At 64.5% G+C, this 64,998-nt stretch overlaps 8 protein-coding genes across 9 annotated transcripts; all 8 read right to left on the reverse strand.

The window, feature by feature from the left end:
* Nucleotides 1-290: 290 nt before the first annotated feature.
* Nucleotides 291-9,921, reverse strand: IGF2 (insulin like growth factor 2). 2 transcript variants are annotated; one of them, XM_070427099.1, is made up of 4 exons: nucleotides 8,870-9,921; nucleotides 6,428-6,589; nucleotides 5,018-5,172; nucleotides 291-4,930 (listed from the first exon to the last, which is right to left on the reverse strand). In XM_070427099.1, the coding sequence occupies exons 2-4, from the start codon at nucleotides 6,582-6,584 to the stop codon at nucleotides 4,691-4,693; spliced, it is 552 nt and encodes a 183-aa protein (XP_070283200.1). In that variant the 5' UTR covers nucleotides 6,585-6,589; nucleotides 8,870-9,921; the 3' UTR covers nucleotides 291-4,690. The 2 variants fall into 2 exon arrangements, with proteins under 2 accessions (XP_070283200.1, XP_070283199.1); XM_070427098.1 differs by lacking the exon at nucleotides 8,870-9,921 and adding an exon at nucleotides 7,900-7,977.
* A 17,024-nt stretch (nucleotides 9,922-26,945) lies between these two features.
* LOC139018550 (insulin-like) lies at nucleotides 26,946-27,677 on the reverse strand. Its single transcript, XM_070427106.1, has 2 exons — nucleotides 27,491-27,677; nucleotides 26,946-27,079 (listed from the first exon to the last, which is right to left on the reverse strand). Exons 1-2 carry the CDS (start codon nucleotides 27,675-27,677, stop codon nucleotides 26,946-26,948), a joined length of 321 nt encoding a protein of 106 aa, XP_070283207.1.
* Nucleotides 27,678-30,457: 2,780 nt separating this feature from the next.
* LOC139018551 (insulin-like) lies at nucleotides 30,458-31,251 on the reverse strand. Its single transcript, XM_070427107.1, has 3 exons — nucleotides 31,068-31,251; nucleotides 30,629-30,655; nucleotides 30,458-30,567 (listed from the first exon to the last, which is right to left on the reverse strand). The coding sequence occupies exons 1-3, from the start codon at nucleotides 31,249-31,251 to the stop codon at nucleotides 30,458-30,460; spliced, it is 321 nt and encodes a 106-aa protein (XP_070283208.1).
* A 2,972-nt stretch (nucleotides 31,252-34,223) lies between these two features.
* Nucleotides 34,224-34,954, reverse strand: LOC139017650 (insulin-like). The gene is made up of 2 exons (XM_070426263.1): nucleotides 34,771-34,954; nucleotides 34,224-34,357 (listed from the first exon to the last, which is right to left on the reverse strand). The coding sequence occupies exons 1-2, from the start codon at nucleotides 34,952-34,954 to the stop codon at nucleotides 34,224-34,226; spliced, it is 318 nt and encodes a 105-aa protein (XP_070282364.1).
* Nucleotides 34,955-37,934: 2,980 nt separating this feature from the next.
* On the reverse strand, nucleotides 37,935-38,729 carry LOC139017651 (insulin-like). Its single transcript, XM_070426264.1, has 2 exons — nucleotides 38,546-38,729; nucleotides 37,935-38,068 (listed from the first exon to the last, which is right to left on the reverse strand). Exons 1-2 carry the CDS (start codon nucleotides 38,727-38,729, stop codon nucleotides 37,935-37,937), a joined length of 318 nt encoding a protein of 105 aa, XP_070282365.1.
* Nucleotides 38,730-41,709: 2,980 nt separating this feature from the next.
* LOC139017652 (insulin-like) lies at nucleotides 41,710-42,503 on the reverse strand. Its single transcript, XM_070426265.1, has 2 exons — nucleotides 42,320-42,503; nucleotides 41,710-41,843 (listed from the first exon to the last, which is right to left on the reverse strand). Exons 1-2 carry the CDS (start codon nucleotides 42,501-42,503, stop codon nucleotides 41,710-41,712), a joined length of 318 nt encoding a protein of 105 aa, XP_070282366.1.
* Nucleotides 42,504-45,437: 2,934 nt separating this feature from the next.
* LOC139018549 (insulin-like) lies at nucleotides 45,438-46,593 on the reverse strand. The gene is made up of 3 exons (XM_070427105.1): nucleotides 46,561-46,593; nucleotides 46,155-46,357; nucleotides 45,438-45,613 (listed from the first exon to the last, which is right to left on the reverse strand). The coding sequence occupies exons 2-3, from the start codon at nucleotides 46,339-46,341 to the stop codon at nucleotides 45,480-45,482; spliced, it is 321 nt and encodes a 106-aa protein (XP_070283206.1). The 5' UTR covers nucleotides 46,342-46,357; nucleotides 46,561-46,593; the 3' UTR covers nucleotides 45,438-45,479.
* Nucleotides 46,594-54,873: 8,280 nt separating this feature from the next.
* On the reverse strand, nucleotides 54,874-62,159 carry TH (tyrosine hydroxylase). Its single transcript, XM_070427077.1, has 13 exons — nucleotides 62,060-62,159; nucleotides 60,609-60,821; nucleotides 59,642-59,816; nucleotides 59,293-59,381; nucleotides 59,044-59,111; nucleotides 58,671-58,721; nucleotides 58,193-58,338; nucleotides 57,366-57,501; nucleotides 57,194-57,263; nucleotides 56,762-56,818; nucleotides 56,472-56,567; nucleotides 56,205-56,338; nucleotides 54,874-55,488 (listed from the first exon to the last, which is right to left on the reverse strand). Exons 1-13 carry the CDS (start codon nucleotides 62,147-62,149, stop codon nucleotides 55,329-55,331), a joined length of 1,485 nt encoding a protein of 494 aa, XP_070283178.1. The 5' UTR covers nucleotides 62,150-62,159; the 3' UTR covers nucleotides 54,874-55,328.
* Between the last annotated feature and the right edge of the window lie 2,839 nt (nucleotides 62,160-64,998).

A 64,998-nucleotide genomic window follows, 5' to 3' on the forward strand; every position in this document is an offset into this window, starting at 1 on the left:
GAGTCCCCATTTCCAGCAACAGCTACAGTTTCTGGAACCTTCAGAACCTGTCCAGAGCCCATCACCCACAGCAGAATGGAGCTGCAGCTAGGGTGCCTCCCGGAGAGCCCCCCACGGGCCCCGCCCCCTGCACCCTCTGTTTGAGGATGTGGTCCCCGGGCCCCACCGAGGGGTGCAGACCCCAGCGCTGTCCTCTCCCCGAGCCGTGAGGGGCAGAGCGCTCACCTCCCCAGGGCCCCTCCCTCCCGCGGCCCCGCACCCCGGGAAAGAGCAGAGGACTCAGAAGAAAATGCATTTGAAAACTTTATTGGGATTGCGAGCATGAGGTTAGAGACGAAGCCCAGGCACTGGGCGTCGCCGGAGACAGCGAGTTAGAGGGGCTGAGTTGAGGCGAACACGGCCGCCGGCGAAGGCGGGCAGCGGCGGCGATGACACGGTGACATGGGTGTTCTGCGCGTGGGGGTCTCCAGCTGATGGCGCAGGGAGGGACCGAGAGGGGTCCCGCTGGAGACGGTTGGGGGGAGGACTCGGGGAAGAGACAAGATGGACGGCCACAACCATGGGCACGGGGGGCGAGTGGGAGCCGGGGCCGATGGCTGAGACCCTCGGAGAGCTGCTGGGCGGGGCGCACAGAGGTCGGCAGACGCCCCGGGCGCCCATCCCCGCGAGGCGAGGAGGGTAACACTGGGTGGGATGGGCGTCCGGCCGAACGGGCGGGCAATTTGGGGCGCCTCGAAGTCTTTTTGGATCTCTGGCCAATCTCTGGGCTTTCCAATTAGAACAATTTGGCTGTTTGGGTTCCTCCAATGTTCCGAATGGCCCGTTCCCCGGGCACCTGCCGAGGCCCCCTGTGCTGAGGGCAGGCTGGCATGACCGCCCCCGGGGTCACGCCAGCCCTGTTGCCAGGGCCCCAAAGCCTCGGGCCTCTAGACTGCTAGTCGGGCCGCCCGCAGGGGGGCTGCGCTGGAGGCAGGAGTGGGGGGAGGTAAACCCCCAGCCGCCCGGGCCCCCGCGGCAGCCCTAGGCACCGAGAGGAGTGGTGGCTGGTCGGTGCCAGACCCGTGGGCCTCGGGGCCCAAGCAACCCCGGTTGACAAGTCAACCTCGCAGCTCTCTTGCTCTGCTGGGCTCCCTCCTGAACCCCCCCCCGACTGCCCGGCCTCGCCCCGCCCACCCCAGGGAGGCCCCGCGGAGCTAGAACCTCCTGGGGACAAGGCAGGGTGCTGAGGAGGCGGGCACGGTGTCACCGAGGGGCGGGGGGAGAGCTCCCCAAGTGCGCGGAAGGCGGCCACCTGCTCCAGCCCGATGGAGCCCTTCTTCTCACGTCCGCAGCCCCTTCCCCCCCGGCTGCCGCCGGGGGCCCCTCCTGATGGCCTCCGAGCACCTTCCTGACACCTGGGGAGACGCCGTCCCACCCCTCCTCCGCCCCTCAGGACCCCCAGGGACCAGCCACCGTCCCCGGGAGCCAGGCCGGGCAGTGGCCCTCTCCATTCCCCTCGGACTTCTCCAGGGGTGTTGTGGCTAGCACCCCACAGAGGCTCCACTCTCAATTCAACCCAAGCGACAGAGACAGATTTAAAAAAAAAAAAAACGCAGGGCGATAAATGGCGGGGAGCAGGACGGCGGTGGTGACATGGTGGCTTGCGCGATGCTTCGGTCGCTGCTCCCCTGTTACGGGCGGGAGGTTATACTGATGCGAGCGCAAGAAAGCTAAGGAGGGTCAAAAAAAAACACGGAAACAAGCCCCAGGAGCATCGAATTAAAGGGGGGAGATAGATCAATTGGCGTCAATTTGGGGTTCGGATTGGTGTCTGATTCTGCAGGTCTCCTCAACACGTCCTCCGACTTTGGGCCAAACCTCACTGGGCCACTTCCTACCCCAGGGCAACCCCACCCCCCCTGCCCCCCACCCACCCCTCCAACCGCCAGACTTCCCACTCTCCCCACCACCTCTGCCGGCCTCCCGGGACCTTCATTTCTGAGAGGCTGCCCAGGAGGCCGGCAGAGGTGGGCCCAGGTGTGCGGGCCGAGGCCGGTCTTTCTCGGGCACACCTGGGGGTCAGGCTACGGGGCGGGGCAAGGGGGCACGCCTTGCTGGGCTACAGCACCTCCAAGTCTGGCCTCATCCTGTCCTCGCTGGCGCACGCCATGGCGGGGTGCGCCTCGGGCTCACACTGCGGGGGCCGTGGTGACCAGCAAGGGCCCCTCCTTCATCTCAAACGGATGAACCGCCACGGGGGCTGTCGCAGGGGGTGGGAGGGGGCTGGAGACATGAAAACCTCAGCAAGAGAATTTGGCACGTGGGCGGTTTAGTCTTTCTCATTTTTAAGTCCATCCTGTGAGTGTGTGTGTGTGTGTGTGTTTGTGTTTGTGTGTGTGTGTGTGGGTGTTTGTGAGTGTGTGTGAGGGTGTTTGTGTGTGTGTTTGTTGTGTTATGTGTGTGGGTGTTTGTGGGTGTGTTTGTGTGTGTGTGTGTTTGTGTGTGTGTGTGTTTGTGGGTGTTTGTGTGTGTGTGTTTGTGGGTGTGTATGTGTGTGTGTGTTTGTGGGTGTTTGTGTGTGTGTGTGTTTGTGGGTGTTTGTGTGTGTATGTTTGTGTGTGTGTGTGTGTTTGTGTGTGTGTGTTTGTGGGTGTTTGTGGGTGTTTGTGTGTGTATGTTTGTGTGTGTGTGTTTGTGTGTGTGTGTGTGTGTTTGTGGGTGTTTGTGTGTGGTGTGTGTGTGTGTGTGGGTGTTTGTGTGTGGTGTGTGTGTGTGTTTGTGGGTGTTTGTGTGTGTGTGTTTGTGGGTGTTTGTGTGTGGTGTGTGTGTGTGTTTGTGTGTGTGTGTGTTTGTGGGTGTTTGTGTGTGTGTGTGTGTGGGTGTTTGTGTGTGTGTGTGTGTTTGTGGGTGTTTGTGTTTGTGGGTGTTTGTGTGTGTGTTTGTGGGTGTTTGTGTGTGTGTTTGTGGGTGTTTGTGTTTGTGTGTGTGTTTGTGGGTGTTTGTGTGTGTGTGTTTGTGGGTGTTTGTGTTTGTGTGTGTGTTTGTGGGTGTTTGTGTGTGTGTGTATGTTTGTGTGTGTGTGTGTTTGTGTGTGTGTTTGTGGGTGTTTGTGTTTGTGTTTGTGGGTGTTTGTGTATGTGTGTGTTTGTGTGTGTGTTTGTGGGTGTTTGTGTTTGTGTTTGTGGGTGTTTGTGTATGTGTGTGTATGTGTGTGTGTGTGTGTGTTTGTGGGTGTTTGTGTGTGTGTGTTTGTGTGTGTGTGTGTGTGTGTGTTTGTGTGTGTTTGTGTGTGTGTGTTTGTGGGTGTGTGTGTGTTTGTGTGTGTGTGTGTGGGTGTTTGTGTGTGTGTGTGTGTGTGGGTGTGTGTGTGTGTGTTTGTGGGTGTTTGTGTGTGTGTGTGTGTGTTTGTGTGTGTGTGTGTGTTTGTGGGTGTTTGTGTGGTGTGTGTGTGTGTGTTTGTGGGTGTTTGTGTGTTTGTGTGTGTTTGTGTGTGTGTGTGTTTTATGTGGGGATTGATGTTAAGATTTGGGGGTGTGGGGGTTTTTACAGGATGGACTTTGGGGTTCGTGCCAATTAAATGTCATTGGTGCCAATTTAGGTTTTCATGTCCCTTCCCTCCTCTGGTCTCAGGTGACGGTGGTGAGAGCCGAGCGGAGGCCAGTTGGCGCTGAGAGTGCCCGTCTGGGGCAGGAGGCGCTGGGAGCAAGGACATGCCCACCTGGGAATTGGGTCCCTCCTTTCTCCTGGACGGTCAAGGACTCGAGCCCAAGGCCAATTTGACCCGAGGTCCTAAGGGGAGGAGACGGAGGGGGGGGGGGCCGAATTCTTTTACTTGCCAATTGTTTTTAAGCCAATTTGTTTTTTAGTGTGTTTGTAGCCAATTAAGTTTTTTAGAGATTTTTTGGTTTTGGGGGTTTTTTAGGCCAATTGGAGTTTGTGGTGTTTGTAAAAAGCCCATTAGTTTTAGGGGCTTGGTGTGTGTGTGTGTGTGTGTGTGTGTATGTGTGTGTGTGTATGTGTGTGTGTGTATGTGTGTGTATGAGATTTAAATTTTATTGTATAATTTGGGTGATGGTTTGGTTGAATAATTTGGTTGAATAGTTTGGCCGAATAGTTTTACTGAGTAATTTGGGCAGATAATTTTCTTGAATAATTTGGTTTAATAATTTGGGGGGATATTTGAAGCCAATTGGTTTTGTACATTTTCAGGCCGTTGAATAATTTGGGGGGATATTTAAAGCCAATTGGTTTTGTACATTTTGAGGCTGTTAAATAATTTGGGGGAGGGTGGTTGGGGGGTATTTAAAGCCAATTGGTTTGGGACTTTTTTTAGGCTGTTGAATATCCCTGGGGGGGTAATTTGGGGGGGATATTCAAAGCCAATTGGTTTGGGACTTTTTTTTAGGCTGTGGAATAATTTGGGGGGGTTATTGGGGGGATGTTTTAGGGGGGCAATTTGGGGGGATTTTTAAAGCCAATTGGGTTTGCACATGTTTTAGGCTGTCGGGGCGACGCCCTCAGGCCGATGGAGGGGGCCGAGGGGTGTAGCCTGACATGGGGAGGTTGGGGCAGGGGGCGGGCAGGGCGGCGCTGGGAGGAGGACGGCGCAGAAAGGCTTGGGGGACCTGATGGGAAGTCCCGGGACCTGGTGGTAAGTCCGTCAGGAGGCAGGAGGAGGGTGGGGCCGCTCCGCAGAATCACTCAGGTTGGCTCACTTCCGATCGCTGGGCGCCTCGGGGGAGGCGGCCCCGTGGGCAGCAGGGTCGTGCGTGGCCAGGGCATTCAAGGGCCGTTGACGCTTGGCCTCCTTGAAGGCTTCCAACTCCCTGGCCAGCATGTGACCGCGACGGACCCGCAGGAGGGCGGGCAGGCCCCGGCGCAGGCGTTGGGAGGACTGCATCCAGGCGCCGGAGTTGAAGTACTTGCCCACGGGGTACTTGGGGGCGTTGTCCTGGGAGGGGAAGGGCCAGTCAAGGGGGGCACTTCCCCTGGCTGCGGTGCCCTCCCCCCCAGGGCCCGTGGGGAGGGGGCGTCTCACCGGAAGCACGGTCGGGAGAGTCGACACATCCCTCTCGGACTTGGCGGGGGTGGCACAGTAGGTCTCCAAAAGGGCCAAGTCGCAGCTGCGGAAGCAGCACTCCTCCACGATGCCACTGCCCCGGCTGCGACGGCTCGCCCGGCCGGCTGGTCTGCCTGCGGGCGGCGGGAGGGGTGGTCAGCGCTGGGCCCGGCGGAGAGGGGGCAGGGCGCCCGCCCCAGTGCCTCCCTCCTGGACTGAACACGGGCACAGCCTCAGGGTCCCCAGACCCAGGGTGTCTTGGGAAATGGGTTCAGGGGCCGCCCGGCGAGGGGGCCAACCCCCACATTCCAGGACCACAGGTCCCGGGACATGGGTGCCCCCCCCCCTGAGCTCAGCAGGGGCTGGCGGCCCAGGACCCCGACACTGAGACAGGTGGGAATGGGAGGAGGAAGAAGAAGACGGGAGGGGAGGAGTGAGGACCCGCAAACACCGCACCCTCCTCTCCTCCCGTCCTCCCCTCGCTCCCCCAGGCTCCAAGTCTCAGCCGCCAGGGAAAGCGCCCAGCACCTCAGCCTCGGGCCCGGGTGGGGGAGGGGGAGGAGCCCCTAGGAAGGGGTCCGTCATGGGTCCCATGGGTGGGGCTGGGCCCAGCACCCCTTCAGGGAGCCAGTCCCTGGGTGAGGGCCAATGGCTGCCAGACCCTGCAGTGCCCCTTCCCGCCCCAAAGGAGGCGGGGGACAGAGGGCGGGCACCGGCGCAGGAATGCTTTTCAAAGAGAAGCTTGGAAATCGCCAAGCCTGGCCCTGGGGGGCCCATTTCTCAGGGTGGGTCAGTGGAGGCTGCGGAAGAGAATGCCTACGGGGGGGGGGGGGGCTGGCAGCAGCTGGGCCCCTGCCCTGTGGGGGATCAGCCCTGGAACGCTCAGCCCCATGTGCTGTGACAGCAGGGGCTCCCCTCTCCTGCGCCCCCAGGTGGAGCAGCGCCCCTAGGACGCGGGCCGTGCACACTCACACCCACCAGCAACACCGGCTTTGGTTCCCATTGGTTTCCTACCCCTTTTATCAAATCTCCAATTTGATAAAATTTTCACAATGGGCACATCCCTGAGTATGTACCCATTGTCAAAATGTCAGGCACCAAGCCACGCCCCCCGCCCTGCTCACCAGCTCCCCCCAACCCCCCCCAACCCCCCCCCCCCCCCCGCCCCAGGGGGAGCAGCGACCCTCCATTTTGAGTCTTTATTGCAGGAGAGTCAGCGGGATGAGTGCCGCCCCGCACACTGAAGGCGCCTGCTGAATGCACTCCCCAAAGCCCGGCCCGCCCTCCGTGGCTAGTCCTCCCCCCGCCCCCCACCCCCTCCGAGGACCCAGCACTTGTTGGCACCTGCTGTGTGCGCCCGCCCCTCGCCCACCGCCCCCGGCCACTCACTGAAGTAGAAGCCGCGGTCCCCACAGACAAACTGAAGGGTGTCCACCAGCTCCCCGCCGCACAGGGTCTCACTGGGGCGGTAAGCAGCATAGCAGCACGAGGCGAAGGCCAAGAAGGCGAGCAGCACCAGCATCGACTTCCCCACTGGAAGCGCCATGGTATCTGCGGGGAGAGAGGAGGCTGAGCCGCCCGCCAGGCGGGTCTCACACCCAGAAAGTTCAGCGGCCACTTTACCGCAGGGCTTTCTCCCGAGCCATTGGCTCTAACGGAGACGGAGCCGCCTTTGATGGGCAGCAAGTGCTGGTCCGTGGTTTCCCGTGGGGAGGGTGGTCCCCATTGTCACTGCTGCAGGGGCTCGGCCATGCCCTGAGCCGCAGGGGCCAGTGCTGGACGCGGGACCTGGCCTCCATCCTATGATGTCATGAGGGCGGGGCCAGCACCAGGCAGCGGCCACTCCTGGGTCTCCCAGCGCCAGCCAAGATGGCAGACGGCCCCACCCCACGGCTCGGCAGCCCGAGCATCCCAGAGGACCAAGTCTCGGGGTCCCTCGGCCGGCCCCCTCCAGGGCTGTCGCTGAGCAGAGCTCAGGCCAAGGGTCCGATGACCAGCATGACTCTCGGGGGCCCGTTCTCCTGACTCACCCAGTCCCCCAACTCCAGCCTGCCCTGGGCACCCCAACAGCCTCAGAAAAGTCAAAGCCTCAGGGTGCCTTCAGGACCCCCCCTCCCCGCATCCAGGGGAGCGAGAGAGAGCAGGTGAAGCCGCCTGGAGGCCAGACCAAGTTCCTTAGGGTCCAGGGTGGAAGGAGTGGCGGTCCTAGGACACACCCCCCTGCCCAGGCTGTGCGCCCCTAAGGAGCGTGCGGCTTGGGAGGGGCCTCGGCTTCTAGGCAGCCCGGTCCGAAGGTGGGAGCCCCTCAGGCGGGCGGCCCCAGCCTGTCCCTGCACCCCCAGGTACGAGCCCTTTCGGGGGTAGCCAGTGGCTCTGAGTCCACTGGCACCCGAGGCTCCCCGGGCAAGGGCGGGGCAGGCTGCCCGGAGCTGTGCCCCTCCCAGGCTCCACAGCCGGTGGGCACAGGGCAGCGAGCAGCGTGGCCCCCAGCCCCGATGGAGCCTCGAGGCAGTAGCCCAGGAGCCGGGGCGGGAAGGCAGCCGCGTTGCCTAAGCTCCCCAAAGAGCCGCAGCTCCACGGAGGGACCCACACGGCCACCTCCATCCCCTGGTGCTGCCCCAGCCTGGACCTCAGCTGCCTTCCAGCTGCCCCGCCGCTCCATCCCTCCGCCAGCCCGGCCCCTCCGGTGCGGGGCCGGCCGGAGCCCGGCAGGGAGCATGGCCGAGGAGGGCAGCGGCGGGGAAGAGAGGGGAGTGCCCCCGCTGGAGGCAGCGGGCAGAAGCCGAGGCTGAGCCGGAGCCGGGGTGCAGGCAGGCGGGCTGGAGCGGGGGGCCGAGGGGCTCCGCTCAACAGCTGGTTACCTGCAGCTGGGCAGGAGTCCTGGGCTGGAGCAAGAGGAGGAGGAGGAGGAGGAAGCTGAAGGTTGCCTCTCAGGAGAAGCCAATGTCCAGCTCTCCGCCTGGTCAGTGCCTCTGCTTTTTATGTGCGAGCCGACTCCTCCCAGCCCCGGCTCCACCCCGGCCCCCCTCCCCGCTGACCACTCCCCCCGCCCCTTTGCCCCCGCCCCCTCGCGGCTTCCAGCCAGTCCCCTCTCTCCTCCGCACGCCCCCCGCCCCCTCCCCCCTCCCCTCCCCGCCCGCTCCATCCCTGAGCAGAGGACCATGTGGAGGGGGGAGAGGGGGGAGCGCCTCCTGAACCCCCAGCCCAAGTCCGCACCGGGCAGCGGGGGCCGGGAGGGGGGCAGCTTCCCCTCCTTGTATGGAAACTTCCATCTGCGCGCGGCGCAGGGGCTGGGCACTCCCCTGGGAGCCCCCGAGCAGCCCCTCTCCCCAGATTCCTACTTGGAAATGTTGGGGACAGGGAGGGGGCGGGGGGATCCTGCAAATGTGGCCTCTGGCAGGGCGCTTTTGCCAACTCAGCCCCCCTCGCTCCCTCCTGGCCCCGCCCACCCGTTTCTCTCTCTCTCTCTCTCTCTCTCTCTCTCTCTCTTTTGCTGGCGCGAGTGCGCATACCAGGGTGGGTTTCTGAGACCCGCGCGCCCCCCTCCTTGCCCAGCACCCTGGGGGGACGGCCCTCCCCCAGCACGGCGCAAACCCCAAACTTTCACCAACACCCCCCCGCACCCCCAAACCCACCAGGAAGTCGCTTTTGCAGACGCTCACACCGCTCCGGGCATTTTCCGCGGCCCCTACCCCGCCCCCTCCGCGGCGCAGGGAAGAGCGCGGGGCTCGCGGTGGGGAAGGGGACCCGCCGCCCGCGCCCCGCACCCGCCCGGGCGCAGCCCCCCCACTCCCGCCGCCCCGCCAGCCCCGCGGCCCGCACTGCGCTTACCTTGAAGCCGGCACAGCTGCCGCACACCTTCCTGCTGCGTGAATGCGAACCGGGCAGCGGGCGAAGGCCCTCCTGCCGAACACTCCTCTGCCAGCGCCGCTCTGGCCGAGTCGCCGGGGCCGAATGTGCGACGGGTCAGAACGGGGGGATGGCTTTTTTTGGGGGGGGGAGTATCCGCTGATCTTGGGGAGGACGGGCCTTCTGTGGGCTGGGGCGGGCCAGATGTTGTACTTTAGGGGGGGAAGGGGATCGGGAAATGAGGTCAGCTGTTGTATTCAGGACAGAGGGGGGCAGAGATAGAGAGAGAGACAGAGTGAACGGGAAAGGGGGGGGCCAAAGGGCGGGCGAGAGGGAGAGGGGACAGCGAGAGGCGGGCAGGCGCACAGCGGGGGAGAACAGTCAAGAGAAACAGAAAGTCTGTCGAGGGTCCGGGGGCGGGCGGGGAGGGGGGGCGGGCGTGGAGGCGCGGGGCCGGGGGGGACGGGAGGGAGCCGAGGGAAGGCTGCGGGAGAAACGAGTGCGCGGGGCCGGGGCCAGAGGCGAGAGAGGTGGAGAGGGGAGCACAGAGAAGCGAGGGAAGGTCGCCACGTCGGGGGCCGGGGGCGGTGCGAGGGGGGGGCGGAGTGGAGGCGTCACCCGGGCCGCGGGCGCCCAGCTCGGTTTGGGCCGACGGAGCCCTCGGCCGTCGCGAGCCCGGGCCTCGGGGGGGCGGTGGTGGCCGCGCCGGAGCCGCTCGGGACGCCGCGAGGAGTGGGAGCGGCCCGGCGGCGCACCGGGGAGGGCTGGGAGGGGAGCGCGGGGAGATGACAACGCCGGCGGCCTGCGAGCCGGACTGCCTGCGGGGGGGACCGCCTCCTCGGGCGAAGCGGGACGGGCGTTGAGGTAGATAGACGAGGAGGCGGCGAGGGGTCCGCAGGCCCGGCGGAGCGCGCCCCCGCCGACGGCGTCCGCGATGGGATCAGCAGCGCACGGACGTCGAGGCGGGGCCGTCAGCCCGATGGAGCGGGGCGGGCGTGGGCCAAGAGGCGGGGGCGGCCGGAAGGGGGGGCCGGGGGCCCGCTGGGCCTCACGCAGCTCCGCCGGAGAGCAGGCGAACTCCGGGCGCCAACGCCCGGTTCTTATAGCCGCGCCACCCCGCGGCGCGGCTCCCGCTCGGGCCCCGCTGGCCTTGAGCCCGCGCCAATGGGCGCCCGGCCGGCCCTCGCCCCGCCCCCGGACCGCCTCCGCAACTCGAGCCAAGGGAGGGGGGCGCGGGCTCCGGGGCGCGGGAGCCTGGAGGGTGGGGGCGGGGGGACGTGGGGTGTGCGGGACGAGATGGGGGTGGGGGCAGGGAGCGGCGAAGTGTGCACGAAATCCCAATTCTACCGTGTGAAGGGGCCCCCGTCTCAGGTTCCGGGGTCCCGGGTTCCCTGCGCTTGTGCGCGGGGGTCACGGAGTGAGCAGGGTGGGCGGTGTCCCGGGCCCCTGCGGTGGTAGGGTCCCCGCTGCCCGACGAGGGGCGACGCGGCGGGGCGCCCCGTCGGCGTGAGTGAGGGCGCAGGTGGTTCCGTGTGGCCCGGGGGTCCCCGAGTCCCGCTGGGAGCGGCGGAGGGGGAGGAGGGGTCGGCGCTGGGCGCGCGCAGGGCGCGCAGCCGCCACCTGCCCGTGCAGGCGCTGCCCCTCCAGCCGCCGCCAGACCCCGAGCGCCCCCCGGTGCCGCGCGCGGCCTGGTCGTAGTCGAGGCCGCCGCCAGGTGCGGTCTGTGCGGAAAGCGCGCCGGGCCAGGCCTGAACGTGGGGCGGGCGCAGGGCCCGGGAGAGAGGGCCGAGGCGGGAAACACTTTAAGTCCTACCTGCGTGGCCGAGCTCACGGGGCGGCCTAAGCGGCCCGCCCCAGGGCCCCCCCAAATGCCCCGATCATGGCTTCCCCGGCCTCAGGCCGCTGGACTCGCGTAGACCCGGGTTCAGCCCCGGGGCCACCGCGCTAACCGGGCCCCGGGCACCATCCCGAGAGTTTGCAGACGTAAAAACTCGTGTCTTTTCCCAAGTCAAACCCACGCACAGGCCCCCGCGCGCCGTCTGCGCCTGCAGCCCCTGCCGCCCGCGCCTCCGCTGGGGACGGGGCTGCCGGCGGGAGACCGCGCGGGGTCGCCGGACGCCGCCATCAATCACCTCGCCCGCCCGCGCTGGGCGCGCGCTGCCCCGAGTCCCGGGCCGGGGCTGGAGGCGCCTCTCCCGGCGTCGCTCCGACCCAGCGCCCTGCCCGCCCCACCACCATGATCTCTGCAAAGGCGCCGGTGTCTGGGCGCTGGCCCCAGGCAGTGCGGCCGCCAGGAGGCCAGCCTGCCGCAGGCTCCCGCGCACCGCGCCGGTTTCCCCCACGGCCGCCGAGGCGAGCGCCGGCCAGCCCGGCGGGAGTGGGACCGGGAACCGGGGGCGGCGGGTGCGGGCGGAAGCCCGGCCGGAGCGCGGAAGCGGCAGGAGCTCACCGCGAGGCTGGAAGCCGGTCGGTCCGCGGGCGGGCGCACCGGGAGCGAGACAGGAGCGAGGGCTCTGCGCCGGCGGCGGACGTGCAGAAGGTGAGCGGGACCCCGCGCTAGTCCCCGAGGTCCCGGGGCGACGCCCAGCCCGTTGGAAGACCCGGGGAACATGCCCAAATTTGGGGGGAACTGGGGACTCTGCCCAGTCGTTTTCCTGGACGCGGGACTTGTGCCCACGTCCCGGCGGACACGCTGCCAGGCCCCGGGCGTTAGGGGAACAGACATTCTTAAACGTAGGGCTTCGCCGGCCACGCCGAGCCGCTGAGACCCGCCGTGGCGCGCGGGGCCGGGGCTTCGGGGCGGCGGGTGGGCCGGGAGCCGTGCCCAGCTGGGGGACCGGGACCGGCTCGGCCTGACTTGCAGGCGGAGCGAGTGTGTGTCCCGGAGCCCGGGCGCGGAGGCTTCCCGCCGTGGGAGCTGTGAGGAGCGACTACATCAGAGGCTCCAGAAAAATCGCGGCCAAGTGGGGGGACCCCTGGAAAGGGCTCCGTGCACTGGGGGAGGCGTCCACGCCTGGGGCGCCCAGTGCCTGGTCGGCGGGCTTGGGGGCACCCGCAGGATGGGTGGGGAGGTAGATTTCTCGGTGACTCCAGAAAAATTCTCTCCATGGAATTCGGGGCCCCCAGAGGCGCAGAGCTCTAAAACTGAAAGAAGAGAACAAGAACACACGGGGGGGTCTCAGCAAACCCTCCCCGCGCGGAGGAGCGGAGGTTCGTTCCCGCGATTCGGGCAGCCGGCCGGGCCTGGCGCCGGGGCTCGGGAAGCCGCTTCCACCGGTGGTGGCTCCGGCGGGTTCTCAGTGCCCTGCAGGGACTCCAGCGCCACGGTCTAAAGTTGGGGGAACCCGGGGTGTGAGCAGTGCTTTGGGGGAGTGCAGAAAATTGAGCGCGTCTATTTTGTTTTTAAATCGTTTCATTTGCTGGAGGTCTGTTTTGGGTGAACAGGACAAAATGTCATTTTTCCCTGCGCGCTGTGTTCGGGGATCCCTGGTGAGGCATGGCCCGAATATGGGGGTCACTGGAAACTGCCCGCAGCTAAGCTCCAGGTACAGGCCCCCCGCTGCCTGCGATTTCTGGGGCCTGCGGGTGTTCTTCAGTCCCCAGGCACTTTCATTTTGGGGGAACCGTGGGAAAAAAATTGCCTAAACTTAGGGGAGGGGGCTCAGGGAAAGGGTCATGAAGTCAGGGGACCCATAAATCAATGTTCAGAAAAAGCTCAGTTGTTTTGTGGAGGAAAAAAAAATCTCAATTTGCTTTGGAGGGCTGGAGGTAGCGCCTCAGCTCAGAGCCCCCAAAGTCATTTTGGAATCGGGGGTCCAGGGAAGTGGCTCGGTTCCTCAGGAGAACTGGAGGCCGGCATCTAACTTTGGGGGGAAAGGGTGAAGAGTTCCTAAACCCTGGGACCTGGAGAGCCGGTGTCCACAATCCCTGGGAGTGAGCTGGGTGGGGAGGGGCCAGGAAATGTTGATTAAATTTGGGGTGCCCCCCATGGGGTCCTGGATGCGTTGGAGCCCAAGAAACCAGTGCCTTTGTGACCCGCGTGTAACCCTGGGTGAGGGGGGGTCTGGAGGGCAATGCCTAATAGTTGAGAGAACGCAGCAAACCCGGACCCACGGGGCCAGGAGACGCCGTGAGGGCCAGAATTTCCGATCAGCGTCTGCATTTTAGAAAACCCGGGTTCCTGTCCATGAGCGAGGGGCCGGGGGATTTTAAAAGACGCAAAACGTTACCACGCGGAGAAAATGTCTAGGCTGTTGGTGGCCGGCTCTCACAGGACCGGCTGTCCCAGGCACAGACTTGTATTGCGCTGGGTGTGTGGCCCAGGCGCCTGGGGACCCCGTGAGATTCTGGGGAACCTGCATAGCTGGGGGTCACAAGCAGGGGTGACTGCTCGGGGTGCTTTGGACCTGGGTGAAGGGTCTCATGGGCAGGAACGGAGCGGGGCCGGGAAACTTGGCGGGAAACGCAGGCCCCCATCTCCACGGCCCACGGCCCACAGCCCGCGGGGAAAATGCTCAGGGGGCCGCCGGGACAGAGGTGGTGGAGCCGGGACCCGTCAGGACTCGGAGAAGGGCTGGGGGCTCTGGGAGCCTCCCAAATCCTGTGCAGGCGGCCGAGCAGCCTTCTGGGGTTTGGGGGTAATTTGCTTCCTGCGTTGGGGGACCTGGGGCTCTCGGTGTAACATTTAGGGAGCCCGGGTTGGTGCCAGTAATTTTGTGGGACCCCCGCAGGTATCACCCCAGGCTGCGGGGAGCCCTGCCGGGGTGTCAGCAGGGACAGGAAGCTGGGGAGACCTTGTTGTTAGCCTCCAACATGGTGGAGACACAAGAAAAAAATGCCACTTGTTTGGGGACACAGACCTAAGGGCCAGACGAACCCTGTCCACCCTGGGGAGCCTGGCCAGCTGGCCGCGTTGCCGCAGGGCAGGGCGGGTGTACGCCGGGAGCACGGGTCGGTGGCCCGGGGGTCTGCAGGGCCCCGAGGGGGCGCGCGGCTCCGTGAAGAGCCGGGGGACAGCGAGCTTGGAGCGCCCAGGCCACGCGTGTAAATTTGGGGAAGCCGAGGGGGACTCTCTGTGTGCGGGTCCCTGGAAATTCATGTCTCAGAAAACTCCTAGGAGCTGGGGAGATGCTGAGTGTGTGGGGGGACCTCGGGAGCAGGACTGTGACCCCAGAAAAAAGCCTCGCCCGTCTTTGGGGGGAGCGGGCGAGTGGCTGAGTGGGTCGGGACCCCAGAGCCGGGTCTGCAGGAGAGAGGCCGGCGCCGAGAAACCAACGTGCGTCCAGGGCGCGCGCGGAGCAGGGGCGCCCTCCGGGGGACGCGGCGCAAGCGGCGGCGGGGAGCGCGGGGCTCCCGGGGCGCCCAGGGCAGGATCGCCGCTTCCCTTCGCTTTACCGCCCCCCGCGCCCCCCACGTCTCCGTGGCCGAGGCTCCGCGGGCCCCCAGGCGGAGGGCGGAACCGAGAGCCTCCAGGCAGAAACCCGGCGGCCGATCCCGGCGCCTCGGGCCGCCACTCCGCGCGCGCGGGCGGGCATCTCCGAGGAGTCCCGCGGGCTCCCCGCCGCCGCGCCCCACGCGCTCCCGCGCCGCGAGCCTAGGCGAAGCCGCGGCCCGGACGCCGCCGCGGGCAGGCTCATCCCCGGCTCGGCTGGGGGGCCCGGGCGCACCCCCGCCGGCCGCCCCCGCACGCCTCGAGCGCCGCACGGGTCTCGCCCAGGCACCAAACTGCCGCGAAACCAGCTCGTGTGCGTGAGGCCAGCGAGCGGCGGAAGTGGGAAGGCGGGGTGGGGTGGGGGGACGTGGGGCAGAGGTGGGGGGCAGGCCTGCCCGGGAGCGGGGGGCCGGGGGTCTCCTTTCGTTTTCTGCAAATGTTCACGGAAGGCCTCCTCCCCGGGGCTGGGGACTGAGGGGAGCAGGGGAGGCAGGCGCTGAACCCAACTAGGGTCCAGGCACTGTTGCTGGGGGGGGGGGATAGGTCGCCCCTCAGCACTGGGCAGGGTTGGGGGTGTGGGGCAGGGACCCCCTTCCGGGGGATCTGTGGGGGGAGGGGATGTCAGCGAGGAGGCGCTGCTGGGCAGTGTGGCACAATGGTTTGGGGACTGGGGCCAGGTCACAGGGCACTGCTTGTCCCCAGGGTCACCCCACAGAGGGACCCAGGCCGGAAGGGGCCACGGGGAAGGCAGGGGTTAATGCTGAGGGACAGGTGTGGCGGGGAGGCCCCCTGCCCCCAGGACAAGCAGCCACCTTCCCCCCCAGAGCCCAAGGCATGCGGGGAATGTCCCCCCTTCAAATTCCAGCCCACATCAATCACCCCCTCGACCGTCCCAGGAACATCTGGTCGCCCCCCCCCCCCAGGACAGCCCCCTCCTCAACCCCAGGCCGGCACTCAGGCCTGTGCCTACAGAGGGAGGGACAGCCGGAGCCCTGCTCCCCGCTCCAGTGACTTGTGAATTGTGGGGTGGGGAGCGTTCAAATAAGGCCTGTCTGTGGGCCGGGGTCCCCAAGAGCCCAGAGCAGATTCCAAATCCTGGAGGGGCGTCTGCTCAGGACAAAGGGAGGGACACAGGTTCCCTGGCCCTGCTGGGTCCGGCACCCTCCTCCGCCGCCCGCTGCTTCCCAGGCCGTGGAGCCGCCGTGAAGCCCGTTAGCCCTTGGGGTTTCCCCTCCCCAGGTGCCTGGGGGCCTTCAGGCCAGTGGCCCATTCGTTCGGGGCTCCCCTGTGTCCTGCCCCCCACAGGCGCTCATCTGGAGAAGCTGGTGCTGGGAGACGGCCTGGACCCCACAGGTAGGAAGGAAACCACTCGGTGCCTGGCCGGGGTCAGGGCGGGCGGGCGGGGGCACATGGCCTTCCCGGGTGCTGCCCCAGAACCCTCTCCTTATTTAGTCAAAAGTGTGGCCGGAGGGGCAGGCGCGGGGGAGCGGACCCGGGTCACCCTAGGGCTCAAAAAGGGCGCTGGCCACCCCCAGCCAGGACCCACCCTCCCGAGTCCCCGACTTCCAGCCCCCCAGGCAGGGAGGGACCTGCCAGCCCCCCCCCCCCCCCCGCCCCCCAGCTCATCGCGGGGCCGGGGTCTCCTCAGCAGAGCTGGGCTGGCAGGGACCCCACCCCGCGCCACCCTGCCCAGCCCTGCCCGGCACCGCGGCACCGACCTCCCCTCTGGATCCACAGACCCAGACTCGGAAGAGAGGAATCAGCCCTAGAGGATCGGACTCACCCCTCCAGACTGCCCTGCGCCCCCCACCAGCTCCGCTCGGCCTTCCTAGCTCCTCGCAGCCGCCCGCCTGCCGTCTGCCTCTGGCTCCCAGCTCCCTCCCCCGGCTCTGGCTTCGACCTGGCTGCTCCCCCTCCCTGGGCCCAAGCCCAGCGTTTCCAAACCCGGCTCCATCTCTGAGGGTCCCCGAGCGCCCCTCCCTCACCCCCCTCTGCAGGGCTCGGACCGTGCTGGGCTCTGGGAGGGACGCCCACGCGGGGTCAGCCCCGACCCCCGACGGGAAGCAGGGGACAGTGCCCAGGCCGGAACCAGAACCAATGGGACCCAACAGCACCAGCCACCCCAGGCCCAGGCACCACCAGCCCATAAACCAAAAACCACAAGTACGTAAGGGTTGGGTGGGGGAGGGGTGGCGGAGCCGCAGCGGGAAGAGCCCCGTGTGGCCCCGTTGTCCCCTTGGCTGTGAGTGAACTCGCGGTACCCCTGAAAGCAGGCTCCGGGCTCCTCTGGGACGGGCAGGCCAGCCTGGAAGGGGGTCGCCTGCTGGGCGCAAGGACACGGAGCCGGCCCACGCCCGCAGCCACCCGGGACCTGGAGCTGGGCATCTCTCCAGGCAGCTCAGCGGTGCCCCTACAGGCACCCGGTCGGCAACCTTGGCCTCCCCACCCAGCCTGCCCAGCAAGGGCCAGCCTCCACTCCCTCACAGGGAGCCCTGCCACCTCAGACAATGGGCTCCCCCCCCCCCACCCCACCCCCTCCCCCTCACCCGCACGCACTCCCGGGGCTCGGGAGGCTTCTCCCTTTGGGCGGTGCCTCACGTGCCCTCACGATTCCGAACTCCGGTGCTGAGGACAGGGGACCGGGAGGGGACGCCCAGGTGTCCAGTGCCCCGGCCGAGCCTGCTCTCCTCACTCCCCTCTCCCTCCTCTTCGGTCCTCTTGTGGCTCCGTCTGCACCTTGACCCCTGCCTCCCCCCCTGGGCTGCTCCCCGGCTGCCCTCTGACCTTCTCCCAGGAGTGCCCTGCAGGACCTCGCTGCTGCCCACACCTGAGCCCCCCCAGGAGGCAGAGACTCTGGAGCAGCCCCCTGAACCCCAGGCACCAGCTCTGTGACCAAGCACCCCCAGCCTCGCCGAGCCCCACCGCCTTGTAAAAGGGGGGTGAGGGCTAGAGCCGCAGGGGGGCTCCCAGCACGGAAGGCACCGAGTCTGACACGTGGAGAGGGGACACTGGGCCTGCCTGGGGCTCGGAGACACTCACCTCTGGGGGGCTGGGGCTGGTGGGCGGTGGGGCTTCAGTGCTGAGCGCGTGGGAGCCGAGGGGACCTTGGTGCCCGCCGGGAGGGCCAGGGGCACAGGCTGCAGCAGCCGGCCTGGGGGCTGTGCTCGCGGGCCGCTCTGGGCGGCTTCTGCCTGGGCCTCTGCCTGGGCTGACGTGCAGGCCGGGCCGGGGGCTGAGCCGGCTGGGCGGCAGCGTCCTGGGGCTGCGGGCTGGAGTCCGCCTCCTCCTCAGCCGCAGCCGCGGGGAGATCAGCAGTGACCCTCCGGCCCCTGGGAAAACATGGGGGTGGTCGCTTTAAAACAAACGGCCCCCAAGCCGGAGCCCCCAGCCCGGCTCCCCCTGGCTGTTGGAGGGGGAGAGGCCTGTGGGTCCACAGGTCATCGTGTTGGGGGTTGGGCGGTGGTCCCTTTGCCATGTTGGAGGCCAGGGGGAGAGGCCCACGGGGCACCCGGAGCTGGGCTTTCGGAGCCAGGCCCGAGGAGATGCCCACAGCGGGCGGGAGACGCCCTGTGGCTGGAAGACCCTGCCTGGACCTGGGCCGGGGGCTGCACACACAGGGCCTGTCTTGGGGGGGGGGGGGTCACAGCACAAAACAGGGGAAGCCTTCCCCACCCAGCAACCCCACCGAGAGTGGGGAGGCAGCTGAGGGTGGGGAGTGAGCTCCTCTGGGGAAGCCGCCCCCCCCCCCCGCCCCCTCACCCAGGGGACAGGGCAGCGGAGCCCGCACGGGGCGGAGGGAGAGAAACTCCTGCACCAGCGCTCAGCTCAGCCACCGGACAGCTGGGCACACGGGGCAGGAGAAGCCTGACCCTCAGCCCCACTGTGGGGCAGTGACCTTCCCGTCCTCAGAACAGGGCTCTGGGGTGGTCGGGAGGTGCAGGGGATGGAAGGCAGGGGAGCCTGACTTTTTAAAAAACTTTTATAAAAACTGCTTCAAAATCTCAGCCTGGAGCCTCTGTACTGTGTCGTTTGTCTTTGGTTGGGATTGGGGGGGCGGGAGGGAGCTCCTGACAGCAAAACCCTGCCCCTTGCACTTGCCAGCACAGCTGCACCCCCCCCCCCAAGGGCAGCCCCGCCCGCGCCCACGCTGCCAGCAGATCAGGGAAGGAAAACGGATTTTCCTCGCTGGAGCCCCGGGCTCCAGGCAGCCCCCCGGCCACCTGTCTTTTCCGTCCCCTCCAGCAGAAACAGCAATCCCGTTAGCCACCCTGAGCCCCCAGCCCCCATGCGTGAACGGCACCCCGAGGTGCTGCACGAGGGAGGGAGCCCCGTTACCTGTGCTCTAGTTGCTGGGTGCCCCCCGAAGTTCCCGGGCGGTGGATAAAGAGGACCGGGGAGTCACTGGTGCCCCAGGCCTTCTGCCCCAGCGGCCCGGCCGATGAGCCGCCCGCTGGGCTAATATTAGCAGCTGCCACCAAAGCAGGGGCTGCTCTGGCCGGGGCGCCCGCGGTGGGAGAGGAGGGGGGCGAGGCTGAGGCTGGAGAGACAGTGAAAGGCAGCTTCAGGGCTCGCATGACAGCGGGTCCTCGGCAGCAGGGCGGCTTCCACCACTGAGCAGACACCTGCCACACGCCAGCCGCGTTTATAGCTGGGCCCCTCGTCTCTCCGGCCCCCCCACGCCGTCCCTCCAGCCCCTCCAAATTTGGGTAGCTTTGCACCAACTCAGTGTGGCCGGGGCCTCTGGGGCAGCTGGCCATGGCACTGTCCCAAGCCTGGGCACGGTACGGGGGGGGAGACTGGGGGGGTGAGGGTGGAGGGTAGGTGGGTGGGTGGGTGGAGGATGGGGGTAGGGGGGTGGAGGTTTGGCCCGCCTCTGACCCCATAGAAGGGGGTTTGTGAGCCTGCGCACAAGCCAGAAGCACGCCTGCTAGCCAGCTGGCAGGATTGGGGGGGGGGGGGTTCGGACTTCACAAGATTGACACTTGGCAGTCACTTGACACCCTGGAATGTGGGTGGGCTTGGCACGGGTAAAATGGGGGTGGGGCACAAGGGGGAAGCGGCAGATTTAAAGAGAGAGGTCAGCAAAGTCACCCTTTGGGTGGCCCCCACACAGCTGCCACACAGTACGGTCCTGTCCTTCCTCCTTTGAGAGGCAGGACACTCCCGAGGGAGCTTTCTCGCTTCCCCAGTCACCCCTGACACAGCCCTGTACACGACGGGTGTGGTGCCAGGCACTCAGGGCACTGCCGCAAGTGGCAGCAGCCGTGGGGAGCGGGGGGCCTGTTCCCAAGTGGGATGATGAGAGTCACAGCTTTTGGAACCCGGATGAACCCCCAGGGAAGGCACAGCCCCCCTGAGATCTCACCTGGTGGGGGAGAACAGGGCAGACAAAAGCGCCACCTGACTGGACCAAATCTCACGCATAGGCACTTGAAACTTCTCCTCCAAGCCTGGGGAGGCAGGAGCAGGCAAAGGTGCACCAAGAGGCAAAGGCATGCACTTGGCACACAAGCACTCGTCCCCACCCTCCCCGCGTTCCTGCACCCAGTGTGCACCTGATGGGTCCCAGCCCCTGTCAGGGTTTAATCTCCCTTTTCCTTGGAGACCTTCACCTGGGGTGGGCCAAACAGGACACAGACGGCCCAGGTCCACACCACTCCTGGGCAGAGGACAGGCGGGGCTCTGGGTAGGGAGGAACGAGGGGTGCCCCAGGCCCCAAGCAGGTTCAAGGCACACGGAGGGCCGTCAGCGTGAAGCGGCCTGGTGTGCGGCTGTCGCTGGCTCTGCCGGCTGTGGCTCTGCTTTGGGCTCTGTGGCTTGCAGGCTGCACGGCCTTGGTCCCCTAGTGTCCCCTGCAAGATGCCCAGGTGTGGCCAGGAGCTGGGGCCTGGTCCCTATTGGGAGACGTTCCTGGGACTCCCAGCTGCAGGTGGGGCTGGGGAGGGGGCGGGGATGACCCAGGCCAGACAAGAACGTGGCGGGAGAGGCCCACGGAACAGGGTGTCCCCAGGGGGAGAGGGTGGACAGCCGAGGGGCAGAACGGGAGCAGCTGTTGAAGCCCACAGATCAGACCCCTGCACAGTGGGGACCTTCCCGCTCCCCAGGGGGTGTCTTGAACCTCAGCTCTACCCCCCAAAGGCCTCCCTCCACTGCAGGCCCACTCTATTCCACCAGAATCTTGCAGCCCAGCGTCTTTAAGCGAGGGAAGGCGAGAGCAGGCTAGGCAGGGCTGGGAGGGCCCATGGGGCTCTCAGCCCTGGTACCACTGAGGCAGGGCTAGAGGCACTGACTCTCAGCGATACCCCCAGGGACACGCGGCCTCGGGGGACGCAGGGCAGTGGAGGGAGCACAAAAGGGCCCTCCGGGTGCAGGAGAGAACCGGGAACCCTAGAAATCCCGTCTCAAGTTCCCTCCACTTGGCTCTTTAAGTGGCCTCGTGCTGACACCTGGTGGTCACTTCTAGAATTACAGCGTCACCGCCCGAAGGTATTACACATTGGGGGGCCCCCCCTAAGGAGAGTGGTGGGTGGGGCAAAGCAACCCCATTTCTCCCGACAAAGGGAGCCCCCCTGCAGGGTCGGGGTACGGGGAGTTCTGCACCTTCGCACTCGGGTGGGAGTCTCTGGTCTGCCCCCATTCTGGCATGACCGAGTGGTGAGTGAGGCCTAAGGGGACGCCTCCCGCCAGGGTCTCCGGCTCCCTGCGGGGGGCGGGGGGGGCGGGGGGCTCCCTCCCCGGGGGGTGCGGAAAGGTGGATGCCCAAAGCCAAACGTGCCCCCGGGACAGTCCTGAAGCTCCCGCTGTGTTCTGAGACTTAGAGGAAGCTGTGTTACTGGGAGGCAGAATGTTGGGGACCCCCCGCCCGCCAGACAGGCAGGGACCCGGAGACTGAAGGGGGGAGTGGTCCTGCACCGGACACAGTTTCTGTCCCCCCCCCCCAACACACACACACACACACACACACACACACACACACACGCGCGCGCGCGCGCGCGCGCGCACACACCCCCAAGGCTTTCAAATCTGGCCTGAGCCTGACACCTTGTGGCCACCTGAGGAAGTGCAGCCACAGGCTCTGAAAGCGCCTGGCTTTCCTCTGCACCAACACTGCCCTTAGGGTGACGCCTGGGCCGCTAGGCCAAACCCGGGGGTCCAGGAGGAGGAGGTAACACAGAACCCCCACCCCGAGGGCCCCGTGCTGTCAGGTCACCTAGGGCTCAGCCGCCTCCGTGGGGGCCACCAGCGGGCCGGAGTGAGGCCGCCCCAGGTTGCACACGGCCCTGGGCCCGCAGTGTCTGTGCCGGTGGCTCAGGGGTGCTCAGATGGGGACAGGCTGGGGCAGAGGAGGCCTGAGGCTGGCCCCGTCCAAATCCCGGCTCTGCAGCAGGCTGGGGAGGCCAGGGCGCCTGGGGCACCGTGTCCCCGTGTCCCCGTGTCCCCGTGGCCACGAGAGTCCCGCGTGCTGGTGCCCAGCAGCCTGCGATCGGGGCCTGGCCCAGGAAGTGCTAATCCACACTCGCTGCTCAACACCCTGAGGTGAAGGTGCATTTGCCCCTAAGGGGTCCCTCCCAGGTCGCATGGATCCTGCTGTCCTGGGACCCTCCGTCCCCTGCATCTCCTGCAGGTAAGTGCCCACCAAGAGGGCTCAGAGCTCCCTGGCCAGTTTGGCTCAATGGATAGAGCGTCGGCCTGCAGACTGAAGGGTCCTGGGTTCGATTCCGATCAAGGGTGCATGCCTGAGTTGTGGGTACTATCCCCAGTATGGGGCGTGCAGGAGGCAGCCGATCCATGATCCTCTCTCATCATGGATGTTTCTCTCTCGCCCTCTCCCTTCCTCTCTGAAATCAATTAAAACAAAAAAAGAAAGAGGCCTCGGAACTTGGGGAGCAGGAGGCCGGCCAGGCGGGGTCTCTCGATGCCGGGCTCCGTTGCTGGTAAGCTGGGGCGGCTCCAGCACAGGGAGCCCCGTTCCCCGAGCGGCTCTGTGGGCCTTATTCCCTTTCCTGTCCTTTCCACGCCTTGAGCCCTCCATGGCCCCGCCCCGCCTCCTGCCCTGGGGAGCCGGTGGCCACACCTGCTCGCCCGGGGACTTCACCCTGGAGGGGTGCCCCTCCCATGTCCAGCCTGGGCCCCCCACAGCCCTATGGGTCAGGAGGTCGCCTCTGATTCCCTTTCCATGGATGAGGAAGCTGGAGGGCAGGGCCGGGAGGTGCACCCTGGAGAGCCGGGCCCATGGGCACTCCCCCCGGCCCTGCACGGGCGTGGGGTGGACACTCCAGCGGTCCTACCTGCTGAGACCAGGCCGGGAGCTGAGGTCACACAGGAGGCAGCCCATGTGTCCAGACCCCAACCTGTCCAGCCACGGGAAAGGCCTGGGGGATGCCTGCGGCCACGGCGACTCCGGGGGAGCACAGGGGACCCACAGCCTCCCCTGCTGGGCACGTGCCCCGAACAGAGAGCCCCACGCGGACTCATTCTCAGGTCCGGGCACCAGGCAGGGGTCGGGGGGGAGAGCCCTGGCCGCCTGCTCTGGGCCTCGGGTCCACCTGGAGCCCAGCCTGTGCGCCCTCCTTGCCCACAGCGGGCCACGGCCAGGGATGCACCCCAGCGGGCACAGGACAGACCCACCCTCCAGGCCTGGGGACGAAGCCCACCTCCCGCTCTCCTCACCCCTGCCCTTGGCAGACCCCAGAGGGGAGGGGCAGGGAGGGGGAGGGAGGGGGAGGGAGGGGCAGGGAGGGGCAGGGAGGGCCAGGGACAGGGCAGGCAGAGGTGCGGTTTGGAGCCACAGGGTCTCAGGCTCTCGTCTCAGCCGTGCCCTGCGGCCGTGTGGACGGACCCCCAGCCCGAACCCGAGCCCGGAGGGAAGGGCTGTCCGAGGTCCCGGAGTGGCCGTGGGTGCGGGAGGGGCTGGCCGGGGCCCAGCTTGCAGGCGGCGGGGCTGGAAGAACAAACGCCCTTGGCTGCAGCTGGCGGGTTGCGGGGTGCCGGCTCTGTTTTCCAAAAACACAGATGGGCCGGGAGGGGGTGGGCTGGCGCGAGGCCGGCGGAATGTGGGCCCAGGTTCTGACGGCTCAGCAGCCGCCAGGGCACGTGGGACCAGCCCCAAGCCCAGCTTCGGGGGGTCAGGCCGGGGGACCCCCAAAGGCAAGGCCTGGCGAAGGGGGTCTGAGCTGAGGTACGCTGGACCCGAGGGGGTGGGGGCGGAGCGGGCGCAGGGGAGCGTGGGGAGGCCCCTGCCCCGCCCCCACTCCTGGGGCCCCTGCCCGGCTGTTCCTGCGGGGCAGCCAGAAACAACAGGGCGAGGGAGGAGGCCCCCCACCCGCTGGACCCCGCCCCCCACATTCTTTCTGGAACCAACCTCTGACCTCCACATGCTGAGCAGGAGGCAGGGGCGGGGGTGGACATGGGAAAGAGCTAACCCCAGTCGCTGGCCCCGCCTTCAGCCTCCTGGTCTGGGGTCTGTGTCCCCAAAGCCCCCCCACCCCCCACGCCTGCACGTGAGCCTCCACAGAGCGGGGGGCAGCCTGGCGGACATCCCCGGGCCCTGGGAACGCTCAGCAAAGGCCTCCGCGGGGCCTGGGTTCCTGGCCCCCCTCCTGCCTCGGTTTCTCAGCTGTAACTTGGGGTTGCTGGAGGAAGTCACCCCTAAGGACTTTCTGGTTCTGGGGGTTCTGGGGGCTCTGGGGGGTCAGACTCTCACCGGGTACTTTCCCAGGACATTGGGGACCCAGCACGATTGTCAGCTTCTTCCCTGGAGGCCTGAGACCCTGGGGCGGGGTGGGCGGCTGAGATATGGTCACCCTGGCTCCTTCCTAAACCTCAGGCCTCCGGAAAGCAGGGCCAGGAGCCGCCCCTCCCCCGGGAGTCGGGGGCCCCTGTGAGTGGCGGCAGGTGGGCCGTGGACCCCCCAGAGGACTGTCCCTAGGATGGCCCTCCCAGCCCACAGGAAGCCCCGCAAACGTGGGGCTCTGGCGCCCTCTGCTGGCCACACATGCAAATGGCCGCTCTGGCCACCTTGTCCAGTGTGCACAGTGCCCACCTCACAAAACTACCTGCACTGGGGCTTGGCCCTGCCCGAGTCCGGGGGCCGACCCCCGAGTGGGGACGCCTCGCTGGGCACGGGTGCCGGCCGGGGCACAGCTGGGCTCTGCCAGGGCCCTTCAGCAGCTCAGGCCCCTGGTTCCTGGTCCCACTCCCTCTCCCGGGCAGCGCCCACCAGGCACCGGGCGGGCCCTCAAGGGCAGGGACCCCGCTTGGCCCGGGGAGCGGTGAGGATGGTGAATATTCACCGCCAACAGGAGAAGGCAAACGCTGTACAGGGGCCAGGTGCAGGGGCCAGTTCATGCCTGCCAGGAGCAGGCACAATCCAGGGGGCCTGCCTGGAGGCGGCCGCACTGGCAGCCTGCCCTTGGTGTGTGGGCACCAGAGCGACAGACATCCTGGCCCTGGCTTCAGTCTCCCCACTGGGAGCTCTCCCCACATGGCCCGTGGGACGGGGGAACACGGGACAGGCGTGAGCAGAGGAGTGGGACCCATGTTGGATGAGGACCCTGGGAGACCCAGCCCTCCCGTGAGGGAGCCAGGGGGCCCATAGGCTCAGGGGGCCTCTGGGACCAGCTGCTCCTCTGCCCCCCCCTCCCTCCAGGTGACATGTGGCCGGAGGCCTTGACCCAAGGCCAGCCCCACCGGCCAGGGAGGCGGGGCCTGAGGACAGGGGAGGCCTGTCCTCAAATTCCCAGAAGGGGCGGGCACAGGCCTGAGTGGATGGCAGGGCCAAGGCCTGTGGGCCTGGCCTCTGGGGGGCGGCCTGGGGGCTCCAGGAAGCTGGGCCCCTGGGGCTCGGAGCCCAGGGTCTGATGCCACCTCTGTGGCCAGGATCGCGTCCTTGCCAGGAACACAGGGACATCCCACCTCATATTTTCAAGAACAGTCACGGGGGGCCCAGGGACTGGAACGAGAGGCCAGGGTGGAGGGTCCGGAGGGGGAGGAGGGCAGGGCCAGCCCAGGCTGGGGATCAAGGGCCACGGCACAGCACGACTCAGATTCTAGGGTGTCGGCCCCCCACCCTGCGGGGTGACCCGGCTCCTGAGGCCCCGGAGGGCAGCCCTGAGTGACACCAGCAGGCCCCCGGCCCATCTGCTCAGAGTCCCGCCCGCTAGCCGGCCAGTGTGCCCTGGACCCCAAAGGGCTCCTGCTCCCGGTCCTCAGAGTCCCCGGCACCAGCAAGGCCAGACAGGATACAGGCTTGACCCCCGGCGGCCCCTTCCCACCCCGCTGCGCCCGGCACCGCCTGCCAGGGCTCACGTACCTCAGCTCCCTTGGGACACCCCGGCCTCTCCCGGGGTGACTGGGGACACCTGGGTGTTCCCATGAGAATCCTTGCTCGTCCCAGCTCCCGCCTCCTCCTCCTCTTCCTGGCACCCACCTGCCCGTCCCCAGCCCCCCTCCCGGGCGGGGCCAGCTGGGGGCCAGTGCCATCCCCTCGGGGGTGTCCATGTGCTTGAGGGGAGGGGCGGCCAGGGAGGGAGGCTCAGGGCTGCGGGGAGGACTGAGGGGAGAGAGGGCACTGGGCCCCACCACGAGGGGCTGGTGCTGCCAGGCCTACCAGTGCCCGCAGCCAGTGGGCCGGCCTGGGCGGGGCGGCCAGGGAGGGTACAGATTGGCTTGGCCCAGTGGCCGGGAGCCTGGCCAGGCCTTGGTGGGGTCAGGTCACCCGCTGACCTCCCAGGCTCCCTGCCATGCCAGGCGATGGCCTGAGGGAGTGCCCAGTGGAGCCACCTGGGCTGCCGTGGGTGCTGAGGAGGGTGAAGACCTGGACCTCGAGGGACCTGGTGGCAGGTCTGGGGGTGACCGCCGGCGTGGGGCGGGGGGACGTGGCTGTCAGGGGGAGGAGAGGGCGGAGCGAGAGGGGTCCCGGCCTCAAGCCAGGGCTGTGGGCTGTAGCCTGTGGGGGACCCAGCCCGGAGCCCCAGCACGGGGTCCCAGGGGTGCTGCCTGTCCTGTCCTGTGTCCCCCAGGGCCCCGGGGCTCCTCCTGCCGGGTCCGGGCTGGGGTCCCTGGCTGCCTAGCCCACCCCGAGCTGGGCAGCATCTCATGCCCTCCTCTTCCCTCTCGGCCCAGCCTCTCCCCTCCAAGGGCCCACCCAGGAGCGCCCCAGCAGGGGGCTTCTCCACCCAAAAGTGGGGGCAGCCTCCTGAACAGCCCATTCTGTTCCCCCAACAGCCCCCAGGGCCCGAGCGCTCGGGGCTGAGTGAAGGCTCAGCTCCCTGCCAGCCCCGGCCTCAGCCTCCCGAGTCCCCCCCCTTCTCTGTCCCTCCTGAAGCGGCCGTGGACGGGAGTCCACCCGGGACCAGGCAGGGACCACGGGCGCTGAAGGAGCTGCCACCTGGGGGCAGTACCGCCTGCCCAGGGCACCCGGTGAGTGTGGAGGAGGCTCAGAGGGGCCAGTGCAGGAGAAAGAGGGGGAGCTCGGAGTTGCCCCGCGGCACCCATGGTCGAGGCGGTGGCCCCTGTGCCTGCTCCCCCCACTACCCCCCCCGCCCACACCGCACAGACCACACAGGCAAGGCTGGTTCAGGGGTTTATTGGGTCTCGGGGGGCAGGGAGCGGCCAGGCCAGGGCGGCCTAGTTGCAGTAGTTCTCCAGCTGGTAGAGGGAGCAGACGTTGAAGCAACACTCCTCCACGATGCCGCGCTTCTGCAGGAGCCCCTCCAGGGCCAGGGCCTGCGGGCCGCCTGGGTCCATGTCCACTTCCCCCCCTGCCCAGGAGGAGAGACGGGGATCTGCCCTCAGGGCCACCGGGGACCCCGCCCCGGCCCTGCCCGGAGCAGACCTGGGGAGAGCAGGCCCTGCCCCCGGGGTGGCCCCTGCATTTTGCCTTCAGCCCCCAGGGCAACTTCACACAGCCTGCCCCGCTCCTGGGCCCCACAGGCATTCCGGCAGGAGAGGGGGGCACCCCCATGGCCAGGACCAGACCCCAAGACGACACTGCCGGGCAACTGCCATCAGAGGCAGAGGGAGCAGCCGGGTGCTCGTCTGAGGGGGGATGGAAGTCAGGGAGGGGACAGGCCCGCCCTTGGGGGTCACAGACTCTCTGTCCCTGGAGCCGACGCTGGCCAGGGAGCCGGTCCCTTTAGGATGTGACCGAGGGGTGAGGGGTGGTGGCTCACCCTGCGGGTCGGGCAGCTCCCCGAGGGCCGTGGGACCGTTGAAGCCTCGTTCTCCGCACACCATCCTCAGCGTTTCCACCAGATCCTTGCCGCACAGGAGCTGGTGCCCGGACTGAGCGGGGGCTGGGGCGGGCGCCCAGAGGACCAGCAGGGCGAGCAAGGGCAGGAGGCGTGTCCACAGGGCCATGGCCGGGCGTCCAGGACTGGGGACGGGTGGGGTCGATGCCAGTGAGGGGCCCATGCCAGGCGGGGACCCCCACCCAGTGCTCACCCTCCAGCGCTTTGAGGGAAGAGCTCGCATCCTGGACAGCCCAGAACCCTGGACCTGGGAGGCAGCCACGACGCAGGCGGGCAGCCCAGACCCAGCAGCGCAGCGTCCCTGACCCACCTGCTTGCTGATGGCCTGTGGGTGCGGCAGGTCCAGCGGAGAGCGGAGGGCGGAGGGCGGAGGGTGGAGGGCGGAGGGCGGAGGGCTGGGGCTTCCGGGCCCGGCCTGCTTTATAGCCCCACCTGCCGGGCCGGTTGGCACCCCAGGGGGTGGCAAATGGCCCGGGGCTGAGGCTACACGTTCCGGACCATTTGCCCAGAGCGGAGTGTGCTGGGTGAGCAGGAACCCGCCTTGGCCGTCAGCACCTCTGGGGCCGCAGGGTCATTAGGTCCTTAACGAGGGGCCTGATGGCCCTGCTGTCCCCACTCAGCTGAGGCCAACATCTCCCCGTCTCCCCGGCACCAGGCCATGTTTCCCCATCAGCCCAGGGAGCTGGGGGCGCGGGGGCTCTTCCTGCCCAGGCCTGGGCCCACCCTCGCCCCCATCCCGCAACTCTGGTCTGCCCTCCAGGCCCCCGGGTGGTCCGGCCACAGGGCTGGGACTGTTAGGGACATCTCCTGTGTGTGGGGACCTGGCCTCTATGAATATGTTTGCTCCCCCTCTTAGTGCTATGTGTTTTAACCAGGACTACCTTCCCGAGAAAGGTTGTTTCCCCAGGTTAGGGGTTAACAGGCCTAAGGAAGAGAATAAATCAGTAAAGCCCCCTAGTGTTACAGAAATACCATGTACGATTTATGAAGAACTTGGACTAAGACTGTTGGCAATAAATTTGGGACTGGTTGGGCCCACATCCCCAGGGGTCTGCTCACCAGGGAAAGCACCAAAGCCTATACCCCTGGAGACCCACCAACACAGGGCGGTCCCAGGGAAGGCAAGCAGCCAGGCCGGGAGGACATAACCTTTACTGGGAGGATAATCTCCTTCAGTCACTTCCTTGCAGCCTATCAGTAGAGCAGCGACCTTGGAATAGCCCTTGTGATGGAACACAGAGATTAACCTAGACAGGATTAAAATCAACAGAACTAGATGGAGACCGGATTTTTGGCAAAGGTCAGATAAGAAACAAGGAACTGTAGAACGTTACCCAAAACATACCATGATGTGATTATAGAGGCATGCTTATAGGGTCAAATGGTATAAACACAGATGTAACAGGACAATAAAGAGAGAACCTCGCTATGATGATCACCTGAACGCTGCCACCGTGTCCTTCCTTCTTCGCCGACTCCGTCCACACCTTTGGGAACCCCTGGACCAGTTGGGGCTGGACCCCAACATATGGCGCCCGAACAGGGACCCTTAGGTAAGCCCCCCATTCCCCTAGGAAAGCCTCCCCCCCCGCCCCCCCACACTTGGGACAGATAGGACTCCACCATAGGAAGAGGGTGGATAGTCTTCGACGACTCCGTCCACACTTTTGGGAACCGCTGGAAAAGGATTCCTCTGGGTAAGCCCACCCCCATTGAGAACCCCCACACTCGGGACGGATAGGACTCCACCGGGGAGCTGCAGACCCCCCTATAGAGGGTAAGTAGGGTAAGAAGGTGGATAGTACGGAACTTAGATAGAGAAGATGTGCCATACTGAGTCCAAAGAAAAAAGACTCGGTATTGATCTTTTAACACATATGCTTGCTAGCACAGGAGTTAAGGTACAGATTGGCCTGGCCCAGTGGCCGGCAGGCTGGCCAGGCCTTGGTGGAGTCAGGTCACCCACTGACCTCCCAGGCCACGGCCAGCCCGGGCACCCTGGCTCCCTACCATGCCAGGCGATGGCCTGAGGGAGTGCCCAGTGGAGCCACCTGGGCTGCCGTGGGTGCTGAGGAGGGTGAAGACCTGGACCTCGAGGGACCTGGTGGCAGGTCTGGGGGTGACCGCCGGCGTGGGGAGGGGGGACATGGCTGTCGGGGGGAGGAGAGGGCGGAGCGGGAGGGGTCCCGGCCTCAAGCCAGGGCTGTGGGCTGTAGCCTGTGGGGGACACAGACCGGAGCCCCAGCACGGGGTCCCAGGGGTGCTGCCTGTCCTGTCCTGTGTCCCCCAGGGCCCCGGGGCTCCTCCTGCCCGGTCCGGGCTGGGGTCCCTGGCTGCCTAGCCCACCCCGAGCTGGGCAGCATCTCATGCCCTCCTCTTCCCTCTCGGCCCAGCCTCTCCCCTCCAAGGGCCCCCCAGGAGCGCCCCAGCAGCGGGCTTCTCTGCCCAAAAGTAGGGGCAGCCTCCTGAACAGCCCATTCTGTTCCCCCAACAGCCCCCGGGGCCCGAGCGCTCAGGGCTGAGTGAAGGCTCAGCTCCCTGCCAGCCCCATTCCCAGCCTCCCGAGGACCCCCCTTCTCTGTCCCTCCTGAAGCGGCTGTGGCTGGGAGTCCACCAGGGACCAGGCAGAGACCACGGGCGCTGAAGGAGCTGCCACCTGGGGGCAGTACCGCCTGCCCAGGGCACCCGGTGAGTGTGGAGGAGGCTCAGAGGGGCCAGTGCAGGAGAAAGAGGGGGAGCTCGGGGGTGCCCCGCGGCAGCCATGGTCGAGGCGGTGGCCCCTGTGCCTGCTCCCCTGCCCCCGCCCACACCGCACAGACCACACAGGCAAGGCTGGTTCAGGGGTTTATTGGGTCTCGGGGGGCAGGGAGCGGCCAGGCCCAGGGCGGCCTAGTTGCAATAGTTCTCCATATCATAGAAGGAGCAGATGTTGGTGCAGCACGCCTCCACGATGTCAGTGTTCTGCAGGAGCCCCTCCACCGTGAGGGCCTTCCGGCCGCCTGCGGCCACGTCCACCTGCCCCTCTGCCCAGGAGGAGAGACGGGGATCAGCCCTCAGGACCGCCTGCGCCCATGTCCACCTCCCCCGCTGCCCAGGAGGAGAGACGGGGATCTGCCATCAGGGCCGCCCGGGGACCCCACCCTGGTCCTACCCCGAGCAGACCTGGGGAGAGCGGGCCCTGCCCCCGGGGTGGCCCCTGCATTTTGCCTTCGGCACCCAGGGCAACCTCACACAGCCTGCCCCGCTCCTGGGCGCCACAGGCATTCCGGCAGGAGAGGGGGGCACCCGGATGGCCAGGACCGAACCCCAAGATGACACTGCCGGGCAGCTGCCGTCAGAGGCAGAGGGAGCAGGCGCGTGCTTGTCTGAGGGGGGATGGAAGTCAGGGAGGGGACAGGCCCGCCCTCGGGGGTCACCCACTCTCTGTCCCTGGAGCCGACGCTGGCCAGGGAGCCGGTCCCTTTAGGATGTGAACGAGGGGTGAGGGGTGGTGGCTCACCCTGCGGGTCGGGCAGCTCCCGGGCGGCCTTGGGATTTCTGAAGCCCTGATCTCCACATATTATGGTCATGATATCCACCAGATCCTCGCCGCACAGGGGCTCGTAATTGAAGGCCTGGGCGGGGGCGGGCGCCCAGAGGGCCAGCAGGGCGAGCAGGGGCAGGAGGCGCGTCCACAGGGCCATGGCCGGGCGTCGAGGACTGGGGACGGGTGGGGTCGATGCCAGTGAGGGGCCCGTGCCCGGCGGGGACCCCCCACCCAGTGCTCACCCTCCAGTGCTTTGAGGGAACAGCCCGCATCCTGGGCAGCCCAGAACCCTGGACCTGGGAGGCAGCCCCGACCCAGGCGGGCAGCCCGGACCCGGCAGCCCAGCGTCCCTGACCCACCTGCTTGCTGACAGCCTGTGGGTGCGGCAGGTCCAGCGGAGGGCGGAGGGCTGGAGGCTGCCGGGCCCGGCCTGCTTTATAGCCCAACCTGCCGGGCCGGTTGGCACCCCAGGGGGTAGCAAAAGGCCCGGGGCTGAGGCTACACGTTCCGGACCATTTGCCCGGAGCGGAGTGTGCTGGGTGCGCAGGACCCCCCTTGGCCGTCAGCACCTCTGGGGCCGCAGGGTCATTAGGACCTTAACGAGGGGCCTGATGGCCCTGCTGTCCCCACTCAGCTGAGGCCAACGTCTCCCCGTCTCCCCGGCACCAGGCCATGGTTCCCCATCAGCCCAGGGAGCTTGGGGCGCGGGGGCTCTTCCTGCCCAGCCCTAGGGTCCCCCACCTCCACCCCCACACCTCTGGTCTGCCCTCCAGGCCCCCGGGTGGTCCAGCAGCAGGGCTGGGACCCTGAGGGACATCGCCTTTGAGTGGGGACCTGGCGTATATGACATATGTTTGCTCCCCCTCTTAGCGCTATGTGTTTTAAACAGGACCACCTCCCCGAGAAAGGTTGTTTCCCCAGGTTAGGGGTTAACAGGACTAAGGAAGATAATAAATCAGTGAACCCCCATAGTGTTACAGAAATACCATGTGCTTCTTATGAAGAACTTGGACTAAGACTGTTGGCAATAAATTTGGGACTGGTTGGGCCCACATCCCCAGGGGTCTGCCCACCAGGGAAAGCACCAAAGCCTATACCCTGGAGACCCACCGACACAGGGCGGTCCCAGGGAAGGCAAGCAGCCAGGCCGGGAGGACATAACCTTTACTGGGAGGATAATCTCCTTCAGTCACTTCCTTGCAGCCTATCAGTAGAGCAGCGACCTTGGAATAGCCCTTGTGATGGAACACAGAGATTAACCTAGATGACATTTAAATCAACAGAACTAGATAGTGACCGGATATTTGGCAAAGGTCAGATAAGAAACAAGGAACTGTAGAACGTTACCCAAAACATACCATGATGTGATTATAGAGGCATGCTTATAGGGTCAAATGGTATAAACACAGATGTAACAGGACAAGAAAGAGAGCACCTAGCTATGATGATCACCTGAACGGTGCCACCGTGTCCTCCCTTCTTCGCCGACTCCATCCACACCTTTGGGAACCCCTGGACCAGTTGGGGCTGGACCCCAAATTTGGCGCCCGAACAGGGACCCTTAGGTAAGCCCCCCATTCCCCTAGGTAATCCCTCCCGCACTTGGGATGGATAGGACTCAACTGTAGGAAGAGGGTGGAAAGTCTTCGTCGACTCCGTTCACACTTTTGGGAACCCCTGGAACAGGATTCCCCTAGGTAAGCCCCCCCTCCATTGAGAACCCCCACACTCGGGTCGGATAGGACTCCACCAGGGAGCTACAGACCCCCCTATAGAGGATAAGTAGGGTAAGAAGGTGGATAGTACGGAACTTAGATTGAGAAGATGTGCCATACTGAGTCCAAAGAAAAGAGACACTGTATTGATCTTTTTTTTTTTTAAATATGTTTTATTGATTTTTTACAGAGAAGAAGGGAGAGGGATAGAGAGTTAGAAACATCGATGATAGAGAAACATCGATCAGCTGCCTCCTGCACGCCCCCCAGTGGGGTTGTGCCCGCAACCAAGGTACATGCCCTTGACCGGAATCGAACCTGGGACCCCTGAGACCGCAGGTCGACGCTCTATCCACTGAGCCAAACTGGTTCGGCTCCGTATTGATCTTTTAACACATATGCTTGCTAGCACAGGAGTTAAGGTACAGATTGGCCTGGCCCAGTGGCCGGCAGGCTGGCCAGGCCTTGGTGGGGTCAGGTCACCCGCTGACCTCCCAGGCCACGGCCAGCCCGGGACCCTGGCTCCCTGCCATGCCAGGCGGTGGCCTGAGGCAGTGCCCAGTGGAGCCACCTGGGCTGCCGTGGGTGCTGAGGAGGGTGAAGACCTGGACCTCGAGGGACCTGGTGGCAGGTCTGGGGGTGACCGCTGGCGTGGGGCGGGGGGACGTGGCTGTCGGGGGGATGAGAGGGCGGAGGGGGCGGGGTCCCGGCCTCAAGCCAGGGCTGTGGGCTGTAGCCTGTGGGGGACACAGCCCGGAGCCCCAGCACGGGGTCCCAGGGGTGCTGCCTGTCCTGTCCTGTGTCCCCCAGGGCCCCGGGGCTCCTCCTGCCAGGTCCGGGCTGGGGTCCTGGCTGCCTAGCCCACCCCGAGCTGGGCAGCATCTCAAGCCCTCCTCTTCCCTCTCGGCCCAGCCTCTCCCCTCCAAGGGCCCCCCCAGGAGCAACCCAGCAGTGGGCTTCTCCAGCAAAAAGTGGGGGCAGCCTCCTGAACAGCCCATTCTGTTCCCCCAACAGCCCCCGGGGCCCGAGCGCTCGGGCCTGAGTGAAGGCTCAGCTCCCTGCCAGCCCCGTTCCCAGCCTCCCGAGTCCCCACGCTTCTCTGTCCCTCCTGAAGCGGCCGAGGCCGGGAGTCCACCAGGAACCAGGCAGGGACCGCGGGCGCTGAAGGAGCTGCCACCTGGGGGCAGTACCGCCTGCCCAGGGCACCCGATGAGTGTGGACGCAGCTCAGAGGGGCCAGTGCAGGAGAAAGAGGGGGAGCTCGGGGGTGCCCCGCGGCACCCATGGCCGAGGCGGTGGCCCCTGTGCCTGCTCCCCCCCCCCCCCCCGCCCACACCGCACAGACCACACAGGCAAGGCTGGTTCAGGGGTTTATTGGGTCTCGGGGGGCAGGGAGCGGCCAGGCCCAGGGCGGCCTAGTAGCAGTAGTTCATCAGCTGGTAGAGGGTGCAGAATTTGGTGCAGCACTGGTCCACGATGTCAGTGTTCTGCAGGAGCTCCTCCAACGTGAGGGCCTTCCGGCCGCCTGCGCCCATGTCCACCTCCCCCGCTGCCCAGGAGGAGAGACGGCGAACTGCCATCAGGGCCGCCCAGGGACCCGCACCCTGGCCCTGCCCCGAGCAGACCTGGGGAGAGGGGGCCCTGCCCCCGGGGTGGCCCCTGCATTTTGCCTTCGGCCCCCAGGGCAACCTCACACAGCCTGCCCCGCTCCTGGGCCCCACAGGCATTCGGGCAGGAGAGGGGGGCACCCCCATGGCCAGGACCGGTCCCCAAGACGACACTGCCGGGCAGCTGCCGTCAGAGACAGAGGGAGCAGGCGGGTGCTTGTCTGAGGGGGGATGGAAGTCAGGGAGGGGACAGGCCTGCCCTCGGGGGTCACCCACTCTCTGTCCCTGGAGCCGACGGTGGCCAGGGAGCCAGTCCCTTTAGGATGTGACCGAGGGGTGGGGGGTGGTGGCTCACCCTGCGGGTCGGGCAGCTCCTGGTGGTCCATGGGATTTCTGAAGCCCTGATCTCCACATATTATGGTCATGATATCCACCAGCTCCTCATCGCACAGGTGCTCGAATATGTAGGCCAGGGCTGGGGCGGGCGCCCAGAGGGCCAGCAGGGCGAGCAGGGGCAGGAGGCGCGTCCACAGGGCCATGGCCGGGCGTCGAGGACTGGGGACGGGTGGGGTCGATGCCAGTGAGGGGCCCGTGCCCGGCGGGGACCCCCCACCCAGTGCTCACCCTCCAGCGCTTTGAGGGAACAGCCCGCATCCTGGAGAGCCCAGAACCCTGGACCTGGGAGGCAGCCCCGACCCAGGCGGGCAGCCCGGACCCGGCAGCCCAGCGTCCCAACCCACCTGCTTGCTGACAGCCTGTGTGTGTGGCAGGTCCAGCGGAGAGCGGAGGGCGGAGGGCGGAGGGCTGGGGCTGCCGGGCCCGGCCTGCTTTATAGCCCCACCTACCGGGCCGGTTGGCACCCCAGGGGGTAGCAAAAGGCCCGGGGCTGAGGCTACACGTTCCGGACCATTTGCCCGGAGCGGAGTGTGCTGGGTGCGCAGGAACCCGCCTTGGCCGTCAGCACCTCTGGGGCCGCAGGGTCATTAGGACCTTAACGAGGGGCCTGATGGCCCTGCTGTCCCCACTCAGCTGAGGCCAACGTGTCCCCGTCTCCCCGGCACCAGGCCATGTTTCCCCATCAGCCCAGGGAGCTGGGGGAGCGGGGGCTCTTCCTGCCCAGCCCTAGGGTCCCCCACCTCCACCCCCACACCTCTGGTCTGCCCTCCAGGCCCCCGGGTGGTCCAGCCGCAGGGCTGGGACCCTGAGGGACATCGCCTTTGAGTGGGGACCTGGCCTCTATGAATATGTTTGCTCCCCCTCTTAGCGCTATGTGTTTTAAACAGGACCACCTCCCCGAGAAAGGTTGTTTCCCCAGGTTAGGGGTTAACAGGACTAAGGAAGAGAATAAATCAGTAAATCCCCCTAGTGTTACAGAAATACCATGTACTACTTATGAAGGACTTGGACTAAGATTGTTGGCAATAAATTTGGGACTTGTTGGGCCCACATCTCCAGGGGTCTGCCCACCAGGGAAAGCACCAAAGCCTATACCCTGGAGACCCACCGACACAGGGCGGTCCCAGGGAAGGCAAGCAGCCAGGCCGGGAGGACATAACCTTTACAGGGTAGGATAATCTCCTTCAGTCACTTCCTTGCAGCCTATCAGTAGAGCAGTGACCTTGGAATAGCCCTTGTGATGGAACACAGAGATTAACCTAGATGACATTTAAATCAACAGAACTAGATAGAGACCGGATATTTGGCAAAGGTCAGATAAGAAACAAGGAACTGTAGAACGTTACCCAAAACATACCATGATGTGATTATAGAGGCATGCTTATAGGGTCAAATGTTATAAATATAGAGGTAACAGGACAATAAAGAGAGCACCTCGCTATGAGGATCACCTGAACGGTGCCACCGTGTCCTTCGTTCTTCACAGACTCCGTCCACACCTTTGGGAACCCCTGGACCAGTTGGGGCTGGACCCCAAATTTGGCGCCCGAACAAGGACCCTTAGGTAAGCCCCCCATTCCCTTAGGTAATCCCTCCCGCACTTGGGATGGATAGGACTCAACCGTAGGAAGAAGGTGGAAAGTCTTCGTCAAGTCCGTTCACACTTTTGGGAACCCCTGGAACAGGATTCCCCTAGGTAAGCCCCCCCTCCATTGAGAACCCCCACACTCGGGATGGATAGGACTCCACCAGGGAGCTACAAACCCCCCTATAGAGGGTAAGTAGGGTAAGAAGGTGGATAGTACGGACCTTAGATTGAGAAGATGTGCCATACTGAGTCCAAAGAAAAGAGACTCTGTATTGATCTTTTTTTTTTTTTAAATATGTTTTATTGATTTTTTACAGAGAAGAAGGGAGAGGGATAGAGAGTTAGAAACATCGATGATAGAGAAACATCGATCAGCTGCCTCCTGCACGCCCCCCAGTGGGGTTGTGCCCGCAACCAAGGTACATGCCCTTGACCGGAATCGAACCTGGGACCCCTGAGTCCGCAGGCTCTATCCACTGAGCCAAACTGGTTCGGCTCCGTATTGATCTTTTAACACATATGCTTGCTAGCACAGGAGTTAAGGTACAGATTGGCCTGGCCCAGTGGCCGGCAGGCTGGCCAGGCCTTGGTGGAGTCAGGTCACCCGCTGACCTCCCAGGCCACGGCCAGCCCGGGACCCTAGCTCCCTGCCATGCCAGGCGATGGCCTGAGGCAGTGCCCAGTGCAGCCACCTGGGCTGCCGTGGGTGCTGAGGAGGGTGAAGACCTGGACCTCGAGGGACCTGGTGGCAGGTCTGGGGGTGACCACCGGCGTGGGGCGGGGGGACGTGGCTGTCGGGGGGAGGAGAGGGCGGAGGGGGCAGGGTCCCGGCCTCAACCCAGGGCTGTGGGCTGTAGCCTGTGGGGGACACAGCCCGGAGCCCCAGCACGGGGTCCCAGGGGTGCTGCCTGTCCTGTCCTGTGTCCCCCAGGTCCCCGGGACTCCTCCTGCCAGGTCCGGGCTGGGGTCCTGGCTGCCTAGCCCACCCCGAGCTGGGCAGCATCTCATGCCCTCCTTTTCCCTCTCGGCCCAGCCTCTCCCCTCCAAGGGCCCCCCCAGGAGCGCCCCAGCAGTGGGCTTCTCCACCCAAACGTGGGGGCAACCTCCTGAACAGCCCATTCTTTTCCCCCAACAGCCCCCGGGGCCCGAGCGCTCGGGCCTGAGTGAAGGCTCAGCTCCCTGCCAGCCCCGGCCTCAGCCTCCCGAGACCCCCCCTTCTCTGTCCCTCCTGAAGCGGCCGAGGCCGGGAGTCCACCAGGAACCAGGCAGGGACTGCGGGCGCTGAAGGAGCTGCCACCTGGGGGCAGTACCGCCTGCCCAGGGCACCCAGTGAGTGTGGAGGAGGCTCAGAGGGGCCAGTGCAGGAGAAAGAGGGGGAGCTCGGGGGTGCCCCGTGGCACCCATGGCCGAGGCGGTGGCCCCTGTGCCTCCCACCCCCCCCACCCCCCGCCTACACCGCACAGATCACACAGGCAAGGCTGGTTCAGGGGTTTATTGGGTCTCGGGGGGCAGGGAGCGGCCAGGCCCAGGGCAGCCTAGTTGCAGTAGTTCTCCAGCTGGTAGAGGGAGCAGACGCTGGTGCAGCACTGGTCCACGATGCCACTGTTCTGCAGGAGCTCCCCCACCGTGAGGGCCTTCCGGCCGCCTGCGCCCATGTCCACCTCCCCCTCTGCCCAGGAGGAGAGACGGGGATCTGCCCTCAGTGCCGCCTGCGCCCATGTCCACCTCCCCCCCTGCCCAGGAGGAGAGACGGGGATCTGCCATCAGGGCCGCCCAGGGACCCTCACCCTGGCCCTGTCCCGAGCAGACCTGGGGAGAGCGGGCTCTGCCCCCGGGGTGGCCCCTGCATTTTGCCTTCGGCCCCCAGGGCAACCTCACACAGCCTGCCCCGCTCCTGGGCCCCACAGGCATTCGGGCAGGAGAGGGGGGCACCCCCATGGCCAGGACCGGTCCCCAAAACGACACTGCCGGGCAGCTGCCGTCAGAGACAGAGGGAGCAGGCGGGTGCTTGTCTGAGGGGGGATGGAAGGCAGGGAGGGGACAGGCCCGCCCTCGGGGGTCACCCACTCTCTGTCCCTGGAGCCGACGCTGGCCAGGGAGCCGGTCCCTTTAGGATGTGACCGAGGGGTGAGGGGTGGTGGCTGACCCTGCGGGTCGGGCAGCTCCCGGTGGTCCATGGGATTTCTGAAGCCCTGATCTCCACATATTATGGTCAGCATAAGCTCCAAATCCTCATCGCACAGGTGCTTGTAATAAATGTCCTGGGCGGGGGCAGGCGCCCAGAAGGCCAGCAGGGCGAGCAGGGGCAGGAGGCGCGTCCACAGGGCCATGGCCGGGCGTCAAGGACTGCGGACGGGTGTGGTCGATGCCAGTGAGGAGTCCGTGCCCGGCGGGGACCCCCCACCCAGTGCTCACCCTCCAGTGCTTTGAGGGAACAGCCCGCATCCTGGACAGCCCAGAACTCTGGACCTGGGAGGCAGCCCCGACCCAGGCGGGCAGCCCGGACCCAGCAGCCCAGCGTCCCTGACCCACCTGCTTGCTGACAGCCTGTGGGTGCGGCAGGTCCAGCGGAGGGCGGAGGGCGGAGGGCGGATGGCTGGGGGCTGCCGGGCCCGGCCTGCTTTATAGCCCAACATGCTGGGCCGGTTGGCACCCCAGGGGGTAGCAAAAGGCCCGGGGCTGAGGCTACACGTTCCGGACCATTTGCCCGGAGCGGAGTGTGCTGGGTGCGCAGGACCCCCCTTGGCCGTCAGCACCTATGGGGCCGCAGGGTCATTAGGACCTTAACAAGGGGCCTGATGGCCCTGCTGTCCCCACTCAGCTGAGGCCAACGTGTCCCCGTCTCCCCGGCACCAGGCCATGTTTCCCCATCAGCCCAGGGAGCTGGGGGCGCGGGGGCTCTTCCTGCCCAGCCCTAGGGTCCCCCACCTCCACCCCCACACCTCTGGTCTGCCCTCCAGGCCCCCGGGTGGTCCAGCCGCAGGGCTGGGACCCTGAGGGACATCGCCTTTGAGTGGGGACCTGGCCTCTATGAATATGTTTGCTCCCCCTCTTAGCGCTATGTGTTTTAAACAGGACTACCTCCCCGAGAAAGGTTGTTTCCCCAGGTTAGGGGTTAACAGGACTAAGGAAGAGAATAAATCAGTAAAGCCCCCTAGTGTTACAGAAATACCATGTACGACTTACGAAGAACTTGGACTAAGACTGTTGGCAATAAATTTGGGACTGGTTGGGCCCACATCCCCAGGGGTCTGCCCACCGGGGAAAGCAGCAAAGCCTATACCCTGGAGACCCACCAACACAGGGCGGTCCCAGGGAAGGCAAGCAGCCAGGCCGGGAGAACATAACCTTTACAGGGTAGGATAATCTCCTTCAGTCACTTCCTTGCAGCCTATCAGTAGAGCAGTGACCTTGGAATAGCCCTTGTGATGGAACACAGAGATTAACCTAGATGACATTTAAATCAACAGAACTAGATAGAGACCGGATATTTGGCAAAGGTCAGATAAGAAACAAGGAACTGTAGAACGTTACCCAAAACATACCATGATGTGATTATAGAGGCATGCTTATAGGATCAAATGGTATAAACACAGATGTAACAGGACAATAAAGAGAGAACCTCGCTATGATGATCACCTGAACACTGCCACCGTGTCCTTCCTTCTTCGCCGACTCCATCCACACCTTTGGGAACCCCTGGACCAGTTGGGGCTGGACCCCAAATTTGGCGCCCGAACAGGGACCCTTAGGTAAGCCCCCCATTCCTCTAGGTAATCCCTCCCGCACTTGGGATGGATAGGACTCAACCGTAGGAAGAGGGTGGAAAGTCTTCGTCGACTCCGTTCACACTTTTGGGAACCCCTGGAACAGGATTCCTCTAGGTAAGCCCCCCCTCCATTGAGAACCCCCACACTCGGGACGGATAGGACTCCACCAGGGAGCTGCAGACCCCCCTATAGAGGGTAAGTAGGGTAAGAAGGTGGATAGTACGGAACTTAGATTGAGAAGATGTGCCATACTGAGTCCAAAGAAAAGAGACTCTGTATTGATCTTTTTTTTTTTTTAAATATGTTTTATTGATTTTTTACAGAGAAGAAGGGAGAGGGATAGAGAGTTAGAAACATCGATGATAGAGAAACATCGATCAGCTGCCTCCTGCACGCCCCCCAGTGGGGTTGTGCCCGCAACCAAGGTACATGCCCTTGACCGGAATCGAACCTGGGACCCCTGAGTCCGCAGGCTCTATCCACTGAGCCAAACTGGTTCGCCTCCGTATTGATCTTTTAACACATATGCTTGCTAGCACAGGAGTTAAGGTACAGATTGGCCTGGCCCAGTGGCCGGCAAGCTGGCCAGGCCTTGGTGGAGTCAGGTCACCCGCTGACCTCCCAGGCCACGGCCAGCCCGGGACCCTAGCTCCCTGCCATGCCAGGCGATGGCCTGAGGCAGTGCCCAGTGCAGCCACCTGGGCTGCTGTGGGTGCTGAGGAGGGTGATGACCTGGACCTCGAGGGACCTGGTGGCAGGTCTGGGGGTGACCGCCGGCGTGGGGCGGGGGGACGTGGCTGTCGGGGGGAGGAGAGGGCGGAGGGGGCGGGGTCCCGGCCTCAAGCCAGGGCTGTGGGCTGTAGCCTGTGGGGGACACAGCCCGGAGCCCCAGCACGGGGTCCCAGGGGTGCTGCCTGTCCTGTCTTGTGTCCCCCAGGTCCTCGGGACTCCTCCTGCCAGGTCCGGGCTGGGGTCCTGGCTGCCTAGCCCACCCCGAGCTGGGCAGCATCTCATGCCCTCCTCTTCCCTCTCGGCCCAGCCTCTCCCCTCCAAGGGCCCCCCCAGGAGCGCCCAGCAGCGGGCTTCTCCACCCAAATGTGGGGGCAACCTCCTGAACAGCCCATTCTTTTCCCCCAACAGCCCCCGGGGCCCGAGCGCTCGGGGCTGAGTGCAGGCTCAGCTCCCTGCCAGCCCCGTTCCCAGCCTCCCGAGGCCCCCCCTTCTCTGTCCCTCCTGAAGCGGCCAAGGCCGGGAGTCCACCAGGAACCAGGCAGGGACCGCGGGCGCTGAAGGAGCTGCCACCTGGGGGCAGTACCGCCTGCCCAGGGCACCCAGTGAGTGTGGAGGAGGCTCAGAGGGGCCAGTGCAGGAGAAAGAGGGGGAGCTCGGGGGTGCCCCGCGGCACCCATGGCCGAGGCGGTGGCCCCTGTGCCTGCTCCCCCCGCCCCCTCCCGCCAGCACCGCACAGACCACACAGGTAAGGCTGGTTCAGGGGTTTATTGGGTCTCGGGGGACAGGGAGCGGCCAGGCCCAGGGCGGCCTAGTAGCAGTAGTCCATCAGCTTGTAGAGGGAGCAGAGTTTGGTGCAGCACTGGTCCACAATGTCAGTGTTCTGCAGGAGCTCCCCCACCGTGAGGGCCTTCCGGCCGCCTGCGCCCATGTCCACCTCCCCCGCTGCCCAGGAGGAGAGACGGGGATCAGCCCTCAGGGCCGCCTGCGCCCATGTCCACCTCCCCCGCTGCCCAGGAGGAGAGACGGGGATCTGCCATCAGGGCCGCCCGGGGACCCCCACCCTGGCCCTGCCCCGAGCAGACCTGGGGAGAGGGGGCCCTGCCCCCGGGGTGGCCCCTGCATTTTGCCTTCGGCCCCCAGGGCAACCTCACACAGCCTGCCCCGCTCCTGGGCCCCACAGGCATTCGGGCAGGAGAGGGGGGCACCCCCATGGCCAGGACCGGTCCCCAAGACTACACTGCTGGGCAGCTGCCGTCAGAGACAGAGGGAGCAGGCGGGTGCTTGTCTGAGGGGGGATGGAAGTCAGGGAGGGGACAGGCCTGCCCTCGGGGGTCACCCACTCTCTGTCCCTGGAGCCGACGCTGGCCAGGGAGCCGTTCCCTTTAGGATGTGACTGAGGGGTGGGGGTGGTGGCTCACCCTGCGGGTCGGGCAGCTCCTGGTGATCCATGGGATTTCTGAAGCCCTGATCTCCACATAATACGGTCATGACATCCACCAGATCCTCATCGCACAGGCGCTCGAAAGTGTAGGCCAGGGCTGGGGCGGGCACCCAGAGGGCCAGCAGGGCGAGCAGGGGCAGGAGGCGCGTCCACAGGGCCATGGCCGGGCGTCGAGGACTGGGGACGGGTGGGGTCGATGCCAGTGAGGGGCCCGTGCCAGGCGGGGACCCCCCAACCAGTTCTCACCCTCCAGTGCTTTGAGGGAACAGCCCACATCCTGGACAGCCCAGAACCCTGGACCTGGGAGGCAGCCCCGACCCAGTCGGGCAGCCCGGACCCAGCAGCCCAGCGTCCCTGACCCACCTGCTTGCTGACAGCCTGTGGGTGCGGCAGGTCCAGCGGAGGGCGGAGGGCGGAGGGCGGATGGCTGGGGCTGCCGGGCCCAGCCTGCTTTATAGCCCAACATGCCGGGCCGGTTGGCACCCCAGGGGGTAGCAAAAGGCCCGGGGCTGAGGCTACACGTTCCGGACCATTTGCCCGGAGCGGAGTGTGCTGGGTGCGCAGGACCCCCCTTGGCCGTCAGCACCTCTGGGGCCGCAGGGTCATTAGGACCTTAACGAGGGGCCTGATGGCCCTGCTGTCCCCACTCAGCTGAGGCCAACGTGTCCCCGTCTCCCCGGCACCAGGCCATGTTTCCCCATCAGCCCAGGGAGCTGGGGGAGCGGGGGCTCTTCCTGCCCAGCCCTAGGGTCCCCCACCTCCACCCCCACACCTCTGGTCTGCCCTCCAGGCCCCAGGGTGGTCCAGCCGCAGGGCTGGGACCCTGAGGGACATCGCCTTTGAGTGGGGACCTGGCGTATATGACATATGTTTGCTCCCCCTCTTAGCGCTATGTGTTTTAAACAGGACCACCTCCCCAAGAAAGGTTGTTTCCCCAGGTTAGGGGTTAACAGGACTAAGGAAAAGAATAAATCAGTAAAGCCCCCTAGTGTTACAGAAATACCATGTACGACTTATGAAGAACTTGGACTAAGACTGTTGGCAATAAATTTGGGACTGGTTGGGCCCACATCCCCAGGGGTCTGCCCACCAGGGAAAGCACCAAAGCCTATACCCTGGAGACCCACCAACACAGGGCAGTTCCAGGGAAGGCAAGCAGCCAGGCCGGGAGGACATAACCTTTACAGGGTAGGATAATCTCCTTCAGTCACTTCCTTGCAGCCTATCAGTAGAGCAGTGACCTTGGAATAGCCCTTGTGATGGAACACAGAGATTAACCTAGATGACATTTAAATCAACAGAACTAGATAGTGACCGGATATTTGGCAAAGGTCAGATAAGAAACAAGGAACTGTAGAACGTTACCCAAAACGTACCATGATGTGATTATAGAGGCATGCTTATAGGGTCAAATGGTATAAATATAGAGTTAACAGGACAATAAAGAGAGCACCTCGCTATGATGATCACCTGAACGGTGCCACCGTGTCCTCCCTTCCTCGCCGACTCCGTCCACACCTTTGGGAACCCCTGGACCAGTTGGGGCTGGACCCCAAATTTGGCGCCCGAACAGGGACCCTTAGGTAAGCCCCCCATTCCTCTAGGTAATCCCTCCCGCACTTGGGATGGATAGGACTCAACTGTAGGAAGAGGGTGGAAAGTCTTCGTCGACTCCGTTCACACTTTTGGGAACCCCTGGAACAGTATTCCCCTAAGTAAGCCCCCCCGCTCCATTGAGAACCCCCACACTCGGGACGGATAGGACTCCACCAGGGAGCTACAGACCCCCCTATAGAGGGTAAGTAGGGTAAGAAGGTGGATAGTACGGAACTTAGATTGAGAAGATGTGCCATACTGAGTCCAAAGAAAAGAGACTCTGTATTGATCTTTTTTTTATTTTAAATATGTTTTATTGATTTTTTACAGAGAAGAAGGGAGAGGGATAGAGAGTTAGAAACATCGATGATAGAGAAACATCGATCAGCTGCCTCCTGCACGCCCCCCAGTGGGGTTGTGCCCGCAACCAAGGTACATGCCCTTGACCGGAATCGAACCTGGGACCCCTGAGTCCGCAGGCTGACGCTCTATCCACTGAGCCAAACTGGTTCGCCTCCGTATTGATCTTTTAACACATATGCTTGCTAGCACAGGAGTTAAGGTACAGATTGGCCTGGCTCAGTGGCCGGCAGGCTGGCCAGGCCTTGGTGGAGTCAGGTCACCCGCTGACCTCCCAGGCCACGGCCAGCCCGGGACCCTAGCTCCCTGCCATGCCAGGCGATGGCCTGAGGCAGTGCCCAGTGCAGCCACCTGGGCTGCCGTGGGTGCTGAGGAGGGTGAAGACCTGGACCTCGAGGGACCTGGTGGCAGGTCTGGGGGTGACCGCTGGCGTGGGGCGGGGGGACGTGGCTGTCGGGGGGAGGAGAGGGCGGAGGGGGCGGGGTCCCGGCCTCAAGCCAGGGCTGTGGGCTGTAGCCTGTGGGGGACACAGCCCGGAGCCCCAGCACGGGGTCCCAGGGGTGCTGCCTGTCCTGTCCTGTGTCCCCCAGGTCCCCGGGGCTCCTCCTGCCGGGTCCGGGCTGGGGTCCTGGCTGCCTAGCCCACCCCGAGCTGGGCAGCATCTCATGCCCTCCTCTTCCCTCTCGGCCCAGCCTCTCCCCTCCGAGGGCCCCCCCAGGAGGCCCCAGCAGCGGGCTTCTCCACCCAAACGTGGGGGCAGCCTCCTGAACAGCCCATTCTGTTCCCCCAACAGCTCCGGGGCCCGAGCGCTCGGGGCTGAGTGAAGGCTCAGCTCCCTGCCAGCCCCGTTCCCAGCCTCCCGAGGCCCCCCCTTCTCTGTCCCTCCTGAAGCGGCCGTGGCTGGGAGTCCACCAGGAACCAGGCAGGGACCGCGGGCGCTGAAGGAGCTGCCACCTGGGGGCAGTACCGCCTGCCCAGGGCACCCGGTGAGTGTGGAGGAGGCTCAGAGGGGCCAGTGCAGGAGAAAGAGGGGGAGCTCGGGGGTGCCCCGCGGCACCCATGGCCGAGGCGGTGGCCCCTGTGCCTGCTCCCCCCGCCCACACCGCACAGACCACACAGGCAAGGCTGGTTCAGGGGTTTATTGGGTCTCGGGGGGCAGGGAGCGGCCAGGCCAGGGCGGCCTAGTTGCAGTAGTTCTCCAGCTGGTAGAGGGAGCAGATGCTGGTGCAGCACTGGTCCACGATGCCACGCTTCTGCAGGAGCCCCTCCAGGGCCAGGGCCTGCGGGCCGCCTGGGCCCATGTCCACCTCCCCCCCTGCCCAGGAGGAGAGACGGGGATCAGCCCTCAGGGCCGCCTGGGCCCATGTCCACCTCCCCCGCTGCCCAGGAGGAGAGACGGGGATCAGCCCTCAGGGCCGCCTGCGCCCATGTCCACCTCCCCCTCTGGCCAGGAGGAGAGACGGGGATCTGCCCTCAGGGCCACCTGGGGACCCCCACCCTGGTCCTGCCCCGAGCAGACCTGGGGAGAGCGGGCCCTGCCCCCGGGGTGGCCCCTGCGTTTTGCCTTCGGCCCCCAGGGCAACCTCACACAGCCTGCCCCGCTCCTGGGCCCCACAGGCATTCCGGCAGGAGAGGGGGGCACCCCCATGGCCAGGACCGGTCCCCAAGACTACACTGCCGGGCAGCTGCCGTCAGAGACAGAGGGAGCAGGCGGGTGCTTGTCTGAGAGGGGATGGAAGGCAGGGAGGGGTCAGGCTCGCCCTTGGGGGTCACCCACTCTCTGTCCCTGGAGCCGACGCTGGCCAGGGAGCCGGTCCCTTTAGGATGTGACCGAGGGGTGAGGGGTGGTGGCTCACCCTGCGGGTCGGGCAGCTCCCGGCGGTCCTTGGGTGTGTAGAAGAAGCCGCGCTCCCCGCACACCAGGTACAGAGCCTCCACCAGGTGCGAGCCGCACAGGTGCTGGTTCACGAAGGCCTGGGCGGGGGCGGGCGCCCAGAGGGCCAGCAGGGCGAGCAGGGGCAGGAGGCGCGTCCACAGGGCCATGGCCGGGCTTCGAGGACTGGGGACGGGTGGGGTCGATGCCAGTGAGGGGCCCGTGCCCGGCAAGGACCCCCCACCCAGTGCTCACCCTCCAGCGCTTTGAGGGAACAGCCCGCATCCTGGACAGCCCAGAACCCTGGTCTGGGAGGCAGCCACGACCCATATGGGCAGCCCCCTCCAGGCGGGCAGCCCCAACCCAACAGCGCAGCGTCCCTGACCCACCTGCTTGCTGACGGCGTGTTGATGCAGCGGTCCGGAGGGCTAGGCTGGAGGCTGCCGGGCCTGGCCGGCTTTATAGCCCCACCTGCCCGGCTGGTGGGCACCCCAGGGGGTGGCAGATGGCCCAAGGGCTGAGGCTGCACTTTCCGGACCATTTGCCCCAAGCGGAGTGTGCTGGGTGCGCAGGAACCCGCCTTGGCCGTCAGCACCTCTGGGGCCGCAGGGTCATTAGGTCCTTAACGAGGGGCCTGATGGCCCTGCTGTCCCCACTCAGCTGAGGCCATCGTGTCCCCGTCTCCCTGGCACCAGGCCATGTTTCCACATCAGCCCAGGGAGCTGGGGGCGTGGGGGCTCTTCCTGCCCAGCCCTGGGCTCCCCCCACCCCCACCGCCACAGCTCTGGTCTGCCCTCTAGGCCCCTGGGTGTTCCGGCCGCAGGGCTGGGACTGTTAGGGACATCTCCTGTGTGTGGGTAGCCGATATAGGGTTAAGCCTTGGACTGACCTGTTGGCAAAGTCACAAGCAGGTTCCGAGTCTTAAACAACCGGATCCAAGAGGTGGCCGCTGATTTACACGCGCTGTCATTTAAAAAATAAAAATGGGGGAATTTGCTGGAAGCCGGTCCACCCTTGCTGCTTGACCCAGTCGCTGCAGGGAAGAAACATCAGCACAGCTTATGTTTCAAGGGACCTGGCGTATAGGGCATATGTTTGCTCCTCCTCTTAGCGCTATGTGTTTTAAATAGGACCACCTCCCTGAGAAAGGTTATTTCCCCAGGTTAGGGGTTAACAGGACAAAGGAAGAGAATAAATCAGTAAAGCCCCCTAGTGTTACAGAAATACCATGTACTACTTATGAAGAACATGGACTAAGACTGTTGGCAATAAATTTGGGACTTGTTGGGCCCACATCCCCAGGGGTCTGCCCACCAGGGAAAGCACCAAAGCCTATACCCCTGGAGACCCTCTGACACAGGGCAGTCCCACGGAAGGCAAGCAGTGAGGCTGGGAGGACATAACCTTTACTGGGAGGATAACCTCCTTCAGTCACTTCCTTGTAGCCTATCAGTAGAGCAGTAACCTTGGAATAGCCCTTGTGATGGAACACAGAGATTAACCTAGACGACATTTAAATCAACAGAACTAGATAGAGACCAGATATTTGGCAAAGGTCAGCTAAGAAACAAGGAACTATAGAACTTACCCAAAACATACCATGATGTGATTATAGAGGCATGCTTATGGGATCAAATGGTATAAACACAGATGTAACAGGACAATAAAGAGAGAACCTCGCTATGCTGATCACCTGAACGCTGCCACCGTGTCCTTCCTTCTTCGCCGACTCTGTCTGCACCTTTGGGAACCCCTGGACCTGCTGGGGCTGGACCCCCACATATGGCGCCCGAACAGGGACCCTTAGGTAAGCCCCCGCATTCCCCTAGATAATCCCTCCCGCACTTGGGATGGATAGGACTCCACCGTAGGTAGAGGGTGGATAGTCTTTGCCGACTCCATCCACACCTTTGGGAACCCCTGGAACAGGATTCCCCTAGGTAAGCCCCCCCCCCATTGAGAACCCCCACACTCGGGACGGATAGGACTCCATCAGGGAGCTGCAGACCCCCCTATAGAGGGTAAGTAGGGTAAGAAGGTGGATAGTACAGAACTTAGATTGAGAAGATGTGCCATACTGAGTCCAAAGAAAAAAGATTCCGTATTGATCTTTTAACACATATGCTTGCTAGCAGAGGAGTTAAGGTTACGCCCAGTCAGACAGTACGTTTTATACAAGAAGTATGTCCATGCTTTTCTGAGGAAGGAAAGGTGCCGGAAAGGTAAATGTAGAGGCCTGGGAGAAGGTAGGCCCAAGGATCCTTATCTTATCCCCACTGCAGCCTTTCCACCCCGGAGAAGTGCAGGATTGGCAAGCTCTCCCTGGGGAGATAGATCAGGACTCAGGTAATAGCGGAAAGTGCCAATCCTACTCTTAAAATGGATACAAGAGAGCATTTGGGGTTTTTCTTTTTAATGCCTGCCTTGGATTGAATAAATGCATCTTACTTAGTTTTAACACATCAAAGTTAGCTCTTGACACAAAAAGAAAAACTGACAATTCCATCAATATAAACCTTTCCTATAAAAACAAAAAAAGGGGAGAAACCAAGATGGCGGCATAGGTAAACACCAGAGATTGCCGCCTCGCACAACCACTTCAAAAGTACAACGAAAAGACAAAATGGACATCATCCAGAACCACAGGAAGGCTGGCTGAGTGGAAATTCTACAACTAGAAGGAAAGAGAAAAGCACACTGAGACTCAGAGGAGGTGCGGAAGTAAAGTGCAGAGGTACAGAGGCACACGCAGAAAGGGCTGGCAGCTGAGGATGTGGTTGTCTTTTTCAATTTGGGGGGAGACACAAGCTCCCGACTGCTCTGAATTCCAGTTCCGGGCGAGTCTCTGGGGACCCAGACTCATACGGTGAGAAACTGGACTGTCGGTTGGAACTTGAGGGCGGCTTTCTCTCAGAGGTGCTTGCAGCGATTACTACGGGACACTGAGATGGGGGGCCTCTTCAGGCAGGACTGAGGATCAGCCATAGCTGTTTGCTCTGCCCTGTTGATTCCCTGAGACCCCGTCCCACCCAAGCTGCTAGCAGAGGCTTTTGCATATGAAAGGCCTGGCCCTTTGCAATCTGAAAATTACCTAACAAACTGCAGCTGGGCCAGACAGACCCAGAACTTCCAAGAGAAGGCCCAAGGACCCACAGCAGCTCGCATTGCTTCACAGCTGGGCCTCATCTGGGCACCTCCAAACCCCAAACAAAGACGAGGAATCTGCAGATCTCTCCGTAGCTCCTGCTGGGTAGCCTCAGGCAGAGGCTAAATTAGCACCTCCTTAGAGATCCAAGAGCCAGTATACCCAGTGGTCAGAGTGGACCATCCAGATTACAACTCCTCAGATCCATAAGGGACACACTCAGGAGGCAGACTCAGTGAGCACCAAAGCCCCACTGAAGCAAGTCTTGCATCAGAAGGGTGTCTCCAGCACAGAAGTTCTCCCACTGCAGACGCAGCTGATTCTCACAGCCAATTGGCCTGGAGGTCAATTCCTCCCAGTGATACCTACAACAATCAAGGCCTAACTACAACAAGACTGCACAAAGCCCACAAAGGGGATGCACCAAGAGTGTCCACCTCAGGTAACTGGGGAGGCTGAGCCACTGGGCCCTATAGGACACCTAGCACACAAAGCCACTCTATCAACACAGGGAAGCATAAAAAATGCGGAGACAAAGAAACAGGTCACAAATGACAGAAATGGAGGAAAGCAAACTACTGAATATAGAGTTCGAAACCAAACTTAAAAGATTTTTCAAGAATTTTCTAGAAACCACCGACAAATGTAGTGAGACCCTCAAGAAATCTAGTGAGTCCCTCAATGTTGTGATAAAGGACCAACTAGAAATTAAGCATACACTGACTGAAATAAAGAATATTATACAGACTCCCAACAGCAGACTAGAGGATTGCAAGCATCAAGTCAAAGATTTGAAATACGAAGAAGCAAAAATCACCCAACAGGAAAAAAAAACAGAAAGAAAAAAGAATCCAAAAATATGAAGATAGTGTAAGGAGCCTCTGGGACAGCTTCAAGCGTACCAACATCCAAATTATGGGGGTGCCAGAAGAAGAGAGAGAGCGAGATATTGAAAACTTATTTGAAGAAATAATGACAGAAAACTTCCCCTACCTGGTGAAAGAAATAGACTTCCAAGTCCAGGAAGCGCAGAGAACCCCGAACAAAAGGAATCCAAAGAGGACCACACCAAGACACATCATCATTAAAATGCCAAGAGCAAAAGACAAAGAGAGAATCTTAAAAGCAGCAAGAGAAAGACAGTCAGTTACCTACAAGGGAATACCCATACGACTGTCATCTGATTTCTCAACAGAAACGTTGCAGGCCAGAAGGGAATGGCAAGAAATATTCAAAGTGATGAATACCAAGAACCTACAACCAAGATTACTTTATCCAGCAAAGCTATCATTCAGAATTGAAGGTCAGATAAAGAGCTTCACAGATAAGAAAAAGTTAAAGGAGTTCATCACCACCAAAACAGTATTATATGAAATGCTGGAAGGTATCCTTTAAGAAGAGGAAGAAGAAGAAAAAGGTAAAAGATACAAATTATGGCCCTGACCGGTTTGGCTCAGTGGATAGAGCGTCGTCCTGCGGACTGAAGGGTCCCAGGTTCGATTCCGGTCAAGGGCATGTACCTTGGTTGTGGGCACATCCCCAGTGGGAGGTGTGCAGGAGGCAGCTGATTGATGTTTCTCTTTCATCGATGTTTCTTACTCTCTATCCCTCTCCCTTCCTCTCTGTAAAAAATCAATAAAATATATTTTTTTAAAAAAAGATACAAATTATGAACAACAAATACACATCTATCAACAAGTAAATCTAAAAATCAAGTGAATAAATAATCTGATGAACAGAATAAACTGGTGATTACAATAGAATCAAGGGCATAGAAAGGGAGTAGACTGACTATTCTCAGGGGGGAAAGGGGTGGGGATGGGGGTCCAGGAAGAGACTGGACAAAAATCGTACAACTATGGTTGAGGACAGTGCGGGGCGGGGGGGGGGGGGGGTAAGGGCAGAGGGTGGGGTGGGAACCGGGTGGAGGGGAGCTATGGAGGGGGGGTGGGGAGAGGAACAACTGTAATAATCTGAACAATAAAGATTTAATTTAAAAAATTTAAAAAAATAAAATAAAAACAAACAAAGGGGGAGCAGAATGTTATATGTTAAATTTTTTTTTTAAAAAAATGCAATGCAGAAGGTTGTACAGCAGCCACAAGGCATCGGGCCTTGTACAATAGCCTCTGCGGACTCAGCCTGGTAGGAGGATACACAAACCAGCCGAGAGTTTTACCAGATCAGCGATGATGTGGGGAAGAGGTTGTGTTTTGTCTCTTTCCAGAAGGAGCAGTGCAGACAACTTGGGTACCAGAGCGTTACGTGCGTCACCACAATGGACCCAGAGGAGCTCCTTGTCCCATCGTTCCAAGGACTTAGAGTTGCCCCGATGACGGGAAAGCCGAAAAAAGAAGAAAAGGAAGCCTATGCCAGGGGCCGAGGTGCCAACGTGGGGTCAGCTGAAGGAGTTAACAACGGAGGCCCAGCAGACGGTGGGAAAGCAAGAAGCGGACGCTACTCTCTCCGCCAAGTCCGAGGACTCTGAGTAAACCAGCAAAAGGAACTTTCGTTTAGCAGAAACTCGCTTCTTGCTTTTTGCGTTGCCCTTGTTTTATTATTCTGACTAGTTTTAAAAATGTTGTGTTTAAGCTGTAAAATGTTCTGGGTTTTGCCTTGGCATTGTCTTGTTATTGTTTTAATAGCCAGAGCTTTGTTCTTGATGCTTAAGTTTTACTTTCATTAATGGTAGCTTTTTGTGCTTGACGCTTAAAAACTTTCATTATAGTAGTTTAAAGTATAAAAGAAGGGTGAGATGTGGGGAGCCGATATAGGGTTAAGCCTCGGACTGACCTGTTGGCAAAGTCACAAGCAGGTCTTCCGAGTCTTAAACAACCCAATCCGAGAGGTGGCCGCCGATTTACACGCGCTGTCATTTAAAAAATAAAAATGGGGGAATTTGCCAGAAGCCGGTCCACCCTTGCTGCTTGACACAGTCGCTGCAGGGAAGAAACATCAGCACAGCTTATGTTTCAAGGGACCTGGCGTATAGGGCATATGTTTGCTCCCCTCTTAGCGCTATGTGTTTTAAACAGGACCACCTCCCCGAGAAAGGTTGTCTCCCCAGGTTAGGGGTTAACAGGACTAAGGAAGAGAATAAATCAGTAAAGCCCCCTAGTGTTACAGAAATACCATGTGCTACTTATGAAGAACTTGGACCAAGACTGTTGGCAATAAATTTGGGACTGGTTGGGCCCACATCCCCAGGAGTCTGCCCACCAGGGAAAGCACCAAAGCCTATACCCCTGGAGACCCACCAACACAGGGCGGTCCCAGGGAAGGCAAGCAGCCAGGCCGGGAGAACATAACCTTTACAGGGTAGGATAATCTCCTTCAGTCACTTCCTTGCAGCCTATCAGTAGAGCAGCGACCTTGGAATAGCCCTTGTGATGGAACACAGAGATTAACCTAGACAGGATTAAAATCAACAGAACTAGATGGAGACCGGATATTTGGCAAAGGTCAGATAAGAAACAAGGAACTGTAGAACTTACCCAAAACATACCATGATGTGATTATAGAGGCATGCTTATAGGGTCAAATGGTATAAACACAGATGTAACAGGACAATAAAGAGAGAACCTCGCTATGCTGATCACCTGAACGCTGCCACCGTGTCCTTCCTTCTTCGCCGACTCTGTCTGCACCTTTGGGAACCCCTGGACCTGCTGGGGCTGGACCCCAACATATGGCGCCCGAACAGGGACCCTTAGGTAAGCCCCCCATTCCTGTAGGTAAGCCCCCCCGCACTTGGGACGGATAGGACTCCACCGTAGGAAGAGGATGGATAGTCTTCGCCGACTCCGTCCACACCTTTGGGAACCCCTGGACCTGCTGGGGCTGGACCCCAACACCTGTGCTCCGTGCCCACCCGCCCCCCAGCACCCCGAGTGCAGTGGGGAGGGCTGAATGTGGGGACCAGCTGAATGTGGGGACCAGGCCCTCAGGCTGGCCCCGTCTCTCACTTCACGGGGCAGCAGCTCCCATCTGGGTTCTGGACCCAGGACGCCATGGCGTGGCCCAGCCGGGTCCCCTCTCGGCTCCCAGCCTCTCCCTGGAGCCCCTGCCCGTCCCCCCACACTGGCCCCTTTTAGGCCTGGCCCACACCCCATCGTCCCCTCGACAATCCCACAGGCCGAGCCCCTGTGGCACCCCAGCCCCCTGACCCCACCTGCTGCCTCTAACCTCTCTTGGCACCAGGGCCTTGGGGCCCTTCGCCGAGGACGGAGGGAGCCCCACCTTCCAGGACATCACCGTGCCCACGGCCCCGCCACGGCCGGGGGACACCGAGGCCTCTGAACGGGGGTGCAGGGCAGACGCTGGACGGGGAGGACCAGCTGGGAGGGCAGAGCCCAGGGGTCAGTTAGGCCGGAGGGAGGGAGGCCAGTCACCAGCTCTTCCCAGGGGTCTCTGGGGCTCAGAGCTGTCAGAGTGAGGCCCTCCCGGGCTGGAGTGAGGCAGGTACAGGCTGGCAGGCGGGGTGCTGGTAGGTGGGGTGCTGGTAGGTGGGGTGTTGGTAGGCGGGGTGCTGGTAGGTGGGGTGCTGGTAGGTGGGGTGCTGGTAGGCGGGGTGCTGGTAGGTGGGGTGTTGGTAGGCGGGGTGTTGGTAGGCGGGGTTCTGGGCAGGTGGGGTGCTGGTAGGTGGGGTGCTGGCCAGGCGGGGTGTTGGTAGGTGGGGTGCTGGTAGGTGGGGTGCTGGTAGGCGGGGTGCTGGTAGGCGGGGTTCTGGGCAGGTGGGGTGCTGGTAGGCGGGGTGCTGGTAGGCGGGGTTCTGGGCAGGTGGGGTGCTGGTAGGTGGGGTGCTGGTAGGTGGGGTGTTGGTAGGCGGGGTGCTGGTAGGCAGGGTGCTGGTAGGCGGGGTGCTGGTAGGTGGGGTGTTGGTAGGCGGGGTGCTGGTAGGCAGGGTGCTGGTAGGCGGGGTGCTGGCAGGCGGGGTGCTGGTAGGTGGGGTGCTGGCCAGGTGGGGTGCTGGGCCCTCGCTGCCCTGCAGGAAGTCCCCTCAGGGCGGGGAAGGAGGCCCCGGAGGAGGCCGGGGTCTAGACCCCTCGGTGAGCTTGGGGGCATCTGACAGCCCAGACCCAGCTCCTCACCCACTTGCTGGGGAGACCAAGGCCGGAGAGGCCACCTGGGAGCCAGCTCATGTTTGGGGAGCATCCCAGGTCCTGCTCTGGGTGGTGGGGTGCAGGGGTCAGAGTCAGCCATGCCCACCCGCTCCCCCGGGCTCGCCCCCTGGAGCCCCCTCCTCCTCCACGTGGATCTTGGAAACCACACCCCCCAATCGGCACAGCTGTGACTCTCCAACCGCCAGCCCAGGCGGGGCTCCCCTGGGCAGGCAGCTCACCCGGGACCCCCTCGTCCTCTGGGGCTGCTGTGGGCTCAGGCTGGCCGGGCCTGGGGGAGCCTGGTGCTGGCCTGGGCTTCCCTGGAGGCCTCCCAGGAGGAGGAGGCAGGAAGGCCTCTGAGCGAGGCTGAGAGGTGCAGCCGGGCCTGGGGGCACACAGACTCGGACACGGGTTGGCACAGGCTTCTTTCTTTTATTAAGATTGTGAATGGGCAGCACACGGTGTGGGGGGCACACGGTGTGGGGGGCACACAGTGTGTGGGGGGAGTGTGGGGGGCACACAGTGTGGGGGGCACACAGCATGGGGGGCACACAGAGAGGGGGGCACACAGAGAGGGGGGGACACAGCATGGGGGGCAGCCAATGTGGGGGGCACACAGAGAGGGGGGCACACAGCATGGGGGGCAGCCAATGTGGGGGGCACACAGAGAGGGGGGAACAGAGAGGGGGGCACACAGAGAGGGGGGCACACAGAGAGGGGGGCACACAGCATGGGGGGGGCAGCCAGTCAGGACAAGGACATCACCGGCCGAGCTGGGAGGCACAGTGGGGGCTGGCGAGGTGCCCTGGGGCAGGCAGGGTCTCTGGCGAGCTCGCAGGGGCTGGGGGGCCGGAAGGGTCGGGAGACCCCAAGACCAGCCACCAGGGCCCACAGGGCGGCGCCCGCTGCCTCAGCTGATGGCACTGAGCGCCTGGGCGAGGGCGTGCATCTCGTCCTGGATGCCCTCCAGGGAGCGCCGGACGGCCCGGGGGCTGTCCAGCACGTCGATGGCCTGCGTGTACGGGTCAAACTTCACGGAGAAGGGACGCTGGATGCGGGCGGCGTAGCTCCTGGGGGCGGGCGGGCACACACCCTCAGTCTCCGGGGGGGGGGGGGACTCGGGGCCTCGGAGCGTAAGGAGGAGCCGGGGCAGCTGGGGCCGGGTCTCGGGCCTCCAGGACACCCCATCCCTCCCTGCGGCTCCTCACGGCCCGGCTCAGCCCGTCCTCCTCCTCCAGAGAGCCTTCCCAGACTGCGCCCCGGACAGTCCCAGTGACGTCTCTGTCCTTGTGTGTGGGGTCTGCTCTCCCTGCTCCCCACCCGGGCGCACAGTTCCGGGGCACACAGCTCCCGGGCCTCGGTTTCCCTCGGGACCGCAGGAGCCTGGCACTTTCCCAGGATTAAGGAGTGGGTGCGGCAGACTTGGCCCAGCTCCCACGGCAACCCCAGCCCCAGGCCACGGGGACTCCTTGCTCCCTCCAGCCTTCCAGGCCCCCCAGCCCTGGTGTCCACCCTCCTCATGGCCCCCGCGGCTCAGAGGGCAGAGCTGCCCCCCCCCCCCACGACCTCCTCCTCACAAAATCAGACTCCGCCTCCCAGGAGCCTGGCCCGGCCCCGGCCTTGACGGGGCCACCAGCCTCAGGTCTCCCGCTCCCCAGACTTTTGGGGGTGCTGCTGTGGGGGGCGTGTTGTAACGGAGGTGGTCAGTTTTCTCCTCTGTGAAATGGGTTCGCAGGCCGAGCCTGCGACGGGCTCACCCGTCCGGGGGCCCCGGGAGCCGGCCCACCTGAGCTTGTCCTTGGCGTCGCTGAAACTCTCGGACACGAAGTAGACGGGCTGGTAGGTCTGGTCCTGGTAGGGCTGCAGGGCGGCCGCGTCGGGGTCGAAGGCCCGGATCTCAGGCTCCTCGGAGAGGGCGTGCTGCGGGGAGGCCGGGCACAGGGAACGGACTCTGGGGCGGACGCCTTCCTCCCCGGGGTCCTCCCGGAGGCTGGGCCGAGCCCGCCCTCCCGCGGGGACCCCGGCTCGGCGCCTGCCCAGGGGAGGGCCTCACCAGGAGCTCCCCGTAGGAGGACAGCAGCCCAGCGCCGTAGGCCTTCACCTCTCCGTTCTGCTTGCACAGCCCGAACTCCACCGTGAACCAGTACAGCTGCGGGGCGGTGTGGTCAGCGAGGCAGCGCCCTACGCCCGCCCGGGACCCCCCACAACCCAGGCCGGCCAGGGCGGCCCCCGCGTGAGGGCGATGCTCCTGGGGCAGGAACAGAGACCTCAGTCCAGACGGAGGGCCTGCCTGCGCCCAGGCGCCCTGCGCCCGCCCCTGGCCCCGCCGGGGAAGGCACCCACCGTGGACAGCTTCTCGATCTCCTCGTCCGAAGCGCCCAAGGACGCCAGGCCGATGTCCTGCGGAGGGGGCGGGAGGCTGACGGGGGCGCTGGGGGGCTCGGTGCCATTGTCTGGGCGCCCGGGCGAGGTGGGGGCCCCTGACTCTGGGAACATCGAGGTCCCAGGACGGCTGCCTGCTGTTCCCGGCAGAGCCAGCAGGTGGCAGCACAGGCCATGGGCATCCGCCCCAGCTGGTCCCCGGCTCCCCGACCCAGGCGGCCAATTGGCAAAGGGAATTTCATGGTTCGTCTGGGGTGGTCTTCCGGGAGCGGTCAGCGCCCACCTCTGGGTCAGGATGACACGGTCTCCCTGACGGCTCTTGACCCAAGCGACCCCCAGCCCCAGGCCTGCCCCTCTGCTGACTCGGCTTCTGGCCGAGGCTGCAGGACACACCTGGGAGAACTGGGCAAAGGTCCGGTCCGCCAGCATGGGCACGTGCCCCAGCAGCTCATGGCAGCAGTCCCTGGGGGGGCAGGGAGAGAGGGGCGGTAGGGCTGGGGCTGGGGTCTGCCTGCTGGAGGCGCCCCCCCCCCCCCCCGGCCGCTCCGGGGGCCAGGACACTCACGGCTCGGGCGAGTGCATGGGCGAGGACGCGTGCCGGATGTACTGGGTGCACTGGAACACGCGGAAGGCCAGGCTGGCCAGGAAGTCCCGGGCGGACAGCAGGCCGGCCACTGGCCGTAGCTGGAAGCCGGTCCGCTCTGCACGGCCACGCGGGTGGTCAGGGCCCAGGAGAGTGGGGGCAGGGGGGTTGGTGGTTCTAGGCCCTCCCCTCTGCACCCCAGACCCTCCCCTCTGCACCCCAGACCCTCCCCTCTGCACCCCCAGGCCCTCCCCTGCACCCCCAGGCCCTCCCCGCTGCACCCCAGACCCTCCCCACTGCACCCCAGACCCTCCCCGCTGCACCCCAGACCTTCCCCCTCTGTACCCCAGACCCTCCCTGCTGCACCCCCAGACCCTCCCCGCTGCACCCCAGACCTTCCCCCTCTGTACCCCAGACCCTTCCTGCTGCACCCCAGACCTTCCCCACTGCACCCCAGACCCTCCCCGCTGCACCCCAGACCTTCCCCCTCTGTACCCCAGACCCTCCCTGCTGCACCCCAGACCCTCCCCGCTGCACCCCAGACCTTCCCCCTCTGTACCCCAGACCCTCCCCACTGCACCCCAGACCCTCCCCACTGCACCCCAGACCTTCCCCCTCTGTACCCCAGACCCTCCCCGCTGCACCCCAGACCTTCCCCCTCTGTACCCCAGACCCTCCCCACTGCACCCCAGACCCTCCCCGCTGCACCCCAGACCTTCCCCCTCTGTACCCCAGACCCTCCCTGCTGCACCCCCAGGCCCTCCCACAGCCCCCCAGGCCGTTGAGCTGCCCCCTCCCCGCCAGCGCACCCTTGAGGAAGCGGGAGACTGCCTCCAGCTGTGGGATGCTGTCCTCCTGGTACCCACAGAAGCGCTCCAGCAGCTCGAAGGCCTCCAGGTGCTCCCGGCAGGCGTGTGTGGCGTACAGGCCCTTGAGGGTGGTGTACACCGCCTTCCTGCAGCGGGCGGTCAGCGGGGACTCAGGCCTGGCCAGGCGCCCCTTGTCCCTACACTGAGCAGCCCCCACTGCCTCTCCTCGCTCCTTGGCCACTGGGGGGCCTTCACCCCTGGTCTGGAAGGCTCCACGGGATGGGGGTGGGTGGACAGCCCTCAGCTCCCTGGACAACCCCTCAGGCCACCCCCCCTTTAGGCCGCCATGGGGGCCTCGGCAGCCCCTCTGCACTGGCCTGGGTCTGCCCTCCTGGGGCCACTGCCCTAGGACCCGGGACTCCGGGGGCTCCCCCAGGCCCTCCCTGTCCCTGCCCCTCCCCAGCCTGTAAGGTCTCACCAGGTGGCGATCTCCTCGGCCGTGTACTCCACATGGGGAATAGGGTCGCCGCTGTGAAGGGATTGGCAGTCGGTCAGGGACCCTCGGGGGTGGGGGGTAGGAAGGGCTGGGCTGATGCCCGGCCGGCTGAGTGGCCTCCGCTCTGTGCCTCGTGGGCTTGGCTGTGACTTGGGGACGCCAGGGCCAGTGGGGGAGGTGGTGGTGACCAGGATGCCCCTCCCCCAGGCCCCAGCAGGTCTAGGGTGGGCTGTGGGTGGGATGGGGCCTGTGGGTGGGATGGGGCCTGGGGGTGGGATGGGCCCTGGGGGTGGGATAAGCCCTGTGGGTGGGATGGCCCTGGGGGTGGGACCGGGCAGGGCCGGGCGGCTCTCACTGGCGGTACTGGAAGGCTATCTCGGCGATCAGCCTCCGGCGCTGGCGGTACTCCTGGTCCGAGAAGCCCTGGCGGCAGAGGGGCCCCTCAGGAAGTGCCGGCCCTGCTCATGCCTAGGGGGTGCCCAGGGGCCACACCTGCTTGGAGCCGGGCACCCCCCCAGGGTCAGCCCGGGGTCCCGCCCACCACCCCGGCCACAAGTGCAGGTGATGTGGCCGGGGCCCACGGGCCTGGAGGGCACCCGCTCACCGGGTGGTCCAGGTCCAGGTCAGGGTCAAACTTGGTGACCAGGTGGTGGCACTTGTCCAGCTCAGACACTTTCCTCGGGAACCACAGGACTGCACGGTGACAGACGGACGGACAGATGGACAGACAGACGGAAGGAGGGGCCGTGAGCCTTGGGCGGGGGGGGCGGGGGGGGGGGAGGCGGGGGGAGGGCCTGGGCCTGCAACACAGCTGGGGAACAGGGGGCCAGAGAGGCAGGGAGCGAGTCCCCCGGCCGCACCCCCTGATCACGGCAGGGTTTCCCTCCGGGGAGCCCTGCACCCCCGTGTTTCGGGGTCCCGGGTTGCTCTCGGCACAGAGGAGCTGGCCTCACCTCTGCTCTCCCCGGGGCCGCGCACGTCCTCCGCCACCCGGCGCACGGAGCTGAGCAGGTGCGGCAGGTCGGCGCTGGGCACCTCACAGCGCACGAAGTACTCCAGGTGGGGGGCGCCCCCCCGCGGCCTCTGCGCCGGCCGCGTCTCCAGGTGCAGGATCTGGGCCTCGAAGGTCTACGGAGCCGAAGCAGGGGAGCGGGAGGGAGAGAGGGAGCCAGAGCTGAGGGGGCGAGGGAGGCAGGCCGGGGGTCCGCTCCCCTGGCCGGACCGCGGACCGTTTCCCAGCCCCGGGCAGGGCCTGTGGCGGCAAACGGGGTGTTGCTGCGTTTGCCCGATAGCAGCTGCCACCGTGGTCCCCTGGACCCGGCTTTCGGGGCGGCACCAGCTGTGTTCCCTGGCTCCACCCGGACGGCCTGGCTTCCCTCGGGCTGGCCGCGCTGTCAGAAGGTCCCGCCTCCCTGATGGCTGTGACACCGAGCCCAGGGCTGGCAGGAGGGTCTGCCACCGCCAGCTCCTGTTGCCCGGCAACCAGGGCGCTGGGTGTCCAGGGCCCTCCGGCCACAGCCATCTCGGGAGCTGGACGGCGGTCTGGCTGTAATGTCATTTGGGCGCCTGTGCCGGGGGCCTGTCTCCTGTCCACCGGACCTGGTGCGGCCAGAGCAGCCGACGCAGCCAGCTGCCACTTCAGCCATCAGGGGCAGGCGGGGTGGGGAGGACCCTGACCCCAACTGCTGGGAGCCACGTCCACTCGTCCACACGTGCAGGGTGGCGGGCGTGGGCAGTGGTTGGGGGCGGCAGGGCTTGGCGGCCTCATGGGGAGCCCAAGAACCTGAGGTGTGACGGGGGCTGTGGGGTCCCCCAAGGCTCCCCGCACCCTCTCCCCTTGTGCCCTTCGTGGCCTGGGCAGCGCCTGAGTCCCGCTCACACCGGCCCCCAGGTGCCCGCGTGGGCCCCCTCCGCCCTCACCTCAAAGGCCTTCAGGGCGCGGGAGAGCGGGGCGGTCTTGGCCCCCCGCAGGGTGAAGAGCAGGTTGAGCAGTGCCTTCCCATCTCTCTCCACGCAGGCGCCGGCCCCCAGGGGCTCCCCCGGCTCTGCTGCGGCCGCCGCAGCCTCCGCCTTCTCCCGCTCCTTGCGCGCGTCCTCGATGAGGCTCTGCCTTCGTCCGATGAACCGCGGCGACTGCGGGACAGGGCGGCCCCGCTGCGCTGAGCGCCTGCTGTGTGCTCCAGAGGCCCCATGGCCGGGCAGAGCCTCGGCCCGGCTCCCGGCCCCGTGGGGGGGTCACCACGGCGCCCAGACGCCGCGTCGCCTGTCCCCGGCCCGGCCCTAACTGGATTAGGGGACAGGAAGGAGCGACTCGGAGTTATCTGCTGCCCTTGGCCCCAGATGGACGGCGGCCAGAGCCCGGGGCCGGGAGGGGCGGCGAGCAGGGTGTCTGGGGGCGGGGAGTGGCCCCCACCCCGTCCACGAGCCCCCCCAGCCTCTCCTATGAGCGACCTTTGCTCACGGTCCCTCCCGGCCCTTCCGCAGCACAGGGACACCTGGCCACACGTCCCCTCCATCCGGACACAGGTGCCCCTGTCCACAGCCCATCCCCGGGACGGCCAGACGCTCGGGCCAGCATGTCTGATGCCCCCGACAGAGCTGCCAGGCTGGACGAAGGAGGAGCTGCGTGGGGGCTCATCCCTGGAGCTGAACTTCCAAGTAGGTGCTGGTGCCCTCCGGTCTGGAACAGGGGGGAGGGGGAGGGGACCCCCTCTCTGGTCCCCACGTGACCTCGGGGTGTGGACTCTCCCCCACGGCCCCCAGGAAGGTGCCTACACGTTAAATCTCTGGAACGCAGACCACGCTGTCACTCAGGGTCTAAAGCCAAAGCCCATTTTCGACGTTGGGCCTGTCGTTCCGGGTGTCCCTGAGGGCGAACTGCGGGCTGACTAGCCCCTCCCGCCCCCGTCTCACGGAGGGGCCAGCCGAGGGGGGCTGCCCGGCACAGGCGCCCTTGAACTCAGGGCTTCCAAGTGGCCACAGTTGGGGGACTGTCCCAGGGCTGCTGGGCAGGGGCTGTGGGACCCGGGCGCCTGGCAGGGGACGGGCGGTGATGGTGGGATTCGCCCCAGAATCCAGTCCACCCACCCCTGGGCTCAGACCGCCATCCCCAGGGGCTGCACCCCCGTGGGCCCAGCACCCCCCGCCGTGAGCTGTGCCGCGGCCTGGGACACCCCCGCTGGGTCAGACGACCCACCCGCCCAGATGCAAACACGGAGGCACGGGGTCGCCCAGCCAGCCCGGGCAGAGGAAGTGCCCGTGGCCGGGATGCCACGCCGAGCCTGGGTCTGAGCCGCCCGCTGGACCCTGAGCCCGGGGACACCCAGGGTCCTGGCCCGTGTCGGCCAGTGGGCGCCCGCCGGCCCCCTTACCATGATGGCCTCGGCCTGCTTGGCGTCCAGCTCGGAGACGGCCCTGCGGAAGCCCTTGGCCGGGGGCGCGGCGGCGCTGGGTGTGGGCATGGCACAGCGAGGTCGGGGCTCTCTCCACAGCCCTCGGCCGGGCCGGGCGGCCTCTTATAGGCTGAGCTGACGTCAGAGCCCCCCCGGGTCCCCCACCTCCCACCTCCCTCACATCCCTCTCCCGCCTGCTGCCGCCTGAGGGAGGCGGGAGAAAGGGCTCCATCCCATTAAATCTAATTGCCGCCACTGTCACCCACCGCAGGGCGGCCTGGCGGCTCTGAATCATCCCTCTCCTGCGGGCGCTCCGTGGGGCTGGGGACTGTGGGGTGACAGGCGGGGACCGGGAGGTGCTACCCAGGCACCCACCGGGGCTCGCTACACAGAACCTGCATCTTGGTGCAGGAGCCCGACACCCTGTCTTTGTAGATGAGTCTTCCCTTCACCGGCTCCCCACAGGGCCCCGCAGCCCATGGGCCCCGCAGTGCCTGAGCCCTGGCTGCCTGCAGCAGGGAGGGCGTGGACGGTGAACTGGGGGACCCGCTGACCAGCCGCTCCCTCCAGCGGGGGTGGTCCCGGTGTGTGGCCACTGGAGATGGGCCCTCTGCGTCCGCAGCCCAGGGGGACCAAGTGGACACAGCAGGAGCCCAAGGCCTGTCTCCAGCCCCAGCCCCGCAGGTCCACCCTGGCTGGTCACCTTGTGACCCCTGCCCACCTCCCCAGCACCTCCCATAACCTCAAGGGCCGCCCCCTCTTCCTCGCAGCCCCTCTCCTCCCGGACCTGCCCTAACGGTGCTGTGAACACAGCGTCTCCTTGCTCCGCAGCCCTCTGTGGCTCCCACGGCGCCGGGAGGCAGCCTGGGTGCTCAGCCAGTGCAACGGGGAGCACCTCCCCACACCTGCTCCTGCTGAGCCCCTGACACCCCACCTCCTCCTCCAGGAGGGCTTGGGAGTCCATGACACCCGGTCCCTACCCTTGTCCTCCTGGTGAGCTCCTACACATCCCACAGAACCCCGCTCTTTCTCACACCCGACATGAACCTCCCACCCCTGCCCGGCTCCTGGCTTTCGCTCCTCGGCAGACTCCCTGAGAGCAGGACCCCACCAGCTTGGCTCACAGCTGCCTCCCAGTGCCCGGGCAGGCCCTGGCCTGTCCCCCCTCCTGGGCTCGGGGCAACTTGAGGACAGTTCTGCATGGCGTCTGCCCCCGGGCCCTGGCCCAGAGGAGGGCTTCCGCTGGGATGTGCGCCCGGCGGCACAGCCAGGACCTGCCCTGACCCCGGCGTGGAGGGTGGATTCTAGGGCGCCCCCCCCCCCCCCCCCCCCGTGAGCTGGTGGGGTCTGAAGGCCTCCACTGGCCAGGCTGCATCCTACCCACCTGAGCCCCGTGTCCCTGGCAGCCCCGGGACCCCGAGGCTTTCGTGTGCCCCCTCGGGAGGGCTGCTGGGGACCCCTAGTGACGTGGGCCAGCCCCTCCTGTTTGCTCAGCGTGGGTGCGGGGCCGGGCGATCGGTCCGCTAAGCAGGCAGGAGGAGGGCAGGCCCCGCCGGTGTGGACTTAACCTTTCGCAAATGTCTGCTGCCAACGCAAATATTGTTTCTTAATTCCTGTCTACCTGAGCGGCGGGAGCTGGGCCAGAGCTGAGCTTTCTCGATTCTCCCCCGGGGCCCAGGGACCCAGCCAGGGCCGAGGCAGGGCCTTAGCCTCCCTGCCAGGGGCACGGTCCCCTCCGTCCGTGTGTCCCCTCCGTCCATGTGTCCCCTCCGTCCGTGTGTCCCCCTCCGTCCGTGTGTCCCCCTCTGTCCGTGTGTCCCCTCCGTCTGTGTGTCCCCCTCCGTCCGTGTGTCCCCTCCGTCCGTGTGTCCCCCTCTGTCCGTGTGTCCCCTCCGTCCGTGTGTCCCCCTCCGTCCGTGTGTCCCCTCCGTCCGTGTGTCCCCCTCCGTCCATGTGTCCCCTCCGTCCGTGTGTCCCCTCCGTCCCTGTGTCCCCCTCCATCCGTGTGTCCCCTCCGTCCGTGTGTCCCCCTCCGTCCGTGTGTCCCCTCCGTCCGTGTGTCCCCCTCCGTCCGTGTGTCCCCTCCGTCCGTGTGTCCCCCTCCGTCCGTGTGTCCCCCTGGGTCCTGGGGAGCCTTTCCCACACTCTCAGGCCGGCTCGCTCAGAGGCGCTCCCCGGTCCTCTGGTGGCCAGGGCACCGCGTCACCCCCAGCTCCCTCCCCTGGCTCCCCTCTCGTCTCCCCTTCCACCCTCAGGGCCGCCTCCATCCGGGGCGCCTGGGAGGGTGAACGGCGGCATCAGCCTTCACAGCCTTCACCCGGAAGGTTCTACTGGGACGGATCCCCAATCGCCTGGGAGATGGGGGAACGCATAGCTGGTGATGGGCAGCACTTTGAACAAAGCTACGGATGTTCCTCTTGAAATTATCGTGTTTTCTTTGATGACAAAATCCGCATTATTATGGTTAAAAATGCGGACTAACCATTAACCGGTTAATAATGCGGATTAATTATTAACCAGTTAAAATGCAGGTTAATTATTAACCAGTTAATAATGCAGATTAACTATTAACTGGTTAATAATATGGATTAACTATTAACCGGTTAATAATTTGTATTAACTATTAACCGGTTAATAATGCTGATTAATTATTAACCAGTTAATAATACAAATTAACCCTTTACTGCTTAAAAATGCGGATACTGGTTAATAATGCGGATTGACCCTTTACCGGTTAGTAATGCGGATTTTGTCATCAAAGAAAACACGATAATTTCAAGAGAAACATCGAAAGTGCTTTTTTCAAAGTCACGTCCATCGCCTGCTACACATTCCCCCGTCTTTCAGGTGATCTGTGGAGACCGTCCCCATAGAACTTTTCTTGTTTTGAGGAGACCATTCAGAGACCCCGTTTTCCA

The sequence above is a fragment of the Myotis yumanensis genome, unplaced genomic scaffold, assembly GCF_028538775.1.
Source record: "Myotis yumanensis isolate MYYU_CA2020_CCGP unplaced genomic scaffold, mMyoYum1.0.hap1 SCAF_10, whole genome shotgun sequence".
In the NCBI taxonomy this organism is placed as follows: Eukaryota; Metazoa; Chordata; class Mammalia; order Chiroptera; family Vespertilionidae; genus Myotis; species Myotis yumanensis.

Coding starts and splice junctions, on each gene's coding strand:
- IGF2 (XM_070427099.1), bottom strand. CDS start 6,584: ATGGCGCTTCCAGTGGGGAAGTCGATGCTGGTGCTGCTCGCCTTCTTG. Junction 5,173..6,427: donor GGACCGCGGCTTCTACTTCA/GTGAGTGGCCGG, acceptor CGCCGCCCGCAG/GCAGACCAGCCGGCCGGGCG. Junction 4,931..5,017: donor CTCTCCCGACCGTGCTTCCG/GTGAGACGCCCC, acceptor TTCCCCTCCCAG/GACAACGCCCCCAAGTACCC.
- LOC139018550 (XM_070427106.1), bottom strand. CDS start 27,677: ATGGCCCTGTGGACACGCCTCCTGCCCTTGCTCGCCCTGCTGGTCCTC. Junction 27,080..27,490: donor GGAGCTGCCCGACCCGCAGG/GTGAGCCACCAC, acceptor CCTCCTGGGCAG/GGGGGGAAGTGGACATGGAC.
- LOC139018551 (XM_070427107.1), bottom strand. CDS start 31,251: ATGGCCCTGTGGACGCGCCTCCTGCCCCTGCTCGCCCTGCTGGCCCTC. Junction 30,656..31,067: donor GGAGCTGCCCGACCCGCAGG/GTGAGCCACCAC, acceptor CCTCCTGGGCAG/CGGGGGAGGTGGACATGGGC. Junction 30,568..30,628: donor GGTGGACATGGGCGCAGGCG/GTCCTGAGGGCT, acceptor ACGTGGCCGCAG/GCGGCCGGAAGGCCCTCACG.
- LOC139017650 (XM_070426263.1), bottom strand. CDS start 34,954: ATGGCCCTGTGGACGCGCCTCCTGCCCCTGCTCGCCCTGCTGGCCCTC. Junction 34,358..34,770: donor GGAGCTGCCCGACCCGCAGG/GTGAGCCACCAC, acceptor CCTCCTGGGCAG/CGGGGGAGGTGGACATGGGC.
- LOC139017651 (XM_070426264.1), bottom strand. CDS start 38,729: ATGGCCCTGTGGACGCGCCTCCTGCCCCTGCTCGCCCTGCTGGCCTTC. Junction 38,069..38,545: donor GGAGCTGCCCGACCCGCAGG/GTCAGCCACCAC, acceptor CCTCCTGGGCAG/AGGGGGAGGTGGACATGGGC.
- LOC139017652 (XM_070426265.1), bottom strand. CDS start 42,503: ATGGCCCTGTGGACGCGCCTCCTGCCCCTGCTCGCCCTGCTGGCCCTC. Junction 41,844..42,319: donor GGAGCTGCCCGACCCGCAGG/GTGAGCCACCAC, acceptor CCTCCTGGGCAG/CGGGGGAGGTGGACATGGGC.
- LOC139018549 (XM_070427105.1), bottom strand. CDS start 46,341: ATGGCCCTGTGGACGCGCCTCCTGCCCCTGCTCGCCCTGCTGGCCCTC. Junction 45,614..46,154: donor GGAGCTGCCCGACCCGCAGG/GTGAGCCACCAC, acceptor CCTCCTGGGCAG/GGGGGGAGGTGGACATGGGC.
- TH (XM_070427077.1), bottom strand. CDS start 62,149: ATGCCCACACCCAGCGCCGCCGCGCCCCCGGCCAAGGGCTTCCGCAGG. Junction 58,339..58,670: donor GCCGAGGAGATCGCCACCTG/GTGAGACCTTAC, acceptor CGCCCGCTGCAG/GAAGGCGGTGTACACCACCC. Junction 56,819..57,193: donor CCTTTGCCCAGTTCTCCCAG/GTGTGTCCTGCA, acceptor CCCCCTCCGCAG/GACATCGGCCTGGCGTCCTT.